Raw genomic sequence first — 72,089 nt, 5'->3', positions numbered from 1 at the left:
TAAAACTAAGTCTAAACTACCAACCAAAAATGTCCCAGAAAAAGCATTAAAAACCTCAACAAAAAAAACTGATAATCATAAATGAGAACAAGAACAACACCATTTTGAACAGACAAGTTGGTAAAAAGCCCTGGAGGCGAGCTACTTTGTCTCATTAGACTTGAAGTAATCGGTTTCCCTGGACTGTGATGATCCATTCCCAACAACTCGTATGAGCTATCCATAGCAGAGGAGCTCGCGGCAGAGCTCTGCCTCGGATAATGAGGCGGTAACCCTGAATAACTCTGCTGCGAATTCGCATAGTTAACACCGACCTCTGTCCCAGATTTATCCTCGATTTCGCTGTTGCCGCCGCTTGAATTCATGAATCTGGATATCAATCTGTCTGACTCGAAACTGCCTTTATTGACCCCACAATCAAGGTTATTGGTGAAATTAGCAAGAAGAGAGCTTGGAGCTGAACGAAAACGTAATAACCCTGAATTGGGCTGGTTGTTTTGGTTTTGATGGCTTTGATGGGTACTTGAATCCATTGAAACTTCCTTTATATTTCCCCTGTTCTGCGCTGTTTTACTCTGTTATATCTTTTTCTGCAAAGAACTTTAAGCTAGAGAACCATTCTACGTAGCTCAAGTCGACGTCCTTTAAAACCAAGAGGAAAATTCTGAGGGAATTTTAGCATCAATTTCCAGGGAGAAAATTTTCAGCTTGATTTGTAAGCAGAGAGAGATAAGATCTTGAAGAAGAAGCAACTAAAAGAAGCAGCTTTTTTTTTCAAGCCCTTTAAATCCCAAGCTCCCAATATAAGAAGTTAACAAGCGAAAGGAAAAAAAAACCCAATAAAGAGAAAATGAAAGCGTAAATAAATGGAACTTGAAGGTTTTTGAAGATTTGGATCAGATAAAAAAAAAGATAGATTTTGTGAAAGAAGAGCGAAAGAGAAAGAGAGAGAAAGAGAAGGAACGAAGATTAACAAGAGCCTCAGATTTGCTTTTCACAGCACCAAAAGCAAGGAAGATCTAATGTGTGCGTGTGAGAGAGAGAGCGGTGTTGATAGCAATAGGGAAGAGAGAGAAGAAAGGAGGCGATATTTATCTTCTTCTTCGCTTTTGGGTTGAATGCAGACAATGGAAAAGTACAGGGAGAGCCATCACACCCAAGCTTCTCCCTTCATCCACAGCTAAGCTTAGTTTATGTCTTTTTTTTGTTTTAGTATTTGGCCCTTTCCATTTACCAAATTAATCTCTCTTTTTTTCATTTTAAAACTTCTCTTTTTTTTTATCTTGTAAAAATTTGAAATTATATATGTTATTTACTATTTTAGGTTTACACAATATATATATTTTAATTTGATAAATGAAATTGAACATGTTCGAATCCGCCTTTCTTTAAATTTAAATATATATATAAGATTATGTATAATCTATTTAAGATTAATGAATTAAACTCAAAATCATTTTATAGTTGAGCTTGAGCATTTTATTCAACATAACTATGAATTTTTTTTTCAAATTTTAAATTGTTCAATACTAATCAAAGTCTCAATGTAATACCCACCGTTTGTTAGGAAAGAAACAACAATTTGGTGTAAGGAATTTCCTCTTCTCTTCTTTTTTTTTTTCTCTGTCCTACCCTCGGACTATACATTATTAATAAGCAAAGTGCAACATAAAATGACTTGACCTAATCATAAGATGCCATTGTCACAAGAGAATTACAGAGGAGGCCCCCAGACTTTGAAGAATATTGTTTCAATACTTTGGGTAAAATTATAAAAATTACTACAGTATTGTTTGAAATGAAATGCAGTTAAATGTATAAGCATGAAAGGATTAAACATTAGGGAGTGAAAAAGAAAAAGGAACCCGAACAAATGGGAGTCGTAGGAGTGGTTACAGCGGGGAATAAAATAATGGGAAAAGGGTGGAAGGGAGTGTTAAACATCGGGCATAGTGTTGCGCGGTGGAACAGAAACCACGGGGATAAGGCGGAAGCCACACGAGAAAGGAAAGCTATTGGTCCGTGACAACGCCTTGACGTCACCCGTGAGCGCCTGATTTATGCCGTATCTGATTCCCCCTCCTCCCTTCCCTTTCACCTTTTTCCTTCCTTCCTTCCCATCCCATCCCATCCCATCCCATCACAACTTTTATAAACAAGCGCCGTCTTTCCACTCTCAGCTTCCATCATCACCACTCATTTGCTCTTCGATTTACCAACTTGCCATTCCATTTTGTTTTTGTCTTTCTTGTTGCTTTTTCCCTTTCTCAAAAAAGAAAAAAAAAAAGAAGGCAACTTTCAGCTTAAACTAGGAAGTTAAAACACTTAAATGGCCAGAGATTCATCTACCATGTGTTTAATAGATAGGTACTTTGGTATATAATCTAGAATCAAAGTATTTTTTGACCAAGAAGAGGGTAAAAAGCATAAAAATTTTATTTCAGTTGTATTAGACATGGATGTTGGATCCTATTTTATATATATTTATATATAAAAATATTTCTTTATTATTGTGCATGTGATTGGTCAATCCTTCATGCCTTTATGCTTGTTCCACAACTGTATATAGGTGGATGGACAAAATAATATCTTTTCAGAGTAAAATAATAAAATAAAATCAGACAAAAGTCCAGTATTCTTTTTATATATTTCTTATAGTATTAAAACATCAATTACAACTACTTTGGACATTAATGGGGAGTGATAGATCTTAATCTTCTTTAGAGGTGCCTAATTGTCTTTGCTTAAAATTTGAAGGTCAAAGGTGTGAGAAAGATTTTTTTTGCTTTCTTAAATGCAAGAATCCCCGAAGAAAATTAGAATTTTGGATGGAAAAAAGAAAGGGTAAGGGAAGCATCTAAGTATGATAGAAATTTAGAAAACAAAAAAGATCTTATATGAACTACAAAGTTTGGTTATAATGTAAAACTTTAAAGTATAATCATTGAATTAGTAAATTACTTAATTTTGTATGTTCATTGTACATATGTGTTTGTACGTCATTACATTATTTTAATTGTATTCTGAAAAAAAAAATCAAAATTTTTGTTTACAAAAGATAGGAGTTACTAGAGAAATTGCAAGAGAATTTCTTTCATTTTTTGTTTTTCAAATTTATTATGATTAAACAAATGAAAAAATTAACAATTTCTCATCTCTATAGAAAATAAATTAAAGTGAATGTGACGTTTAGTACTTTATAATGCAACATGATTATAGGTGTGCAGTATTTGTTTTGCAACAAACCATTGCAATGTAAAATTACAATACCATCACATTATAGTCAATGGATGTAATGTAATTGTAATCTAAAACTAACGCAATCAGATTGCAGTACACTTTACAATATTTCAAAGACATTTTTACTCTTTAACTTTGTTATTTTGTTAAAAATATTTTATAATGTTATAATTTATTTTCTTTATATAGATTTTGAGGATGGCTTTTTTATTATTCTTAGTAGTCATGGTGATTGTAAATAAAATTTATTTTATCTTTTAAAAAAATTAAAATAAAATATAAAATATTATATTAAAAAATGAAAATAAAATATACAAAATTATAATAAAAATAAAATATATGATATTTACAATATATTTAAAAGATGATATTATATAAAAATTAACAATAAAAAATACAAGTATATTAAACTTGCATTTTAATAAATAGAGATAATTTTGAAAATTGATATTATATTCCTAATAAAGTACTTGTAAACCAAACGTTGCAATGTTATCTTCTATGCATTTTAATCATTGCTTTGCTTATATATCAAATACTACAATGTTATGTTCCCTACAATCATATTACTTGCAATCACATTATTTCTAATCACATTACATTGTAAAGTATCAAACACTACCTTAATGTGATTGCAAGTAACGTGATTATAAGCCATGTAATTGTAGGGAAGATAATATTATAGTGTTTGGTATATAAGCAAAGTAATGATTAAAATACAAACAAGGTAATATTACAATGTTTTGTTTACAAGTACTTTATTGAAAATATAATATTAATTTTTAAAATTACCTTTATTTATTAAAATATAAGTTTAATATACTTGTATTTTCTTATTATTAATTTTTATATAATATCATCTCTTAAATATATTTTTAATGTCATATATTTTATTTTTATTTTTATTATAATTTTTTATATTTTATTTTCATTTCTTAATACAATTTTTTATATTATATGTTTTATTTTAATTTTTTTAAAAGATAATATAAATTTTTTTGATAGTCATAGACTAATGAGAATAATAAAAAGACATCCCTTAAAATCTATATATATAAAAACAAATATAATATTGCAAAATATTTTTAACAAAGTAACAAATTTAAAAAGTAAAAATATTTTTAATAATATTATAGAGTGCAATGCAATCTAAGTACATTAGTTTTGGATTGCAATCACATTAGATCCATTAGTTGTAATGTGATTGCATTGTAATTTTTTATTATTGTGGTTTGTTATAAAACAAACAGTGTAATGTAATTTAATTAGGTATATTATAGGAAATGTACTCTTATTTTTCTCCTATCAAATATTATGTAATTGTAGTGGCATTAAACCCATTTAGGGAGGGTAGTATTGTCACGGGTCGAAAACACTCGTAATTGCAGTGGCATTAGACTCATTTAGGGAGGGGAGTACTATTATGGGCCGAAACTTAAGTCTAATTTGTACGACTTTAAATTTTAAAATTATAGTTTAAGTAAACTTATAAATCATGAGGTCTATATTTTCAACTCAAAAAATATGTCTGATAAATAATAAAAAATTTATTTTTATATTTTCAAGACCCATTTCATTTTTTACTAATATAAGATTTGTAACAAGTACGATGAGGAAAGGCTTCCACCAAAATGTGTGGCACCTCCAAACCTGCTGTTAATATGTCAAAGGATGTTAGCATTAGCTTATTATCCTATGGTTATTTCTCCTTTTAAAGAAAAAACGAGATTAGGAGAGAGCTAACATTTTTTAAACGATCTCCTAATAAAGGGTCAAAAAATAAAAAAGAGTAAAACTTAATGAGAATGTAAATGAAGTAATTGCATCACTTGAATAATCTTAGAATCTGATCTAAGCGTCATTAAGAAAATGAGAATGAGTTCAATGTGGTCCCCAGTTGCGTTATAAAGCAAAAAAAAAAAAAAAAAAAAGAACAAAGCTCGGGGGGACATTGAAGGAAGGCCCCCCATTAAAGTTAAGTAAAAGGGTAGTGTTTGAGTGGAGGGAAACAAAGACACGTGAGATGGCATTTGCTTCAATGCCAATTCTAAAAGACTAGACTCGTTTCTACTTTTGGGGCTTTATATCTCCCAAACAGGATTATAAAAAGTTGTTCTAATTTAAGCAAATATCTCTTGGTTTTATGGTCTTTGGCTTCAACTCTCCTTTTTCTACTTTTGAGAGAGAGATACCTGGGCACCAATTCAACCACACTCCAATGCCCACTTGCCTCTTTCATTTTCTCCTTCTTTTTAGGATCTTCTCATGTTTTCTATCCTAATTGTTTTATTCACCACAAACTTATTTTAATACGTAAGTAAATTTGAGTACATCCTCATCTATTGTTTTTGTTTAGTGGAATTACACGTGAATATTTATCTATTATTTATTCTATTTTATAATAAATCAAAATGTTAAGAGAGAAGGTGGAATTTGATTTGGTATCTATTTCTTTCCATTTATATAAATTATTTCAAACATGTTGTTAGCTCAATAGAATTCAAATCAATTTTATATTTTGAAATGACAAAAAGAAATTATCAAAATTCATCCAAGTCTTCGAATGTCAAGTTCTCCAATCTCCAAATGATGTCAAATGAGTCTGAAAAAGAAAAATAATGAAAAAGGCTTTAAAAAATGCATTTTGATCTAAATCTATCGATATATGTTTTTCATGTATTGATTCATTTGGACAAGTATCGATATATGTCAAAGTCTATCGATACATGTTCTTGAAAAAAGTCAAAAACTAAAAAGTCCAACTCATTCTATCGATACATTTATTGATAGAAATGTAGCAGATTGCCCACTGCCTTAAAAGTATCGATACATGAATAAATGTATCGATACATTTTAAGCAGAATGTCAAAACCCTTGTAGGAAAGTTCAAATGTATTAATACATATACAAATGTATCGATACATCTCAGCGAAATTTCAAAAATAAAAATGAATGTATCGATTCATTCACATATGTATCGATACAATATAACCGTTGGAGCCTTGAATGGAGAAAAGAATGGCTACTTTCACATTAAATGCACTCTCAACTACCTTTGAAGCTTTAATAACTATAAATACAAGCCTCCTCAGCATTTATGAAGGTTGGAAGACTTAAAAACACAGCTCAAGAGAGAATAATCAGCCAAAACTCATTCAAAACTCATTATACTCTTCACACACATGATTACGAGCTATTTAGGATGAAAGAATCAACCAAAACTCATTCAAAACACAGCTTAAAAACACTGTACCAAGATAGGACTTTACACACATGATTACGAGCTATTTAGGATGAAAGAAAATGAGACCATAAATCAAATGTATGAGAGATTCACAAACATAGTTGCAAGATTGAAAGCCTTAGGAAAAGACTTCCCAAATGCTCTATTAGTCAAAAAGATACTTTATAATCTTTTCAAGTCATGGAGACCAAAAGTGACAGCCATAGATGAAGCAAGAAATCTAAATGATTTCAAACTAAAGGAACTTATAAAATCTCTACTTACCTATGAGATAACAATAAAACATGAGAATACTTTAGATGATGAAAAGAAGAAGGCCAATAACAAAAATAGCTCTAAAGTCTAAAATTGAAGAAGATGAGAGAAACATAAGAGATGAGAATGAAGAAGATGAGGACATAGCCATACTAGCCAAGAGGTTTAGCAAGTTTATGAGAAAAAACTATAAAGGTAATCAAAATTACAAATAATCCTTAGATCTTCAAAAGTCAAGAAAATCGATTTCTTTTAACAAATTTTGTTCATTGCTTTTGTTATATGAAAAAGGAGGAGATTGTTAGCTCAATAGTATTCAAATTAATTTTATGTTTTGAAATGATCAAAATTCATCCAAGTCTTCGAATGTCAAGTTCTTAAATCTCCAAATGATGTCTAATGAGTTTGAAAAAGAAAAACAATGAAAAAGGCTTTGAAAAACGCATTCTAGTCCAAATCTATCAATACATATTCTTCATGTATCGATGGTTTTGGACAAGTATCGATAGATTTCAAAGTCTATCGATACATGTTCTTGAAGAAAGTCAAAAACTAAAAAGTCAAACTCATTCTATCAATACATTGACAAATATATCAATAGAAATGCAATAGAAAACCACTGCGTCAAAAGTATTGATACATGAATAAATGTATCAATAAATTTTAAGTAAAATATCAAAACCTTTGCAGAAAAGTTCAAATGTATCGATACATATACAAATGTATCGATACATCTCAACATAATTCAAAAATAAAAAGGAATGTATCGATACATCCACATATGTATCGATATAATATGACCATTGGAGCCTTGAATGAAGAAAAGAACGGCTACTTTCATGTGAAGCTTCAACAACTATAAACACAAGCCTCCTCAGCATTTACGAAGGTTGAAAGACTTTAAAACATAGCTCAAGAGAGAAGAATCAACCAAAACTCATTCTAAACTCATTGTACTCTTCTTGAATCCTTAAAGTCTTATAGCTCAGCATTTATTGAGTTCTCACATTTTCATTAAACATTGTACCAAATTCTCTATTCAACCTTTAAGAGGCATATTAGCTGCACTTATATTCCTCTTATTGTACTTGCTTAAATGGTTATGTCTTAACCAATAGAAAAGGTAAAATGGTTGTGCTTTAACCATAAAAAAACATTGTATTGAAAGGTTATGCTTGATCCATAAAAGGCATTGTATTGAACTTTGATCAAATAGTGGATTTTAAACTCCTTAGTGAATCTAAAGGAGAGAACATAAGCAAATAGGTCGAACATTTATAAAATACTCGTGTCGATTTTTTAACTCTTACTTTTACTTGAAATTTAATTTTTTCTTATTGATTAAGAGGTCAATTACTTTGTTTATCTTCAAATTGAGCACTTGAATTAAAAAGGAGATTTTACCTTGTTAAAAATTTAAAAAGGTTTTTCAAAAATTTCAAAATAACCTAATTCACCTCATCTTGGATTTATCCATATTGAGCGTATTAATCTAATACATCTTCACAAGCATTATGTTGGAATCATATAAATTACACTTTCACATTTTTTTTTTAATTTTTAAGTTTAGGGTAGTGTTTTTTTAGCCTTTTCAGAATAAGTTTGTACTAATTTTAATTTCCTTTGTTTTTTTTTTTTGACATTTACAATCGTCTTCAGATTAGGCTTAGATGGCTGTCTTTAGTCTTCGACATTAGAAAGCTTGCTTTGGCATACCCATAAATGTGAACTTAATGTAGTATATTTTATTACTTATTTTGGCATATCTGAAAGTTCATAGAGTTTAAATTGTCTTTTGTAATAGTATTATAGTAAAATAACAGTATTAAAATTTTATTTTTAAATTACATATATGAATAATAATACATTATTTATGTATTCAAAGATTATTGGGTTGTACTTATTTCAGATGGATTCAGGGAATTGCACACCTAACTCAAAGGCAACTCTAATTGTTTCTTGCTCGAATTGTTTAATAGTAGGCGTTTTGAAAAAACGCTTATAATTTAATAGTTGAAGTAATTACCTCTACAAGTGTAATTTGGGTCCAAGTATTGAAAATGTGCCTTTGAGTTAATAAGTTAATTCATTGAAAAGGAGAGAAAAAAAAAAAACAACTTGTAAACATTCTAAATATTGAGAGCAATTAAAACGTATAAGAGGACTACAACTTTTTGTTAGGATCTGCAAGGATGACTAACTATGTATCAACCTCCTCTTGTTTAAAAACATAAATAATTTTATCGCAAAAATTTATGATTTTTATAATATAATGAAAGAGGTAACTGTTTCTTATCTTATAAATCTCACTCTTTCATTTTTTTTTAAATTCAAATTCGAAGAATTTTAAATTGAAATCTTAAATTCATAATCATTAGAATATTTCTTTAAAAATAATGCTTAAAATTAGTATTTATTGTACCATAAAAGTTTGAAAGAGAAACTTTTATATTATATTAGAACAACATTAAACTATCATGATGTGCTTAGTCAATGGGCCTTTTGGTTTTGGTGATGATGAAAGTGCTGTTTAGGTTTTATGGCTCTTCATTTGGATTACCAAAGTACTACTGCAGTATCCATTCTTCATACTTGGATAACTTTGGATCTCCAAATCCGAAATAATGCTTAGGTGCAAAGTCTCTCCAATTTTGCTACCACTTCAATCTTTGCCACAAAATCCTTCAATCACCAACAACTTTAGGCCCTCCATAGCCATACGTTCCTTTCCTTATTTTGGACAATTCATATCTATAGATGAAGAGAGCACTAGGAAGTGTACCCCGATGATCTCTGTCAATTATTGGCGACAGTCTCTGACACCAAGGAATGGGGACAATGAAAATAAGTCATTCGACCCTTGGTACCAAGCACCCACTCTACGACATCGCAGCTCTTAAACATTTCTTTTTGGTTGTTCTTGCTAATTCAATCATTGAAGTGGTCCTATTGGATGGAGCACGTTCGATGCCTGTCACACTTCTTTTTGTCTTACAAGTTCCTCTAACCCCCATTGCTTGTCTTCATCCATAATTGAAGCATTAAAGCTAGACTTGCTCTGATTAGATTGTACGATAAGTTCCCAAGTGCGTTTCATGCACATTTGGCAACCTTGAGTTCAGTTGCCAAGTAACAAATCGCTGCTACACGAGTAAATATGTCTCTTCTGATAGATCTATTAACATTTGACACAACGGCATACATTTGATGTAGGAAGAAAAATTACACACTCCCATAGTATAGAACCACAAATATAGAAGATGTACCTTGATACTCGTAGAATAATGAGTCAATAGCATGGGATGAGACATAAATAATATTTAGAAGAGTAGCAGAGAACTTGGCAAACCATTTCCTAGATACTGGCTTAAGTCCATATATATAAAGACTTGTGAAGATTCTCCCTTCTACGTCAATACCCAAGAGGTAATTGCATATAAACTTCTTCATTTAAATTACCATGAAGAAATGCATTTTGAATGTCTAACTGATGAAGAGGCCAATGACATGCAACAACAACAACAGTGAGTAGCACACAAATAGTTGCTATAGGAGTAAAAGTATCATGATAATCCACACCTTCACATTTGGCTATAGTCTTTAAGTAACCAAACGGGCTTTATATCGTTCTATGGTATCATCAGAGTGTCTCTTAATTTTAAAGACCCATTTAGCACTAATAGTTTTCCTACCAGTAGGAAAAGGAACGAAACAGCATGTTTGATATTTAGCCTCAAGAGTTTTGACCTCCTCATGCGTGGCATCTCTCCAATTGGGAAACTTAATTGCTTGACTGAAACTGTGTGCAGTTAATGGGCAACAGATAAAGAACTAAGAAAGAGGAAAAAGAGTACCTCTAGGCATTAGCGAAGAAGATGGAGAAGACATGGCAATAGCATAATGGCAAAGAAGATGGCGCCGACATGGCAATAGAGCACTGATTGTCTTGTAAGTGGGAAGGCTGGTGGTGTTGTCGTTGAGATCGGCAAGGAAAAAGATATTGAGGAAAAGTAAGTGATTGAGGTGTTGGGGTTGTAGTGTTAATGTTGTCATTGGAAACGGATGCTGATGGGACAATTGTGTCCGAGGGTGATGCTTGCAATAAGGTTGGAGGTTGGTATTGTTTAGGGTAAGAGAAGTCAAGATCAGGGGAAGATAAAAGGAAAAGATGTCTTGATGATGAAAAGTTTATATCCCCATTAACATAAGCCTTTTTGCCATTAGGATCATAAATTTTATATATAGTATTGTTAAGCAAAGGGGTAACCAATAAACATACTAGGGTTGACACGTTGATTAAATTTGTGTTTAATCTTGATATTACGTCCATAACATAAGCAACCAAAAATACGATGATGAATTGTTTTATGCAACAGAATCTCATGTGGGGATTGACCATGTAAAGCTTCGGTGGGAGTATGATTAATTAAATGAGCAACAACATGAATCCTCTCTTTAAAATTTTTTGAAGGGAGGGGAGGTCAGCTTGAAATCTAAAAATACGGGTCACGAGTCACGCGGGAAATAGATCCATCAAAAGAATTTGACTTTGAGCCATATTATAAGAGTCATTTAAATCCATCAAATGATGTCACGCCATTATAAAAATAAAATTAAAACTTTTAAAGACTTAAAATTAAATATTAGTATTTTAAAAAACAATTACATCAAATGTCCATTGCAGGACAACGGGTAAGAAGCAACTTTCCTTCATTGTTTAACCATGCATTGATAATACATCTTTCCAGTGGGAATTACTGGATTTCAAATGTATAAGAATTATAAGAGAATTCTGGATGATTAAAATCTGGAATTTCAATATGAAAGCTTCTAGTTGGGAAGGAGAGAATTATATCACATTGTTGGAAAGGAGACAATAATATCATACTGTAATCCTAAGTTTAATGTAAAAATCATTTGAAAAATATATCACTGGAACCAACAAATAAAAATTACTTTGAAATCTTGACTATCTTAGTGTTTTTGAAATTACACAATTTTGTCAAATCTCTTCTTAATGGAAGAAGAAAATGGAGTTGGATAGAGAAAAAAAAAAAAAAAACATAGTTGGAAGGGAGTTAAAGAGAGAGAGAAAAAAAAGAAATTTGTATTTATGTTTTATGCAATTTTTTAAAAATATCAATATTTAGTTTTAAATTTTTTCCAATTTTAAATTTATTTTTATAATGACGTAGCATCATTAGTGTATAAAAAATATAAATTGTCAGTGCATCAAATGTAAACTCTAAAAAATATAAGTGGATCTAAATTTTTCTGCTTTATATTGAATAGAAACAAAATTTATGTAGAGAGAGTGTTTGCCTATACATGTACAAAAGAATATATTGTAATAATGTAAAAATATATTAAAATCTTTTAAAAAGAAAATATAGTTCAAATAGATGTGTACACCTACATTCTAGCCGAATGCTCAGATGCAAAAATTAATAGAGGAATAAAAATTTGACATGAATCTTATTGTGGGAGTACTCTACAGTGGTGATGGTGGTTAGAGGATTGAACGGGCAGCTTGTCGGAGATTTAAATGAAACAAGTAGCAACTATGGGATTGGATTGTAGATTAACCTGGAATTTTCAACTCCATGTAGCATTTGACAGCGAGAAAGTAAAGAATCCAAGAATTCCCTTCTTTGCTGTCATTAAAGCAGAATGTCAGTGGGCTGGCTAATTCGTATGGCTACGTAGATGATATGCAGCATAGCATCAACTTGGCTTTAGGTTACTAGGAAGATACTGATTATGGCAGATTCGATGCTGGGCTTGATGTTTCATTCACGTATTTTTGAATAAAATTGATCATTTGCCTGGTATGTGGGCTTTTGATACTGATATCAATGCATTAGGAATCAGAGACATGAGAGGTCGTTGTGCTTGAGGATTTCCTAACTATTTGCCCTGTTCTAGCTGATTGTCTTTGTCATTTGTACAAACGGCTAACCATGTCCCTCCCATCCCTGCAACTTTTGGACATTATCGAATCTTTTCTACACACGACGACATTCAAGAGATGGACAGATCAAAACATTCAAAGAAAACTCATCTGATTACAACAATAACCTGACGAGTCATACACCGAATTGACCCTGCATCCAAGGAATCAAAAACCAAAACAGCTTCAGGAGCCAGGGGTTAGCAACAATGATACAACTTTACAACATTCTTCCCAACATTTTTTTCACCGCGATTTAATCCGATCAAGACTCTCAGACACAATTCTCATCCTAGGGCGCAGCTCTGGATCCAGTTCTGTGCAATTGAGAGCAATGTGAAATGCCGCAACCACTTGCTTCTTGGCATAAACTTCCGTTAGTAGTGTTGGGTCTATGATTTCAGACAAGGGACGCTCCTCTCGGAATGCTTTCCTCACAAGACCTTCCAATCCCTTGTCCTCATTTTCGGGTCCAGCATCAGGCAGCCGCCCTGTTAAAATCTCCAATAGCACAATTCCAAAAGAGTAGACATCACATTTCTGAGTGAACTTGCTTCCAAATACTCGAGCCTCAGGTGCCAGGTAAGAATTAGGAGTTGAAATTCTTGATCCCATTGCAGAGGTTGCAATGGTTTGGTTTGGGTTCAGCTTTTTGGTTATTGAACCGGCATATTTGAAGGTCCCAGAGACAAGACGAGTGAGTCCAAACCCAGAGATGTAAGGCTGGAGTTCATTGTCAAGAAGGATTTTTGTTGACTTTAAGTTGCCATGAACATATTTTCGAGGGCTGTATTCATGTATGTACATTAAACCCCTTGCAGTCCCCTGAACAATTTTCAACCTCGCAGCCCACGGAAGTGGTGGCAAATTATTGGATGGCCCTTCTGCATGATTGAACACCACATTAAAATGGCTGTTTCAGTTCTTATGCTATCAGACATTCTACCATAATCAAACAAAAAACAAACTGGAATCACTTGTTGGATGAAAATAAGAAAAAAAGAGCATTTTTCATTTATCTCTTTCATTTTCCTTTCACTTATCATACATGAACCAGGTCACATGCAAACTGCTTGCAGAGTTACACCAAACTATCTGCTGAAGAATGGAACTTTCACGGGAATTTCTTTGAGTAAAACGTGATAGATGCAAATGCAATTGACATATGAATGCACTTGAGATGATAATAACAAGGCAATTATTGTGTCAGTGGTCCACCTTTTGTTAAATTTCATCAACTAAAAATCCAAAGCATAAAAAATCATGCACTTGTCAGCCATCTTGATGGGGTCTGTTCAGTAAATTTTGGTCCTTCAATGTGTATGAGCAGCACACCAGCTGGACCACTATATTCAGAATAAATGTTCTAAACTTAAAAAAAACATAATATGCGTATTTGTCCTTGAATGACACCAATAGAAGACAAGCAAGACATAAATCTATACTGGAAGAAAAAACCAAGAGAAATATGTCACAGGTGAACCAAGGCTGAGTTAATATAGGGCCAATGAGGACAAACTCTCTAAAAAGACCCAAAAAGTCATTCGAAATGAGTAACACCAGAAGGTCAAAATCGGATCTATATTTTTATTATCTAATTGGGTGTGTATAGGTTAGGAATGGGTAACACCCAGATTGTCACCAATCAGTTTTCAGATTACACCCTCAACTGGAAAAAGTTAGAAAAGAAAACGCCTGTGACAATGAATATCACCTACCTATCATTGAAGTAGGTAAAGCACTAAAGCTTTCATGGAATTATCATAATGTTCGGTCCTTTTCTCTTGTTCATCTTAGTACTGAAAATAAATTCAGGAAATTTCAAGAATGACCAACAAAATTTCTAGCAAAAGCGGAGCAAAACCCCACCAAACTGTTAAATAGCTCAAGAATTTAGGTGCTTGAAAACAACTCGAGTCTCCTTTAGTTTAGCTGTCACAGTAATTTTTTGCAATCATTCTACAAGACACAAGCTGTCTTGAAAAAGATAGATTGTGAGACTTGTAAGGCATTAGCAAGGCCAGTAGGCTGATAAAATAATGACTGTTTATGCTAATAATCCTCGATGCAAAATACAGAAACTCATGAATCATGATGGGAAGATGAAACTAAGCCAATGATAAACAGATTTCAACCAAGTAAATGCCTTAAGCACTATAATTGGAAACCAAGAATTCTGTGTACTCGGTGGAAATTACATAAACAAAATATCTCAAAAGCATTATCATACATGAAAACTCCTATCAGTATTTTAATGTGATAATAGTTGTGGGGTTTTCTTTCCATCTAGATAAATGGTGAGCAGAAAATTGAAACTGAAGCACTCATAGTTATCTTCTTTCTACGATTATAAACTACTAAGGAACAGCAATTGAATCTACAAATAAGAGCCAAATCCACAGGGCTAACAAGGAAGTATCAGCAAGTAAAGTCATCGCAAAACATAAGCAGGATTGAAGTTCAAAGTAAGTTCCAAAAAGATTGACTTATGTTTTATGACAAAAAACATAGTTAGTGAGGAAGGGACCCATCAAATCAATGTCCAATACTGCCATCATTCAAATTAGGGTCAAAAAATGCCACTAACTACTTCAAGAGTGCACGACAATTGCAAGAAAAACAATGCAAGGAGAGGAATGTTACCATGTAATACTGCATACAAGCTTCCGTTACGGACGAAATCAGTAACCAGCAACTTCTCATCATTGGCATAATAATAAGCTCTCAACCTGACAACATTGGGATGGTTAACCCTCCCCATAGCCTCTACTTCAGCCTCAAACTCCTTAAACTTCCATGTGGTATCACCCTCGCCCAACCTCCTCACTGCAACAATCGTACTCCCCACCGTACCAGATCCCCTCCCAGCCACCACTTTGTACACTATCCCGCTCCTACTCTTCCCCGCTACATACGCAGATGCCCTTAACAAGTCCTCTAATTCCAAATTAAACCCCTCATCAACCACCACGAATTTACCCTTTTGCCCTTCCTCATCAACCGCCTCCCCCTTTTTCTCTTTCCCCATTTTATCCTCCTCAGGCTTCCATTTTCTCCGAAACAGCCACACAAATATCGAAACCGCCCCGATCACCACCGAAACGCCTGAGATCAAGGGAACAGCCACTGACACATTTTTCTCCTTCCGTTTCTCTCCATTCCCATCATCAAAGGTGGGCCTAAAACCATTGGGATTTTCAGGATTTTCTTCAGGGTTTACAAAAGCTCTCGGGTTTTGAGCTTCCGGGCAAAGATTCCCCAACGGAAACCCACAAAGATTAGGGTTTCCTGAAAATGCGGTGGGCCCTTGATTTAACAAAGAACCAACTTGAGGCACTTTCCCTGTTAAATTATTGTGCCTTAGATCCAAGCTTATCATCACTGGAAACTCTCCATAAGAAGCTGGAATTTCACCTGAAAACTTGTTGCAAGACAAGTTTAGGGTTCCTGTCAAGCTCTTGAGCTCAACAAGTGACTCAGGGAGTGACCCGTTGAGTGAGTTGGAGGAAAGATCGAGGTGCGTTAAGTTTTCGAGGGATTTTATTTGTGGAGGAACTGAGCCAGAGAGTGAGTTATGGGAAAGGTCAATGTAGACAAGGTTTGTAGCGTTGAAGAGACGAGAAGGAATTGGTTTTGAGAAGTTGTTTTGAGAGAGACTCAGGCGAGTTAGCGTGTCGAGAAGACCGAGTTCTGATGGGATGTAACCGGTTAACTCTTTGTTGGGAAGAAATATTGAGGTGACTCTGTTGCGGGTGCAGGCGATTCCAGGCCAATGGCATGGGGTTGAGTCAGACTCAGACCATTTATCAAGGGAACTAGTAGGATCAGATTCTATGGCTGCCCTGAGAGCAAGAAGAGAGAGACCATCTGAGTTTAGAGAGGAAACCAGGGAAGTAAAGAAGAATAGAAAGGAAACAACTTTAAGAAATGCAACCACCATTTTTTTTTTTCTGTTTTGTTTTTGCTAATGCCAGTCTTTCTAAGGCTTCATGAGATCATGATTTTGGTTTCATGCAACGAGAAGCTGCAGAACAAAGGAGAAGATGATGAAGAGGAAGGAGGAGAGTTCTTTCATGTGTTTGAAAGTGGGGGGGTAGTTCTCGAGGTGGAGAACGGAGAGAGAGTAACTTGGCTGGCTTTGTACAAAAGTTTGAATTTCTGTGACCAGTTTTTTTTATATACAATAGAGAGGAGACATTTTAAACAATTATTAGTTTATTGGACATAACTCACCTCACCATTATACTCAAAACACTGACAAAGACATTAATCACATGGGAACTAGAACATTATTAATTGTATGATTACATTAAAAGCTGTTCTATCTTTTCTTGATTGCCTCAATACTACAGTTTGAATGAAAACATTTTCAATTTGTTGTTACAAAGCAGCCTACAACCACGTACAAACAAAGAGGATGGATCCAGTTTTTGGTATTTTTAGTACTAGAAATTAGGAATTCAAGTATGTTCTATTAGTACTATCTGTTTTTTCCAATCAAAGTATGTAATAGTACTATCATCCATCTATGGCTGAAAACTGGCAATCTTGGGGTTGACAACCATGGCAACTTGCCATCGTTGAGATTATATTCCAGACATCATAATGTTTCCATTTTAGTTCAAAATGGGTGTTGAATAAATTTAACAATACTAGCATCAGTTTTAAGCTAAATCATGTAAAGTTGAATTGCAAGAAGAAAAAGAAAGAAGGGGGCAAAAGAGAAGTTTCAACTTTCAATGGATGCATCATACTATCACGTTCCATGTCTTCACTTCAAATATATTTTTGTCTTTTGATGTATCTGCAAAGGGCCACGACGATTAGTTGAGAAAGAGGTATTGGAGGATATTATTTATTAAATTTATTCAGTAAATTGACATTTGAAACTTCAAAGTGTGAAGTGGATGATGAGGCGAGAGACCTCTCTCTTTGTTAATGTCAGAAAATCATTGAGGCAGGGCAGGGCAGGACCCATTGCTTGTGAAGTCGAACCCCCACTTTTCAGTTTCCACTTGGAAAAAGGGTCCTTTACGTAAATTTAGATCACCATCAGCATCATCAGCTATTCAAAAAATTTCCAGTGGATACGACAGCCATAAAAAGTAGAAATTTGTATGCCCCATTGCTGTTTGTACACTAATACTCAAGACTATCCGCTTGGCTTTATCTGAAAAAAAGAACGATTTGAGGTGGAAGTGGAACTTCAAATTTCAAATTCCCCCAATGCCATTGCCATTGCCACCCAACATAGACAGACAGAGTACAAGCAAATCTTATAGAGCTACACTAATCATTTAGATGTAGGGATGTGCTGTTCAATATTAGAATACATAAACTTTTTCTGCCTTTTTCCCAAGTTGCTACCTTGGAGGCAATAAACACATGAACTGTGGAATTATTAAATACTTACAATATCCTTAAATTATGCTTGGTGGTTACTGTTCATGCAAGACAAAAGGTAAAAGAAACGACTCATTTCCATCCATTTACATCTAATGATAGGTGGTTTTATTTCTATCAAAAATACATGTTGTTCACCCATGAAAATTTAGCTCAAAAATAAATATATATATTCATATTTATTTATTCAAATAATGAGTTCAAATCCTCAATTACTCAAAAATTTACTTGATAAAAAAAATAATAGATTAAATGCTCAAATTAGTACTAAATGCCCTTAATTGAAAAAGTGTCCTAACATTTTTAGTTCTTTACAATTAAAAATTAAGATGAATAGTGTCTTATGTGTGTAGGTTAAATGCTTTTAATTTAGGACATGTATTTTAAATTTTTAATATGGAGTGTTATAATTAAATTTTCAACATAACGTGTGATAATTTAATTTTCAACAAGATGTGTGATAACTAAATTTTTAACATGATATGTAATAATTAAATTTTAAAATATTACATGTAATATTACATTTTTCAGAGCTACCATGTCATCAGCTCACGTGATTTTTTGTCGCATGTGATATATATTCCATCTACCTATTAACTTAACTCTTAATTGTAAAAAATTAAAAATATTTGACCTTTAATTATTACAATTAAAACGCTTGACCCTTAATTGAAAATATATCTACATATTTAACCTCAATTCAAGCAAAATAATAAAAAATTGATGAAAAGTTGCAATGATTGAATAATTGACAAAGTGGGTGAGAGGAAAGTGTAGTACCATCCAAATTCAAATTCCATGAATCAGTTAAGAAGATTAGAATTTTAACAAAAATTATGTGGCTCAGTTGTTGCATTATTAACATTCAACTTAATATGATGATGTTGAACTTTTCTTCTTTCATCTTTTCAATGGTTGTGATCTTTACCAGGCAAGGATGATGAAAATAACAGTCCCAAAAGTAAAATGAATGCAGATGCAAGACCCAAGTGCCGCTGCAAGAGATAGCTTAAGTGCTGAGAGCACTACCGCAACCCAATACACCTAATTCGAATTTTAGCGCAAAAACAAAAAAAAGAAAAAGCAAAGGATACTTTTACCCCCCAATGGGTTTTGTCCCACGTGAATGGGATTCTTCCTCTTTGATGATAATAAGAACAGAAAATGTATGTGGTGCCACGAATTGCCCTTTGGCAATAAGAAGAAAGCATAAAAAGTTAGCTTTGCCGAAGGCAATTTTTATGGAATAAAACCGTCACACTTTTTTGTGTGGAGAAAAGGAATCCAACCAACCTGAACCGGATCCGAAGCATTCACTAAAAACAATCAAACTTTTCTACTAAGGTTATTGTAGCTTTAACCTTAAAAGTTATATGCTGAGAGATAAAGTGTTCCCAACTAATTTAAGGTGAAAGTAGTTGTGCCATTTACCCCTTTATGATAGATGGGTCAGTTTGTTTCACCAAAAATTTGCCATACCCTTTCTTAGTAATCACAGTAGCAGCAAGCACATATAATGATTTAGCCAAACCGCTAAACCCTTTCACTGTGCCTCCAGTTCAACTCTTAACAACAGTTTCATGGCATTCATATTCCATGTTGTTCCTAATATTCCTCAAAAGAGTGGATAAGGTGGTGATCAACTGTGACTAGTACTTAAGATGAAAAGTAATTTGAATTATGTCAAACAACAGATTACTAATCTTGAATTGAAATTTGCAACTAAATAGTTAAATCTTTGATGTAGATGATACAAATATACAATGCTATGTGCATAGCTCTAGAAAATCAATTGTAATATTTATTTCCAGTCAGAATCTAAAGCTAAAGTTTTGATTTACCAGACCTCCTTCCAGGCATCTGCAATGCATCATAGTGACCAAAACCATGGTAGAGAACTCTGATTGGATTTTCCGTGCCATATTCTTGGCCATACTCTGCAATGGCAATCAAGCCACCAGCACCCTTGTCGTACATGTAGACTGTGATTGGCATCCTGTTTTCATCAGTCATAGGTATATTTATTCATTGATTGATTTAAATAAGGAACACAGAAAAGTAAAATCTGCCATGCAATGCATCATGAAAAGGTTCTTTTAAATGCTCATATATACTAGGAGAAAATATATGTATTATATAGTAATGTTCACAATTCTATGCATTAAATTTGTTTGGTCAAGGAAACAGACGCCTGCTTATACCATGCTCAATAAACACACATAGACAAAGACTTACTGTAGAACATGAGAAGCCATGAACAGTTCAGGTTCACCTCCCCACACATGTGGCTTCCTTATTTGTGATACATAGGCATCAAAATTTCCCTCAACAAACCTGTTCGCATTGTTAAGACGTGAGATACTTGTTTGAAGAAAAAATCAAACCTAAGGGTGTGTTTGTTTTGAAGTAAAAGCTTTTCCAGAAAACATGTTCAAGACATAATGGTGTTTGGATGACTGAAAATGAAATTGTAAGGGAGAAAGTTTCACAGGTCAACAGGTAAAAGACCTGTTGACTCCGGAAATTGTCTTACGCCCTTTGGAAATTGTCTTGCGCTTTCAAGGAGCATAAGACAATTTCCACCATGCTAAAAAAGACATGTTAAAAAAAAAAAAAACTCCAGCCCTAAAGCCCTAAGTCCTCAGCTGTGTCATCCCTAGCCTTTGACATGATTTCAACTTTTTATTTCCTTTAAAATAATAAACGGCATCTTTTATTTCCTTCAAAATAAAACGGTACTTAAACGTTTGGGGCAAATATTTTCCAAAAGATGATACAAACAACAGAAAATATTTTCGACAATTTATCCAAACCATAGAAAATATTAAATTTTCTTGTAAAATATATTACACAGAAAAAAATTTCCTTCAACAACTTATTTTACGGTTACCAAACAAACCCTAAATAAAGCAATTTCTTCCCTTGATAATATGAGTGTCATCTGCTTTTGACCAAAGGGCATGACAAGTATTTTTCATTTACAAAGTTAATTAATTCATGCTCTTCTGAGGAGTAACCTGCTTGGTTACTATATTCAAGTTTGCTAAGCAAGGTCGCATCATGAATAAGACAACCATAAAAATACTTAGAAGTTCTTCATCTCAGAAGGGGCATCATTAAACTGAAAATTAACTTTAATGAGTTACCTACATGACTCCTGTCAATGATTTCTTTCTTTCATTTCATAGTATTTAACAATAGATAGACAATTCTGCTGGCAACAAAATAGCTGAGAGCAAAAGGGACAATGAAATGAGTCTAAATGTTGACAAAATCAAACAAACTTAAACCTCAGAAGACTTACCATTCTGTTTCTTTTCTTCTTTTGATGAACTCATCTGCAACCTGAAAAATTTAATAGAATATGAGAAAAATCAGGGGGAGCAACAGTTACAAATATTGCAGAAAACACAAGCCTGCATTATGCATAACAAAAAAGATCTGTCAGTGCCACTAGATAAGGAATTATCACAGAAGATGTATTTTGTAAAGAAACCAGCATCACTTTGGACTCAGTAAAATGCAAACTTAGCACATGCAAGTTGTAAAAAGGCATATTCTACTTGTGATTGGTGTACTGCTCTTTCTACAAGTAAATCAGTACACCAATCACAAGTAAAATATGCTTTTTATAAAACAAAAAAAAAAAAGTAAAATGATTATGGAAGCAGATTAAGAATATACTTTAGCCCGTAAGTCATCTGCTAATTCTCTCTGAACGTGCTCACTTGGAGCTGATTTCCCAGACCTTAAACAAGCTCCATGAGCCACAGAACGGAACATACATCTTCCATCTCCAGGTATTCCTGCACAATGTAGGGCTCAGGGAAGTGACTAAACTAATACCTCCAATTTAAATTTAATAACTAGGCATAAGTACTTTCAGAACTGGGCCATATGAGTACTAGGGTGTAATCTGCCACTCACCAATAACAGAATAGTCAGTATAGACTTTCTTCCCATGAGAGAATTTAGCATGAGAAGACTCACAGTCATCTTGCTTATCCTCCTTTGCCCCAGCAGCTTCTGCATGTACTGGTTCAGAACTTGAATAACAAACCAACAAACCAAAAACTAAGCCAACAGAGGCACAACCTTGAGACCAGGATATAGGTCCTGCAGTGCATTTGAATTTCTGAAGTGTTCCTTGTTTGGGTAGCAAAAACTTCATTTTCATACTTTGGCCAGGCCAAGAAATTTCAAGCTGTCTTTTCTGTTTTGTTTTATCACTAATTGATTCCTTAACTACTAGTGACTGCAATTTCCTACTTCGCCTGGATGAGCGAAAGCAGCCTGCTTGAAATGCTCGGTAGCCAACAGCAGGTGAACCAGATGTTGTATAGGAAACAGAAAGATCAGTATATTTTGTCTTGGGATGTCCTGAGTATGAAAAATAATAGCATGAACTAGATGGCTGACAGGAAATGACACTGCAGAGACTGCTCCCCATGTGGCCCCTCAAGTGGACAACATTCTTTGCACATGTGCTGATAGGAGAACAAACCATCATGTTGGAATAACCTGATGAACAAACACAGTACAGAGAGCTAAATACCCAATAATCAATAACCATAAATGTCAAAGTTATACCACCAAACAATTAGCTGACTCAAACAATAATAATTGATTTCAAATCAAGTTGCATTTTTTTCATTACATAGAGATCATAGGTAGGTATCAGCCAAATCAAGGAATGATAAAGCTCAAACCATCAGGCAGGAGTATAAGTAGGTCAAATAAGTAAGAAGTACTTGTATTTCAATACCTTGACCTGCAGTTTTATCTTGGCAATTAGGGATAATGGTTTGGTCATTGCTTCTTAGAGAGAAGCTGTGATAATGAGCGCTAATGAAAATAGTATCATTGATACCTATTACTTCATGAAAATTTGTTTCTTAGAGTTGCTTCTATAGTGTTTGAGGCAATAGCCTAATACCAGTCACATCTTACCTCCAAAGGGCGGTCCAAAGTGTTAATCCCCTCCCTCCCTGTCCCCAACTTAACAAATCACTAGAATAATTATTCTTATTATTATTTTTTTGAATAGTAATAATTATTCTTATTATTATCTATATAAAAGCAGTACAAGAGACTACTCTATCTTATTACATACAGACAACAGAGTTATCTCAGAAATAAAAATGAAGCAACTTCATTTTGTGTTAGCTCAATTGTTGTCCTAACCTCATTCTCGGCCATAAGATTCATGGCAACCTGAACGGGCCAAGCCAAAGAACGAATTAGGTTGACTGTTGAGTTTGGAATGTTCAATTCTCAGTTTGAAGATCTGAACTGAATGTTAGCTTTAAAATTTCATGTCAATCTGAGAACCCTGGCCAAAAATCATATTAGGTTCATTGTCAAGTCAAGCCTCCTTTATACCACTCAATACCATGTCAGAATAACTAAAGAAAAATTTTCCCATAAAAGAAAAGAAAGTGTTTACTTAGAGAAAGTTAAGATACCAAGCAATTAGCAAAACATCAAGAAGCAAAACAGAAGAACAGGATGATCATTTCACTTTCTTTCACGCTACTTTCAACCGCTAAAGTTTCTTTAAGTCATATCCCTAGAGGCTAGATGTGGAGAACTTTAACACAACATAAATTTATTCAATTTGATATCATATATGAATATTACCATCCTTTTGCCACATTCATGCTTATTGCTCTCTTAGCATCTTATGGAAACAACCTAGACCGGCACGATTCTCCTATTATTACCAATGCTGATTCTATTATTGCACGATTAAATCGACCATATTATCACCTAAACAACTAACAACCAGGTTTGCACTCTCTTTTTCTGGTTTTCCTTGTTTCCCCTTAATTGCATCATGGGTTTTTTTTTTTTTTTGTAATTATTTGATATCTATCCACAATATAAATAGCAGAAATGTCCAAAAATAAACAAGAGAGACCGGATTAAATAAGATTAGATAAAATGCAGTAATAATCAGAAAGTATAGTTAAAATTTGTGAGAATATAAACAAATTAGAAACGAAAACGTTACATTTTAATCGCTTAGCATATAAATTGGAAAAAAAAAAAGAAAAAGAAAATGCTGAGTAGAGAAAAGAAAGCTGAAATGCGAACCTGTTGAATTGAGAAAAAGGGAAAATGATAAAAGAAAAGGAAGAAATGGGAAAAGGAAATATAAATGATCGTGAAAGGAATGTAAAAGAAAAGAGAAGAGAAAGCAAAGAATGAATTACTTGGGAATAAGAGAGAATTGCACTTTTCGGTATACACAAGCAATGGATTTTTTGGCTTCTCTTTCTAAAACTTGTTTCGATTCATTTTTGGATTTTGGATTCTCAGATACGCTCACGTTTCTCTCTTTCGATTAAGCGACAGTGGTAGCCTTCAAGGCTTAATACGGTGAGGGTAGGGATTCCAGTCTTCTCTGGATTTAATCCCTTTCTCGAATCATACTTTACTTTTAAATAGTTTTTATTTACATTATCTATCTCACGGGCCGAAACTTACCGGTACATGTTCTCGTGCAGAGGACATGTCTTTTAAATATTTTTTTTATTTTTTTAATAATATGAGATTCGTATCTTTTAAATTATTAAATATAAAAGAATTAATATTTATAAAAATTTAATAAAATTTTAAATTTTATTTTAAATTATATATATATATGACTAAATAAACTAACGCATCATAATCATAAAAAATAACAATACGATCATATTGTATTTTTTTTACCGTTACATTAATAGTCATATGAATATAAAATAATAAATAATATTTTTATTAATATTATTAATTAATTATAAAATATTTATCTGATAAAAATAAAAATATAAAAATTTAATTAAACATAATAAAAAATTAAGATTTATGTAACTTTTTAAAATAGTTTAGAAAATTTTTTAAATATTATGTTTTTTTCTTTATTATTTGAATTAAACTGAATTAATTATAGATTCTAATGATTTGATATAAAAATTGTGATAGCAGCATAGTTTTGAAGGGCGTACGCGTACGCAGGACATAGCGTATCAGATGTGGAAAAATTATTTAAATCCAAAACCAACTCTTAACTCTTCCAAGAAGGTGCACTCATTGTCATTGCTTCAAATAAGTTGAATTCTTCATGGTAAAACTCAGGGAGGTGTAATAAACAAAGTCATTGCGTAGTAGAAAGTAACTAGGAAGGAATATCTACAATTTTCTTTTCTTTTCTTTTTTTTTTTTATATCAAAAGAGTAACAAAACCATGCAGACAGAGCTTTTGATTACACACAGAAGAGGAAGCTCCAGGTTTGTGAAATGATTTACAGCTGCTTCAATTACACACATAATTAAGGTATTCTTGCCTTGCTATACCGCTATTCAGTCACATCCCTAACAGGAATCTGAGCTTTCTTCAACTCTCCATGTATAGAGTTGCTAGCAGTCTGCTGATGAAAGAAACGTTAACCTGCCAATCTAGACCTTGCCGCATTTCCACCAGTAAATGAAACGATTAAAAGCAACCCTTAAAGACACATGATAGCTCTCTCTGCATGCTCGAAATTGCGTCCATAATGAATGCTTAAGGGCTCTTCTTTGATTCTCTACCTGCAGTTCAAGGAAAAGTCAGCCTAAGATCCTCCAATTGTGTTACACCATCACAATTCAGAGACGGTACGTACAAGAGCAAAACAACTTGTGATCATACCTTCTCCCTACATATTGTAGATAATTCACCAATTTAGCAACAAAAGGAGTCACAGAGACATTGGCATATTCAAAGGCTTATGCTCATGCCCAACAAGAAGTTGGAAACAGGGATATATTGCATATACATGATCGTCTCTGGTGAATTGAAATACTTCATTCTATGGAAAACTTCAAAAGACAAATAATATATTCCCCATAACGCCAATTCAAGCATGACTAATGCTTTGAATCCTTTGATCATTCTTCTAGACATTTAGAGCTTACAGAAAAATCCGTTACGAACCTGTTATCATCAACTGCAAGAGTTGATTTTTTAATGCACAGTTCATAACCATTGAAAATGTATTATGAGGATAAGGCCAGCTCCTGGAAAACCAACCCTCGGTGCTCAAAATTTTTGAATTCGTCAAAGCTAGCACAACCAGGACTTAGAACAATGGCATCACCTGCATCAATGTCGATATATATGAATAATGCAATGTCATCATCACTACCAACAACCCAAAATCCTAGGCGGCAATAATGAAGCACTGGAAGGCAAACTTAGCTGTTAGAATTAGAAGCAAGATATTTTAATCTGTTCTCTTTCTCTTCCACTTTCTTATTTTGACTTTTTATGTTAAAAGTTTATTTTCTGAGATTATGCTCAAGAATGTTTCAAAAGCAAGAGCACCTATTTTATAATCTATTATGATATTTTCACCTTTAGCTTTTCTCTTTATACAACTCAAGAGTATGTGATATATGTTACATGGCAAACAACTTGAAATACATAATAGTACTGCCTAAGAAGGATCATGAATCTAAACTAAATAAGCATAATGATTGCAACCTGGCACAACTGTGTGATAGACAATTAGCTTATCTTAGAAAGGAAATATGACCATATGAGTAAAAGAACATAATAAACTACAATCTATATTTGAAGAGAACAAACCATGCTTTGCCATCTTCCTAGCATGTTTGACTGCGTCCTTCAGATTTGAGGCTTGAATACAAGGAATGCTAAGACCATTATTGGACAACGTGTCATGAATCAGGGATCCTGAAGACCCAAACTTTGGGCGTTCACACAAAAGCAATTTAGAAACAATGCACAAAAATAAAAAGGAGGAGAAACACAGGAAGTAAGAACTTTGAATTGGAAACTGAAATCAATACATAGCAAACGAGCATATATCAAGAAGAAACATCTCACATACAGTTATTACACATCTATGGCCCTTCAGTGGCTCTATCAATTGTTCAAAACCATTTGATGCTGGTCCATGTAAGACCTGCAAAGTGAACATTAAAAAACAATCTACCAATATTCAGCATGGTTATAGTATGTATAACTGCCTATGAAAGTCTTATAGAGAATTAAGAAACAGAAAATGTAAAAGAAGGCATTATCTCATGACTCAACCAATATCATGTTTGGGATGGTAAGCAAAGTCCAAGTTCAGCCACATCCAATGCTCTAATTCAATTTTATGATGCCAAAAAGGGGGAACAAACATCACGTTTTGCTAAGTTTTGCAGCCAAACATCAAAGGCACCAAAGTAGTCATGAAAAGAAAAGTATAAACAGAATAAAAGCAAAATATCCAACCTTAGCAAGGCCACCAAGTAGAATCACTGCCTTTTGTCCCTTCAGACCCGTAAGTCCTGCATATGCAGCTTCAACGTTTGTTGCCTTGCTGTCATCCACCCATGTAAGCCCATGGATATCCTTGCATACTACATGATGAACAACTTGCCAAGAATCAGAAAGGAGCAGTGTCCTGCTAAAAGCTCAGGAACTAGGCAGATAATCTAAAGATTAGCTCATAAAAAATTAGCAGTTTAAATGCTCAAACTCAACATATATGATGGAATTAACTTCACTAAGTGCACGTTTGGCCTAGCTTTCTTTCAACTTATCTACCTCTTAAAAGTAAAATCCAGGTCAAACATGATCTTTTGAGAAGCTTTTAAAAAAAAACAACTTTTTTTTTAAAAACAAAATTTTTAAAAAAAGAGCTTAAAAGAAAGCTCCAGGGAGGAGCTTTTTCTTATCTTCTTTTAAAAACACATTAATTTTTAGGAAATACCCCTCTCAATTAATCTCCCTCTCCTCTCTTTCCCTCTACAAATTACCATTCTTCAATGTAAATCATAATTTCCCCTTCTCTACCTCTCTCTACAAAAACTAATAAAAAAAACAGAAGACCCAACAACAGAATATCAAAATCTAGAATTTTTTTATTCTTACAAAGATTGAGAGAAAAAAAATCTAAAATTCAAAACTGTATTCAAATACTTTTTAAAGATTCTCTCTTTTTCACCAAAAAAAATTTTACTATTAAATACATCGTTTCCTCTTTTCTCTTTTTTTTTTTTAAATTGAAGCATCATGGTCCGATTGCTTGTTAGATCAATAAAAATCTAATACTATTGCTACTATACAAGTTTGAAAGTTATTTCTTTTTTTATTGATTTCTTCGATTTTAACATCTGAAATTATATATAAATTTAAAACATTACGTTATAACTTATTAGGTGATTGAAGATGACATGAATACCCTTTATGGTAATTTTAACTGAAATTAGAGCTTACATAATTTATTTTGTTAAACAATTTACCAAACAGTTTTAGCTTAATTCTAAAAATTATTATTTTTCATAAAAGCTTAATAATAGTTTTTAAGTTAAAAAAAAACTAGGCCAAACAAGCTCTAAGTGTTGCATTTACATGCAAATCGTTTCAGAGGTAGAAAAACCTACCTGTTTGGACTATTGTTAAAAGACAATGAGATAAGTGATTAATTGTGACAACAACTTAACTTGTAAATAGCATCAATTATGCTGTTCAACTTCCTTAGGTGGCAATTTTTTTTGTTACATTGGACATGTGTTATGCTCTAATAGATAATTCCAAATTAAAGATCAGCTTGATACCACTTGAGCACTGGCACATAATAGTAGAAGCTTTTTCTTATTTATTGTTCTCAAACAAGACCTTTATGATATTATAACTTGCATAGCAGACAAAATTAAGACGACCATATTCATCTACATATAATGCCAATAAATTTGATGAGGGATTTTACAAACATAACAAGGCTAGAAAACTCAGCACAACCACCATAAATTCTAATAAGTCTGCTACCATTAAACAAAAGTAGAAAAGGAAAAAGAGAATGTCAAACAAAATGTCATTTCTTCGCTAGAATTGTCAGGGCTAATGCCTTCAGCTAAAGCACAACTATTTTTAGTCTTCATGATTTATTAAAACCTTCTTTAACTCTGTCCAGAAGGTGAATGTATCTCTGGAACAGTTTCTATTAGTGGAAACAACCCAAGCTTGGCTTAGCAGTTGTTACCCTTCTTAGGAGGGAAATGGTGCAAGGTTCAAAAGGTTTCTGTTAAGATGTGGTCTAGCCGTAGCATGATTGGTGCTAGATGCATTTCAGCAAAGGTACAAATTCAGCAATTCTATAGTCTAATTCGGCATGGCAGGAAAATTTCAAGTTAGATTTAACAATTTAAGACCCCTATTGTTGTAACGTGTAGGTCCGGGAACCCGACCGCTAGACGTGGATAAATTAGGGAGTCGAGCTATCTTTGAATCCTTTTTTTAAAACCATAAATATGAATTAGATGCATTTCTATTTCATGAATGTGATGAAAAAGGGTAAGATTCTCAAGATTTTTAATTTACTTTTATTTTTTATCTATTTTTAAAGAATTAGGAACTGATAATGACAAGAGTTAAATTGTTGTGCTTTTCATATGCCTTTGTGGAATAAATTATGCACCTGTGATGGGAGTGAAAAATATTGATCATCCAACAACAATTGTCATAAGGAATCTTGATTCATAAAAGTTGAGCATTTAATTACATCTTCATTTACATAATTGGTTTCAAAAGAAAAGGCCAACTCGATCATACTGGTCCTGCACTATCTTGAGATGGCCTATTAAGTGCTCACTAAGCTTATCTTTTGAAAGAATCTCCCTCTTGAGCTCTTCAGTCTTGTTTGCCATTTCTATCACTTTGAAGGCTATCTCTCTCATTTACATCAATATCCATTCCATTTCAGATTGCTTCTTTCGGATGTCTTGCTCATACAAGTCTCTCATTTCTCGCATTCGAAAGTAATCTTACCAGCTAGCTTCATATTGTTCTTTATAGCTCTCCATGGTTGCTTCCATTAAGTTACAATTGCTCTTAAGTTCTTATATGGTTCGTTCCTGCAATTGTATCTTGTTTTTCAAGGTATTATTAGCGGCTTGCATTCCTTAAATCCTGACAACCAAAGATGAACATGTCGCATTTGAACTTTCAAACTTGTTTTTCACTCATTTTGTTCATCAAAACCTTTAGAACTTTTCTCGAGGCTTATTTCTTTACTTCCTCTAGTTCAACTTCATATCTGCACTCATATTCATCATTTTTATCTTCAGTTTTCTTCTAGCCAGCTCATTTTCTATAAGCATATCTTGAAACTCTATACCAACAAGGAATTTGGATGCACTTTCTGAAAGACATACGACAGCTTTTACTCGTTAGGCATGCCAAGCTAAATATCTAGTGGTGATCTCATTAGTGAACCTTTCTTGATCCACCCTACTTGTTTTTTTTCATACTTGAATAATATATTGGATCTTCTTACGGGTTCTCGACTCTCCATACGTGAATTTTAGTTGGTTGAGCCTGTGTATCATTAGTACAAATTGCTCGGATCCGAATTTTCTCCGTGTCATTATTGGAGCATAACTAATTACTTTCCAAGATCCCATCAATGGTACCCATGGTTCATCTCCACACTTGTACATCACTTGCATCCTAGGTATCTAGGGAGCCATCTAAGTCACTTCCACATTTACAAACCTCTAAAGTCTTGTAATCCATTTTTCATTTTTCTTGTAGACTGGCCATTCGTTTTCGCAGAATTCACGAATAAGACAACTTGATGAGAGGAACGCTTTTTAGAATCTATCAACCTTACAGTCAAAGTGGCTCTTTATCCATATAGTGAGAAGCTAGGCACAACCGATGAAACTCTTTTCTCCCTTCTAACTATAATCGTTCAACGACCTCAATGTCTCGAATATGATGGCAGGAGCTGGGTTGATGTTCCTTGTTACTTGATTGAAGAAATCTATGATTGAGACTTCAACATATCTTAAGATTTTCGGGAAGATCACCAACCCATATATTGCCAAGGTAAATGTAAGATAATCTTGTTCATCTTCCTTGTGTTTCTTAATATAACTATTTAAGAAACTCCATGAAAGGCACTCAGTATCTCTTTTTTTCTTCAAATTTTGATCAACCTCTTCAGTGGTGACACTTAATAACTTGGTTAGTTTCCTCCGATGCCCTGTCTTTTAAGCTCTCAAGTATACCTTGTCAAGTTACATTTGGTCTATATGAAGCAATGATTAGTATTCCTCTATTGTCAGTGTCATATCGACTTCATTGAACACGAAACATTGATAAGAAGAATCCCAAAATTAAGTAATTACCCTAAATAGCTGATCATCCACGTGCACATAGAGAAGCCATGCGATGTGTCCATACTTGTTGCGAAAATTGTCTTGGCTATTGTGCCTCCACTACTCCCAAATATTTGTAATCTTTAAAAGGTTGTTTTGTTTGATATCAAGATGAACCTTCTTTGGGAAAATCAAGATATGCCCTTTGGACAAATAGTTCTCCTCGTTTTGTTGAGCTTGTCTCATTAATTATGGCTCGACTCTTTTTTTTCCCAAGTGGAGTCGCCAAGTTGTAATTAATCATAAGTTATCTTAAACCCTAAATAATTCTGTGTTTCCTTTAAATTCGAGCATTTGTTTTATGCTTTATGGTTTTGTGCATTAATTGTTTTATAGTCATTATTTTATTACTTTTTTATTGTGGAGAATTTAGGATAGAGGGATGTGACATTGTCCATCAAAGGTTGGTACGTTCCTTCACACACACAACACATGTTGCATTCATGCATGAGCCTTCTACCCGGGCTCTGTCCTTTTTAGGAAGGAGTTTAGTAGCTACGCTCTCGTGAGCTGATAACCTCCGCACGGGCTAACAAACACTCTCACTCAAATTGAACCTAATCCATTCGAAACCTGTAATGGGTGAGGATCGAGGTGCCTTAATAATCCAAATGGATCACAATGAGGAACAATTTGGAAACCTTTAGCCTCATTCAAAACCAAACTTAACATATAGAGTGTTGTAAGTGCCCTGTCCCTAAGTAGAGCCTCACCCGTGCGTTAAAGAATATGACCTTGGATTAGGCACACATAAACGAACTCCTTTTACACCCTCTACTTTAAATTCCTCACTAAAACAATAAGAATCATGGAGTAGATTACGTCCAACGACGTGATAAATACCCATGACAATAGTTCCCATTTTTATTTCTAATGCAAGTTAATGTAATTCACTGTACTAACTTGAATATTCTTTTCCTCTTTCTTTCATTTGTCATGCACCCATTTGCATCATTGCATATAGCGAAATATTGGCTATACAATAACTGTTGACTAAAGGAATCTTGATTACATCTATGGCATCGTCATCGGTTAGCTCACTCAATAAGTACAGAAATGACTATAAGGTCGAACTACAAATGAGACAAGCTCAACAAAACGAGAAGAACTGTCTGACCAAGGGGCATATCCCGACTCTCCCAGAGAAGATTCATCTTGATCTTAAACAAAACAACTTTTCAGAAATAAAAGATATTTGGGAGCAATAGAGGCGCAATAATCGAGAGTTTCTGCAACAAGTATGGGGACATCACATGGCTTCTCTATGTGCACGTGGATGATCAGTTACTTAGGGCAATCACTCAGTTTTAGAATACTTCTTATTGGTGTTTCGTGTTCAATAAAGTCGATATGACACCGATAATAGAGGAGTACTCATCATTACTTCATATAGACCAAATGCAACCTGACAAAGTATACTAGAGAGTTCAAAAGACAAGGTATCGGAGGAAATTAGCCAAGTTGTTAAATGTCACAACTGAAAAGGTTGATCAAAACTTGAAAAAAAAAAAAGATACTAAGTGCCTTTCATGAAGTTTCCTGAATAGTTATATTAAGAAACATACAGAAGATGAACAAGGTTATCTTGCCTTTGCCTTGACAATATATAGGTTGATAATTTTCTCGAAAATTTTAGGATATGTTAAAGTCTCAATCATAGTTTTTTCGACCAAGTAACAAGGAACATCAACCCCACTCCTACCGTCATAGCTGAGACATTGAGGTCATTGAACTATTATCGTTGGAAGAGGGAAAGACGTTTCATCGGTTGTGTCCAGCTTTTCACTATATAGATAAAGAGCCACTTTGAGTGCAAGGTTGATAGATTCCAAAAAGCGTTCCTCTCATAAAGTTGTCCTATCTGCGTATTCTGCGAAAGTGAATGGCCAGTTTACAAGAAAAAAGAAGAATGAATTGCAAGACTTCAGAGGCTTGTAAATGTGAAAGTGACTTGAAGGGCTCCCTAGATGCCTAGGATGCAAGTGATGTACAAGTGTGGAGATGAACCATGAGTACCATTAATGGGACTTTGGAGAGTAATTAGTTATTTTTCAATAATGGTACGAAGGCAATTTGGATCTGAGCAATTTGTACCAATGACACACAAGCTCAACCAACTAAAGTTCACGTACAAAGAGCCGATAACCCTTAAAAAGATCAAAGATATTATTCAAGTATGAAAAAAAACAAGTAGGGCGAATCAAAGAAGGTTCACTGATGAGGTCACCACTAGATATTTAGCTTAGCATACCCAACGAGTAAAAGATGTCGTATGTCCTCCAAAAAGTGCATCCAAATTCCCTGTTGGTCTAGAATCTCAAGATATTCTCGTAGAAAATGAGCTAGTTAGAAGAAAACTTGAGATAAAAATGATGAATATGAAATGCAAATACGAAGCTGAATTAGAGGAAGTAAAGAAAGAAGCCTCGAAATGAGTGAAAAAACAAGTTTGAAAGTTCAAATACGACATGTTCATCTTTAATTGTCAGAATTCAAGGAATGCAAACCGCTAATAATACCTCATAAAACAGGATAAAATTACAGGAACGAACCATACAAGAACTCAAGAGCGATTGTAATTTAATGGAAGCAACCATGGAGGGCTATAAAGAACAATATGAAACCAGCAAACAAGATTACTTTCGGATACGAGAAATTGGAGACTTGTATGAGCAAGACCTCCAAAGGAAGCAATTTAAAATGGAATGGATATTGATACAAATGAAAGAGGTAGCCTTCAAAGCGAGAAAATGGCAAACAAGACTAAAGAGCTTAGGAGGGAGATTTTTTCAAAAGACGAGCTTAATGAGTATTTAATAGGCCACCTCAAGATATTACAAGACCAATATGATCAAGTTGATCTTTTTTTTTTTAAATCAATGATGTAAATGGAAATGTAATCAGATGCTCAACTTTTATGAATCAAAATTCCTTATGACAATTATTATTAGATGACCAACATTTTTCACTCGCATCACATGTGCATAATTTGTTCCACAAAAGCATATAAAAAGCACAACAATTTAACTCTTGTTATTATCAGTTCCTAATTCTTTGAAAACAGATCAAAAATAAAATTAAATTAAAAAGCTTGAGAATTTTACCCTTTTTCATCACGTTCATAAAATAGAAATTCATCTAATTCATGTTTATAGTTTTAAAAAAAAGATTCCAAGATAGCTCGACTCTCTAAGTCATCCACGTCTAGCGATCGAGTTTTCAGACCCGCACGTTATGACACCTATATAGTTTAGCTAAGCAGAACCATCAAGAATACCCCAACTATGTCCATTGGAATTATGATGCTTACCAATTTGCATTCGATGAGGTGGTGCCCTCAGTTTTTCAATTGTTGCATTGATGGCTTCAACATCCACTCCAACATCCAGTCCAGCCACAGACAATGCAGCCACTGCAGCATTACAATAGTTGTGCTTCCCTTTAGCTCTCATGCCACCAAGTTGCAGTTGTGATGCAACTCCTATATCAGGAACTTCAAAGCTGGCAATTTTTGCCTCCATATCAATCTTTCCCGTACAAGCAATTACCATCAACATCCCATGCAAATTAATGACAACTGATTACAAAAATTATACTTTCCATACCAATTTTTATAACAAGTGGTTCTAAGAAAATAAGTGTGATTCTCAGCATTAAAATTCATGGGCTTTTTCTTGGCAATTTTCATTTTATTATTTAGTGAAGAAAGGACCTAGCAATGTCAATGTTACAACAGCCTAGAGCAACTTAATTTCCTAATGCTTTGCCCTACAACCAGAATACCAAATATTCGACCATCTATGTATTTGGGCCACCAATATATCTATTAGGGACTTGAACTAGACTATAAAAATGGCATTTAAAGAGATTAAAGTATGGCTAAAATACAAACTTTTCCCAATGACTACAAGTAAAGTAATATATCTTACTTCCACTCCCGGAAAAGCTCCTATCCAAGCGAGATTAAATTTGTTCCAATATTTCCTAATTGCTTTATCCAAGTGCTGATTCCCTAAAAGGAAAATGTGGTTAGCTGTTAAAAGAAAGAGCAACTGCAATCTCCATGACAATTGACCCTTAGACACATCAGGGGGTTACAAGTCCACAATTCATGAATATGGAATAGGGTGGAAGTGGAATAAAATAAACAAGGATTACTTCCTTATGCAGTGTCAAAAAGGAACATACCAAATGAAAGAAGTCCCAACTTGGTGTTCGTCATGTGAGAAAATAAACGACACTTAGTTGCTGCATAACTCAGCATTGTCTTGTGTCTTTCTAAGTGATCAGGGGTAAGATTTAATACCACAGAAACCTACAAAAATGTTTCATATCACCATATTAAAAGTTAAAAATTAATAAATAAAAGCACTTCAGCAGTTGTCAAGCAAACTTCCCTATGTTACTCACAGTAGGGCAGAAGTACACACAGGGAATTTCCATTTGATAGCTGCTGACCTCCACTACTGCAACCTGGAAAATGTCAAAATGTACAGTCTATAGGTGCTTCTATATATTAGAGAAAATTAGAAACTGATAGTTGACAGTGACTTTAAGGAGATGATGGACATTTATGATTCTAAAAAAGCAGATTGAGAAAATAAGTGAATCGCACGATAAGATATCATTCAGAAAAAGGAGAACATCAACGAGACTCACCTTAAGCTTGCATTCTTCTGATGGCAATTTGAAACACTGAAAGGCAACCTCAGAGAGTGGATTTCCAAGGTTTCCCCCCACAAATGTTTCAATAGCAAAATGACTAAGCATCTGCCATCAAATGATCAAGATAAACATAAATCACAGGAAGAGTGTTGCGAGCTTATACAAAAAAACTTAATGCTCAGAAAGACAGGAATATAAAGCTACCCCAATTACTATAGCTTTTATCTTGTCAATACTGCCATGGCCATAGGTCAGAGGGCATTTCTTCCCCCATAAGAACAGGATGGAGGAGGAAGTCTTGGTTTCAATTGCCCTTTGCTCCATGGATTAATTGTCATACGTAAAAGAAAGTGAACTGGGAAGGACGAGAAGAACCCTCATTTTACAGCAAGTGACGGTTACATGGAATCATGGATAATGCAGCTTTTGAAGATAAAAGAGCTAACTTGGTGTCAATTAAAAAATATATGTTTGAGGCAGTGTTCCTCTAATTCTAAACAAGACCTGTTTTCAAAAGGCATGTTACTTCATTTCAGTTCTTACTTTTCAGGTTCCACTAAGAGTGATCATGTGTCTTCTTTTATAACAACTTATCTTAGACATCTAGCAACGTGAGACCTTTTAATATCAAGAATACACAACAAGAATAATGCATTAATACAAAGATAATATGATACAAAGACAATATGACCAAATAGTAGAGGAACCTGTCCAGCATAAGTTACAACAGTGGATTTCCCATTTGTTCCTGTCACTGCCAAAATTCTGACACTTTTTGGGAGAACTTCTGCTGCAAAGTCCAACTCAGACATGACCTGTTTTCCCTGCATATAGACAGAAATGATTATAAAAAAATTATTAACTTGAGCATAGCAGGAATGAAAAGTTTATAGAAGCATAATTACAGTCCTTTTTGTTCACTTCGCAAATGAAATTAGGCAGCAATGCAAGATAAAAATCACAATATTACCCTCCATATTCTGTAGGAACAAAGATGCCAAAATGCAAAAGTCCTATTGTAACTTCACTTATGTCAGTACGTGCTGTTCAATGCAATTCGTGTGAATGAATTGTAAATGAACATACAAAAGCATCAAATAAGTAGTTTCCATAAAAGACACAATTATTTAACTGCATCCTATTAGTCATAAAATTTTATAAACTGATGTTCATGAGAATTACCAAGTGCTGCAAAAACGATTTTTGTTAGCTATAGCTAAGAGGGCTACAGTCAGTCTTTCTGTTGTTCACATAAAAGTAATAGGCTTGCCAACCCTTATTTCTCATGAAAACAGATTCCTAAAATAAAGACATGAACTTACTGACTGCAACAAACACGAAAGACCATAGTTTTCTAGGGGAACTCCAGGAGAAACAACCACCACATCTGCATCATTAAGCAGCTTCCAATCAAAGTGGCCAAGGATTGTCCTTAACCCAGTTTGTGTCAGTGTCACAAAAGAAGGATCTTGCTGCAATTAATAGCAAGTTATGCATTAAAATTCGGTACAAAGAACCAGTGTGCACATGCACATATGAAGAGATTTTTAGTGACCACAATAAATTTCAGAGCATGAAGGAGTAGACAATAGTGTACCTCCAACAAACTCAAATTCTCATTTTGGTCTATACCTATAACTGAAGCACCCCGAGTAAGAGCAAGCCTAGCTGCAGCTTTTCCAGATGTTCCCAAGCCAACTACCTGCAATTCAACTGTGATATATCAATTGTTTTTGCATTAAAAGAATCCTTCAACAACACATTGTGTGCCAATGAGAGAAAGCCACACATACAATGACTGGAAAGTACTTAAACAAGATTAAATAGGGTAGAGATTCCAATTTTTCTTTTTAAAAAAAGAATTAAATTGAATTTCTATGATGCCAGTTTCCTTAACAGCTTCAGATGATAAGACAACATTCAAGTTGCATAATTTTGCTTTCGTCTCTGAAGTGCACAAGGCTAGCTATCTACCGCCTGAACTGCTTATCGCTGTTATTTTACAGTATATAATTCATTTCCTTTGTCTTCACTTATTCCTCTCTCAAGTGAAGCGGGCCTACTCCTTAAGCACATTATGATAGGTTGAAATTCCAACAAGTAGAAATTATACAAGAGAAAAGAAATCCGCAAAACTGGAAAAGCGAATATAATAAATTAATTGCAGTGGACACCTTTGGCTATCAATGATATTGCTTCTTTTGTGAATATCCAAGCACGTTTTAGGTAACTATTTCCGCTAAGAAAAATGACCCATTAATCTAAATCCAAACTCTCGTTGTGTTCCTTTTCAGCATTGCAACTCCTTCAACTTGGAACCAAAATTTAAGCTTTTAGTTAAAACCAATCTTAATGCTAGTACTAATCAGGATGAAGCACGCAGATAATGTGCAAAATCCTCTTCTTTGAATTGTGATTAAGCTTAGTAAAAGAAGTCACAATTTGGAGATAACAACGAAAAATGTGATACAACGAAGAAAAAATAAAAGCAAGTTAAGAAGTGCTTACAGCAACAGTCCGGCCTTTGAGGTCCTGCCTGAGAGAGCAAGATTGAATGGTTCTTGGGTAAGTGGTTTTGGGAGAGTGAATGGATTTAAGAGGTAGTGCTTTGTGATCATAGTTCAGAGACAGCAGCTTCATGGCTTCTGCAGAAGAAGATTCAGGTGACTTGTGCTTTGAATTTAGGCCGTTGGGGTTTTACTATGCCTTTGGTGTTGATTTAATGGGTTTGGACCTGAATTGCTGTTTTGGACTGAGTTTGAAACAAAATCCTCGCGCTTCTTTCATCGGTCATTGAATAAAAACAAAAGAAAGAAAAACAGAAACAGAGGAGATCCAGAAATGACCTACCTACTATTTTAACCTTCGGGCTAGGGCGGCAAATACTTCTTACTGGGAACGGAAACAGATTCTGTGATTGACTTAGCGTTCCTGACGATGACAGATATTTAAAGTCAGTTGCACCCGGAGTCACTTAAACTTGTCCGAAATTTCTAATCTTCAACAAACGTGGTCAAACAGCCCAGGGCAAGTTGTCTTTATCACTAACAACCAATCAGATAAGTATCTACATTGACTATATATATGGTAGTATTTTCTTATATGATTTAAAAGAAAGGCAACTACGGCCCAGTGCTGTCTAATTCTCCTAAGGGGTTAAGGAGAGATCTGAGCTGTTAAGAATGAGTGCGAAGAGAGAGGGCAAGAGGGAGATGGTTGAACATTTTAGCCATCAACATCTGCTGGAATCCTCGTGGCGGAGGAACAAGTACGATACGGCTCGTTGCTCTGGGTGTTGGAAAGAAGTCAGGGATCTGGGCTACTGCTGCCCTGAATTCGAATGCAAATTTTATCTTCACAAGACATGTGCTAAGTTAGCACCCAAGATTAATCATCCCTTTCACCCTCCGCACCCTCTTATTCTTCTTGCAAAAGCACCCTATGTTAGATGCTTTTGTAATTTCTGTGGCTGGCTTTGTATGGGATTCGTTTACCGCTGTGCTGCTTGTGAATTTCACCTGGACGTCAACTGTGCTAATCTTCAAGTATCCGTTGCTGGAAACTTTGAAAAACTTGAACATTTCAGCCACGAACACCCATTGATCTTCAATGAAAAGTATAACAAGAAAGTCTACGGTGATTGCCAGGGATGCAGGAAACCATTATCAGGTCCGATTTACAGGTGTTTGGATTGTAGTAAGTTTGACCTTCATAAGGAATGTGCAGAGCTACCCCTGGAATTGAATCATCCCTTCCACCCTTCACACCCTCTCATTCTTCTACCCATATCACCAAATTTTCCTTCAACCGTAAGGATTTGCAATTTTTGTCACTCTATTTGCGCAGCATTTGTTTATCACTGTTCTTCTTGTAACTTCTATCTTGACACCGGATGTGCTTTGCTTAAGCAATTCCTTGCTGGCAAGTTCCTTAAACTTGAATATTTTTGCCACAAGCATCCATTGACCTTCTTTGAAATGCACAAGAATGAAATCAAAGATCCTTGTTCTGCTTGTGGAAAGCTTCTATCAGGTCCAATTTACAGCTGCATCGATTGTGGGTTTCACCTTCATAAAACATGTGCTCAGCTACCCCTTAAATTTGGTCACCCCTTTCATTGCTTTTGCGAAGATCTTCTCGTTCTTCAAGCAGAATGGCTGAATCCTTCTCAAGCTACTTGTAGTTTCTGTAACAGCGGTTTGCGGGGACTTATTTATCACTGTGTTTCCTGTAAATTCAATCTTCACATCACCTGCGCGCTGCTTTTACCACTCAATACTGAAAAGACTCTTGTGATTCAACATTTTAGTCACGTGCATCAATTGATCTTCGTGGAGAAGCATGGTGATGAAGTCAATGGCTCCTGCCGTGGGTGTGGGAAAGTACTCTCAGGTCCTATTTACAGCTGTGTTGAATGCAAGTTCCACCTTCATAAGAAATGTGCTCAGCTTCCTCGCGAGATTGATCACTCTTCCCATCGCAAACATTCTCTTGTTCTTTTGGCAGAGCCACCAAGTCATCAAAAGGGATGTTCTTGCTATTTGTGCAAAAAACAATGTAAGGGATTTGTTTATTACTGCTCTGATTGCGACTTTGGCAACCTGCTTGAAGACGTTGAGGATGTCTCCCTTCCGCGCGATATTAAAGTTGAAACTCATGAGCACCCATTCAAGCTTCTCTTGAGGCCCATCTCGTTCACCTGTGATTTCTGTGGCATCAATGGAGATCGCACTCCTTATGTATGCAGTGAATGCGACCTTGTGATTCACAAGAATTGCATTAGGTTGCCAAGCGCTGTCAAAATAATGCGACACCCTCATCGAATAACTTTTCAACATTTTCTTCGACAAAAGAAATCTAACAAGCGGATGTGCAACATTTGTCAGGAGGAAGTAAATACAGAGTATGGGAGTTATTATTGTTATATATGTCACCAGTATATAGCTCATGTGGGATGTGCAACAGATGATTACATTTGGGATGAAACTAATCCGGATGATGAAGATCAGAGGTCCAAGGGAGCTTTATCTTTGATCACTAGTGTCATTGAGGAGGTAAGACATGGAGAGGATGTAATAGCAGCTGTGATTAAACATGCCTTTCACCAACACATCTTGATTCTCACCCTTGGGGGTGAAGTGAAAGATGATAGGAGTTGCAACGGCTGTATGCGGCCTCTCTCAACTCCTTTCTTCAGTTGTGAACAATGCCAATTTTTTCTCCATAAAAAATGTGTTGAATTGCCTAGTGTAAAGCAACATCCACTACATCGGCACCCGCTCGTTCTCTACAAGCCAAATAATGCAGAATACCCAAGAACGTGTAGCGCTTGTTTACAACTTCATCATGGATTTACCTACAATTGTGAAAAATGCAACTTCCACATTGACATTGACTGCAGTTTATTATCGGACACCTTGAAGCATGAAAGTCATGGTGCGCATCATCTGTATCTTGACCACAGGTATGAAGGGAATTGCAGTGCTTCTGGCGAGCACATAACATTTCGAACAGGTGCATATAGATGCAAGCATTGTGAATCATTTGCCTTGAGTTTTAAATGTATCAAACTACCGCGCACGGCTTCCTACAAGTATGACAAACACCTTCTTACTTTAACTTACTTTGATCGTGTTGATCCTAACCAATGTTATTGTGATATCTGTGAAGAAGAAAGAGATCCAAAGTATTGGTTTTATCACTGTGCATATTGTGATACTTCTGTTCATCCCCAATGTGTACTTGGTGAACTCCCATATATCAAGCTCGGAAGCATTTACATACACCATGTTCATCCTCACCGTCTTACATTTGTCAGAAAGATCTGGGACTGCCCTCCATGCAGTATATGCGGTGAGCTTTGCATAAATCAGGCTCTTGAATGTACAAAACTCGGGTGCAACTTTATCATCCATTGGAAATGTAAAAATTCTTCTCAGGCAAGTATCCCAAAGAAAATTTCGTATAGAACAACTCAGCTAGATGATGAAGATCAAAGGCTCAATGTTAATGAAGAAATTCGCTTTGAAGAGGATGGAATAGTGACATCTATCAAACTCCCCGTCCATGAACATTTCTTAATTCTTGGTGATGAGGTGAAAGTTGATAATATTTGCGATGCATGCATGAAGCCTGTCTCTGCTCCCTTTTATGGCTGTGAAAGATGCTTATTTTTTCTCCATAAAAATTGCGCTGAATTGCCCAGACAAAAGCGACACCCATTTCACAGACATCAGCTCACTCTTAAAGAGTCAGATCCTGCTGTTGTTGATGACGTGAGTACTTGCAGTGCTTGTTTGCGTTCTCACCATGGTTTTGCATACGTGTGCAACCGATGTGAATTTCAGATTGACATTCAATGTAGTTTATTATCAGACACCTTGAGGCATCCAAGCCATGAGCACCTACTCTTGTTTCATCCTAATTATACAGGCCATTGTAGTGCTTGTTCCAGCAATATATATGACAAAGGTGTATACAGATGCGGGAGTGGTTGCGAATTCGTCTTAGATTTCAGATGTAGTACAGAGCCACCTAAGGTTAAGTCCAAGTTCCATGAACACCCCGTCAATCTCATCTACCATGATGATTCTGATCAACATTATTGTGGTATATGCGAAGAGAAAAGACATCCAAAGCATTGGTTCTATCATTGTGCAGATTGTTACAATTCATTTCATCCTGAATGTGTTCTTGGGGAACTCCCATATATTAAGCTTGGGAGTACCTATAATTATTTTGGTCATCGACACTTTCTCACTTTTGTGGAGAAGATGAACAACTCCCTTCCTTGCAATATATGCCGTAAGCTTTGCAATAATCAGGCCCTTGAATGTAAGAAGTCTGAATGTGGCTTTATCATCCATTGCAAATGTAGAGGTCAAGGTTGGCAAACAGTTCGACCAACAAAACGCCGTAGCTGATAATGTACAGAAGTTATGGGCGGGGGGCCACTTGCTTTTTGGTATCTCTTGGATGCTCTGTTATAGGGCTTGAGTCCCTTTTGGAAAAAAATAAAGAAGAAGAAGAAAGATTCCGTGATTGGTATCTCTTCGATACTCTGCTTCTAGGCCCTGGAAATATATAAAATCTCTTGAATAGTTTGGACAATTTAACGGGTTCAGCCCCGATTGATATTCCTTTGTTCACATTTGCAGGTCCATCGACCATATGGCGCTCTTGTAAAAAAATGAGATTGGCTTGGAGATAGGGAGTTTGTTGCCCAGCTGCGGATTTTGTTTATATGGCTGTCCCTGTCTCTTTTGAATACTGCACGTTCTTGCAGTTCTGTTCTCTTGGTGAACATAAAGAAAGAATAAGAATGTCTAATACCACTATTTTTGTTCTTCTGTATAGTATTAGTTTCTCAATTTCAAAATTTTAAATCAAACATAACTTTGAGCTTTGACTGGAATTAATGGCGGTTTATAATGTTCAAATGGTACAATGAAGTCTAGCATATGCAACCTGAGTTGCAGGACTAATTTGCATCCTGCAGACTGCAGAATACCTCTGGGGAATTTGATGGATGGCTTACTTTCAGCTTGTTTGTGATTGATTGAAAGTCAGGAACAAATTTCAACAGGAAAATTGTTTCAGGAGTGTCTTTCTTTGTTTTGCATGATACCAGTACATAGCGGTTGTGTTAATGCCTGTGGTAATGTCGTTTGCAACTCTTTGTTAGAGTTAGTGCCCATGGATGTCTATTGTTCTTTTCCATCAGCTAATTTGTTAGATATCATTGTTCATGTCATTCCTAAATCCTAGTAGTTTGATTTCATTCCTAGTTCCAAGTTCATCTGTAGGTTACACTGGCTCGTGCTATAATCTATCTAGTAGACCAGATTTAAAGAACAAAAGTAGAGCAAAATATAGGAGATAGGATATTTGTAATAACTTTCCCAAATTGAGTGTTGGGTTAGAGCATTACGAGTACAATGGGAGGCCTCTTAAAGTCTAATCAAAATTTAACAATTTGTATCAATTTTTGCACAAAATTTTTCAAAGTCTACTCAAAATAAAGGCAGTTGCCTAGCAAACTTCCCAAGTCTACTCAGTGACGGCTAGAAGTACACGCAGGGAATTTCCTTCTAATAGGCTAATAGCAGCTCGAGCTCCACTATTGCTGCCTGGAAAATGTTAAAATTTACAGTCAATCGGTGCTTCTAATATGTACAGAAAAAATTAGAAACTCAAAGTTGACACCCATCCTGTAATTCATGGAATTTATGGACTGATCTTCATGAGAATTACCAAGTATTGCAAAAGTGATTTTTGTTAGCCATAGGCAGGAGAAGGTTTATGATCATTCTTTCCGTTGTTTAATACAAGAAACAGGCCTGCCACTCTCATTTCTCATGACAACAGATGCTGACTGCACCAAATGCGAAAGACTAGAGTTTTCTAGGAAAACTCCAGGGCAGGGGCAAAACCAGAACATCTGCATCGTTAAGCAGCTTCCAATCAAAGTGCCCAAGGATCGTCCTGAACCCAGTATGTGTGTGTGTGTCACAAAAGAAGAATCTCACTGCAATCAATAGCAATTTATGCATTAAATATTGGGCAGAAATAACCACTATGCACATGCACATGTACATGTGCAGAGATTTAAATGAATCGATGACCATAAATTTCAAAACATCAAGGTACAGACATGCAATACTATACCTTCAACCAGCTCAAATGCTCATTCTGGTCAATACCTACAACTGAAGCACCTCAAGCAGAGCAAGTCTTGCCGCAGCTTTTGCATTTAGAAATGCGACAAAGCCCAGCGTAAAATGACAGAAAAGTACCTGATTAATCTCTGCTAAACAGGGTAGAAATTCAATATATTCTTCTAAAAAGAAAAATAAATTGAATTTTCAGATAACTAGTTATTTATTGTCAAAGAAATTTATTTCTGGTAAAAACTTTTTCACCACAAATAAATGACTGTTTTTCCCAAAAAAAAAAATTTACTGTTAAATATTATTATTATTTTTTATTATTGTAGTCTTAAAAAGTCAAAAAAAGAAATGGTACTGTAGAGTAAATTTTGTTTAACATCCGATCACGTTGCACCTGGTGTCTGGAATCTTGAAAGTGAGAGCGAGCAGAGAAAAGTAGGCACGCTCCCACACTTGAAAAAGCCTTGGTCCTCTTTCCTTGAAACACTACTCTGTACTCCATCCGATCTCTTCACAATATAAACCATTTGAAAAGAGGGTATCTCTCTCTCTCTCTCTCTCTGTTTTTCTTTTCTCTAGGAAAATAATACCCTAATCTGACCTTTCACATTGTTCGGGAAATGGCTTGGGATTTAATTTTCTGGATTCTCTGTTTCTTCATCAACATAGCTCTTTTCGCTTCAACCTTTTATCAGGTAATTTTTCCCCTTTCTTCTTTTTGTCAAACTTTCTTTTTAGAATACTGTGAGTGATCCTTTGGATTTTTTGGGTCTAGTTGTTGTCGTTATCGGATCTTGAGGTTGATCATCTGAATCCCTTCGAAGCATCGAGTCGGATTAATGCGGTTGTTGTCCCGGAGTTTCTCTTGCAAGGACTGCTTTGCGCTCTTTTCCTGCTCACCTGGCATTGGTTTATGTTTCTCTTGTTTCTTCCCCTTACTGCTTATCATCTCATGCTGTAAGTATATATATATATATTAGTTGTTTCACTAAATTAAAAAACAAAAATGCAAACATTTAAGTTTATACTGGTTGTTGTACTGGTTTTTGAGCTCGAACTGGATTTCTTTTGCTTTACTTGGTTTGGTTTGGGTCAATATTTGAGGTTTTGTCGGTGGAAAATGATGATAAGTTGTGTGCATCGTTGATTTGGTTTCATAAACTGCGTTGCCGTAGGTGGCATTTCAGTAGTGTGTTTGTGATAGGCAAGAACGAGATAGAAAATATTACAAGTAGCTTGTGTTTGTTGAGCCAATATTTCTTTGATCTAAATTGAATGGTTTGGTTTTAATTTAGAACTTTGATTTGGATCCTTGCAAAGAGATCTTATCATGCTTTCTAATGGATTTATCATGTTTTGAAAGTTGTGAAATTTCTATAAGCTTCTATCACCATTCAACAGTGGCAGACGTGTGTGGTTGTGTGAAAGAAAATTCTTCAAACAATAAGTTTTTTAAAAGGAAAAAGTTTTGTTTGTAAATGGTATCTGTGGGCAATGCCTGCATCAGGTTTCCTGTATAAGTGGTTGACAAAAGGAGTCAACAAGTGAATCAACTAACTTACCTTGTCATGGTTGTATGGGTATCATTATGTTTTGACAACTTTTTCTATTTAATTTGTGACTACACTATGTTTGTTAATGATTGCTAATTGAATTTTTCAGGTACTTGAATCGGAAGCATCTTATTGATGTCACTGAGGTTTTCAGAGATATTGGCACTGAGAAAAAATATCGATATGTCAAGCTGGGCATTTATTTAGTTCTCTTCACTGTAATTTTGTTCAGGTTGGTTCTGCAGTTAACAATACTTTGTTTCCAATTAGCTAGTTTTCTAATTATCCTTATTATTTCTGCCTTGCCATGTACTTATCTCATGATTTAATTTTTCTAATCAAGCTTTTCCCTCTTTGTTGAGTGTAGAAGTCTTGCCGCAAGCATATCCTTTTTCCGTTCCAAGTTTGAAGAACTAGACCTTCGATCCTCTCATTTCTACTAGTATTTTAGGAACCTTTTGGTCAGTCGTCTTGTCATAATATAGCCTATGCATGTCCTATGTCACTCTGTTCTTGAAGTAGGTTGCCATTTTACCTTATGATGTATATACAGTTTTGATTCTTGCAAATATCGTGTGCATGAGTAAGTTAGTGAATTTACTATTACATTATGCGAAGTAGCTTCTAATGTCTCCAAAATTTAATAGTAATCTATCCATTGTGATATCTGATTTCATTTCATTTCTCAGGAAACTTTTGAATGTTTAAGATCCAAGAATTTGATTTTCAAAACTGAAATTTGACGGTTTCCATAAAGCAATTGCTATTAATAAAGTTATGGCATATGTGCAAACAAACTTATTTCAACATGTATGGAACATCCAATTTCCATTAAGAGGTATTATGTGTCTTTGGACTTGAAGTGTTTCTGTTCCTGACATTTAGCATGTTAGCTATACTTAATGTATCTTATGAGTAGTGAAAAGTATTCAAACTTTATGCAAGCATCATTTGTTTATATTTCTCTGAGGGAAATTATCATCTGTACTATAAAAATTAGTAGAATTCAGTAGGTTCTTACGGTAAACTGCTAGTGGTGTAGATCCGTGTGACCGATTTCCTATAGCTAGGACAATGGCTAAATTAACAAAGTGCTGGTGTGTCTGGACCCTATCCAGAAATGTTGTTGAAAGAGATGTCTATGTATGGTCACACTGAAGACAACTGAACTCTTTTTTTCATTGGCGTGAAGAGATTGTAGTTCTGTTTTTTACTGCCTTTGGATTTGAAAAAAATAAAAATTTAGGCTTTAGATCACCTTGACAGTGATTTGGTCGAGTTTCCTTGAACAAATCCAAGGGCAGTGGCTGTGACTGTGTTATATAAGAAAATGGTGAAAGTCAAGAATGGTCAAATGTAGATCAGGTCTGATGCTGTTTGCTGTATATTTATCTATGCCAATCATCTCACTTATTTGGGCATAATTTAATATAACTATAAAATGTTGAAGGATATTATTGCTGAGAAAAGGTTTGTATTTTAGAGAAATAGAATGTTTGATGTTTAGGGCCTTTTAGTTTAAAGACTTTTCTTTGTTAATTAGTTTCTTTATATCTTTGTTTCTGCCTTATTGAAGGAGCTATCTCTCTCTCTCTCTCTCTCTCTCTCTCTCTGTGTTATACATGCTGATAATAACCTCCAAAATGCAGGCTTATAATATCTGCTTTCAGCTCTTTACTTGATGAGGATGAGGTGCATGCATTTTGATTCCTGGGCAGTACGGTAGGTTGTATTTGTAAATTCGTCATCCATATTTCTGATCCATATAGAAAGTGAAACTTAGCTGACAGGTGTAGATGTATCAGAACTTGGAAGTTTCTTAAATATTTTTCACTTGGGGGCGGTCATACGCCTTGATTTATCATGGCTGATTCATATATATGAATGAGAGGTTCTGTAGACAGTGTTTAAGTTTTGAAGAATGATGAAGAGATTGGATTATTATCCTCCTCAAGAAGTGATTAAACCAAATCCTTTTTCAGTGCCATCTGATATTTCATGGCTTCACCAGCATTTTTGTTTCTTATTGACTTACTACACTGATTGATAGTTAATCATCCAAAAAAAAAGGGAAGTTTTGATAGTTGCAGTAGATACTCTCATACTAGATATAGTTAAAGACAATAATGAGGATAGAAGAATGAGGGAGGTATTCTACTTAACAATGACAAGGTTATATGAGGTTCAAGAGAAACCATACAAAATAATGCCATTTTAGCATAAGTCAATCCTCATTTACCACTAGTTATTTGTGTAGAACTATCTTTTTTCTTTTATAATTTATGGAAGAGCAAAATCAAATGAAAATGGTGTCATAATAATGTTTAGATTCAAAAGATCAAAACAAAAAATATGCAAATTTTCAATTAAATTTATCACGGAATCTTGAAGTAACTTGTGTATATTTGTTACGAATTGAGAAAAGTATGTCAAGATTTCGTGATAACTTGTAAGGAACTGAGTGAGTGGTCAATAACTCCCAATTTTTATCTAATTTTTGTATTAACTTGGAATTGACGCAAACGATTAAACCAGTTTCCATCTGAAATGTAGGTCAATTAAATATTTATTAGTCATAGGGTTTACATTTGGTCTTAAGGAAGATACAAGTCTTTATAAATCAAGTATTATATTCGCGTATATTTTTAAAAATATTTGTTATTTAAATATATAATCATGTATCATATATAAATATGTTTAAAGTACTAAATCAAGTATTATATTTGACCAAGAACTTAATAGAAAATTATTTTCCTAATAAGTTATATATATTAAATAAAGCATTGTTAGACTAGATGAAGAATGAGGTAGGTCTAATGGGCAAATGAATTGCAAGGGTGATGGCTAATTCTTAATTTTTATTTTGCCAAAATCAGCTTCGAATGCTATATATATATATATCTATCTCAGCTCTGCTTAGCTGCCAAAGCTTGCTTGGTTTTTTCATACCAATGGATTGGTTCGACATGCTTTTCCCGATGTCTACCTGATCAGCAAATTGTGTAACCTGAACAGAGTGCTAATTTACTCAAACGTGAATCATTGTTCAGTTGATTATTTATGTAACGTAATTCATATATCTTCACTAATTCCATGCAGCAGGCTTTATAAGCCTAACACATGACGGACCAGGCCCCTAACATCTTTAATGAGGGTCAAGCTCAAGCAAAGCAGCTGCAGTGCAGTGCAGTGCAGCCTAGACCATGTTAAATTTTCTGGGCCTGCAACCCTTAACAGACTCTGTTTCGGCCCCATCGATGAGACTACAGTCCCGAATCAGAGCTGGGCCGATACTGAACATTTTGGCTACCTAAACATTCACATAGAAGATGGGGGCCCACTTTATCACCCCGCAACAGTTTCTGTGTGCCCCGCGTACCGTAGGCAGCTTGACAACAGCTTGCCTTTCTTTGTGACAATCAAAAAAACATTTACTTATAATTTGACGATTGGGCCCACTTGGAAAGCACCATCAAGCCCCCGTAGGCCCCACATCTGGTGGTAAATTTCTAACCACTGATTTTTCGGCCCCACCAAAAAACTGGTCCGTGACCCTTCAGCCGGCATGGTGGGTCATTTTCCGGTTTCCTCATTTTTGACTCGAGTAGGGCTTTCCTGTTTTTGTCCCCTCACTTTCAGGACCCACCTTTAGCATTTTGCTGTACTTGTCAATTTTTTCATCATATATAAATATCTTAATTTTATTATGAAAATACTTTTAAGTACTTTTTTTTTGGTTTTGAGAAAAAAGAAATTTAAACCCGATTTTTTGAGTAAATAATACATACATCTATCATCAAATAAAATTTTTAAAAACAATAATACTTATATTTTATTCGAAGTTGTACGGATGCTATTTGATGTCCATACACAACAAAGCTAGACAAACAACTATTGAAATATAATCATAAATTTATTAATAAATTTTCATAAAATAATTGAAACAAATAATTCAGTCATAAAAAAAATTCTATTTTTTATATAAAATTATTTAAATTGAAAAACATGTCAAATTTTTACTTCTTCGGCAAACTAAATAATACATACATCTATCATTAAATAAATTTTTTAATGCAATAACACTTATATTTTGTTAGAAGTTGTACAGATGCTATTTGATGTCCATACACAACAAAGCTGGACAAACAATTATTGAAATATAATCATGAATTTATTACAAAATTTCATAAAATAATTGAAACTAATAATTCAGTCATAACAAAAATCTATTTTTTATATAAAATTATTTAAGTTAAAAAACATGTCAAATTTTTACTTCTTTAAAAAAATATATCAAATTAGCAGAAGTAGAGTTAGCCAACTTTTGTTGAAGAGGTCAAAGACGAAAAGTAATAAAGTTTAAAATTTTTTAAAACTAATACATTGAACTTAACCAACAATAAAAAAAATTTATAATAAATAATAATTTTATATAACATATAAATAAAAAAGAATAACAAAATAAAGACTTACAATAATTTTTTAGGAGAGTCGTGCTCAACGATGTTTTTTGGATTTAAATTCATCAATTATTAAATCTGTACTGAAAAGGCTAATAATATCTTTTTTAATATAAACAACTAAATTATGTACAAGAAACTCATAATTCATTTTGTTCCGAAGTCTTATTTTTATAATTTTTATTGTTGAAAATGCTCTCCTTGTAGTTGTTATAGAAACCAGAAGAGTCAAAACAAAACAAATTAATTTATTAATCAAGTGGTAATTTCTTGACTTTTACAATTTTGCTAATCTCTAACGCAATTCAAAAAGAGTCTTACTATATTTAAAACCTTGGTACTAAGGTATATCAAACTCGTAATGCCTCAATTATAACCTCAAAGGAAATCTTTCTTAGTCCGTGAAATCCTAAAAATAAAAACTCTCTGCTAACTTCCAAATATCATTAACGTCGAATGATTTGTAATTCTTATTAGGATCCGAAGTATAAATAGTTATTTTATTTTTATTTAAATTTAAACTATTAAATATAAAATTATAATGTATAAAAAATAAATAGTTAAATATTGTACATAAGATTTCACACAATGGTTAAATAAATAAATAGTTAAATAATATAAATAAAAAAAAGAAGATAAAAGAATACTTTACCTCCTCTTAATTCTACACAATGGTGGTGAGCGATTTTCATCTTTCCTTATCCAAACTCATAAGCCCATTAATCTCTGTTAAAGAGTAAAATGTGTTTTAGTGGTGAGTTACAGAGAAAAAAGTAAATAAAAATAAAAAAAAAGTGAAGAGAAAGAGAAAAAGAAAGAGAGAGAAAGAGGGGTGGAGAAATTTAAATTAAAATAAAATTGAGTAAGTTTGTGAAGTTATTTTATTATTTTTATTTATATAATTATTAAATAAAAAATTATTTTGAGGGAACATTAAAAAAATATAATAAATAAAAAATTTCAAAATTTTTAAAGAGGTGACTAAAAAGAATATATATAATAAATGAAAATTTTCAAAAATTTTGGGTAATCACGGCCCACTACCCTCCGCCCCTACAAAACAGTAAATAATAGGTTTATTTACCTTTTTATATAAAAAAGAAAAAAATTGAGAAAATGAGAAAAAATTGAACAATTGGCTCACCAAAGCTTATTCGATCACAAAGGTCATTAAATCGAGATTGGTCAAAAACTAATCAATCAACCTTCCAATTCAATTGGATTTAGACCGACAATAGAAATTAAACTTATTTCAGCATTTATTCATGGTAAGATTTGAACCTTTGACCTCTTTATTTTTCATTATATACCATATTAACGAGTCAAATGCATGTTTTTATTAAATGTTAATTAAATCTAATATTTATTTATTAACAAAACCATGTTCTTAACATAACATGTGATACTCAATATTATATCGAGCTAGCACATTAATAGAATTATCTTAGGAAAAGAATCGAACTCGCCAAACTTTATGGGAGAACCTAAATAACCAAAAATTGAATTAAGTCAGTTGGTTTGATCGATTAATTCAATATTTCCAACAACTTTCAACATTTTTCAACACTTTTTTTTAAAAAAGAAAGGCAGCTTAAAGGCATGTAATATATATATATATATATTTAAATTTTAGTTATATTATTGTAAAAAGCAAGGGACAAAGAGATGTACACCAAGGCAATTGAATTGGGGAGTACCAAGCTGCAAAGTAATGGATGTGATACTTTATAGAAGAGCGTAGAGTTAACTATAATCTATATACATATTAACAACTAAATCGGAGATAATTCTTTTAAAAATCCTTTGATGAATTTCAATGAACGTGTAATCTAATTCAGTTTACTTTAACTTCGATACAAAATTGGAAGAACAATATTAATGTTGAGAGATTTGCCCTAATTATTATACAATCAATTACATTTTGGGATGTGAAAATATTATTCACCCTACTCATTTAACACTTAACAATTCAACATGATAGAGATAAAACAACAATTAAAGCATCCAAGCTGGAAGGAGAAGAGGGTTAAAAATTTTAAATATATATCCAAAATCACTTGAATAAATCAAAATGATCACATTATAACTTAAATTAAAATAACATTGAATTGATTTAATCGGACCAGTTTGATTGGTTATTTCCCTAATTTAAATGAAAACTATCTAATGAGATAGATTGACATGACATTCAAGTAGTATTATATATTTTTGGATAATTCAAATATAATGAAATTGTACTAACAAAACATGATTGCAAGTTTTATGAACCCTTTGTCTTTGAGCTAGCTATTCCACGGCTCCATCTAATTAACTGCCAAACATGTCCCATCTTGCCATGCAAGATAGATACACACATTTGATAAGAATTACCAAAACTATAAAAGGAGGGACAACAACCAGGATACATCCTCTTATTTCATTTCATCACCTCGACTTTTATTGATTACCCTTGGAGGATTTATGCAACTGTCAGCTCCAGCCTATCCTATATGTTTCTTCGACTTAATAATTGCCATAATATATATTCATGTCCGATACAGACATATGGGAATCAAAGTTCGACCCTCTATATATTCATAAGAAAAAACTTAGACTAAATTAAGTGTATCTATAAGTATATATCTGTCAGAAAAATTAGAAAATAAAAGAAAATAAAATAAAGCAAGTAAAAACATTACGAAGTTTAAAGCGTGGTATCATTGTCTTTAAATATAATTTCTGTCTCTTCGAAATATAAAACTCGGTGCAAAATGACTGTAGCATTTATCGTCCAAGATTCAACAGACATTTTCTTGTAGTTTGCACAAATTATTAAAGGATGACAGGAATAGCAAAAAGAAAGAACCTAGCTATGAAAGAAAGGAAGCAGAGAAAACTTAAGAGAAGATAAAAGGCTTTGGTGTGTTGTGAGTGAGATAGGGAGATTGTATTTATAGGTAGGGAATGAAGTGAATGTTGCACGAAATATGGTAAATGTTGTATCAAATCAGAGAGTTGAGAAAAACTTGATCAGCATGTAAACTTAGTCAGGTATACGTTGTAGCAATATTAAGAGAGTCATCAGCATGGTAGAGTACTTGGTCAGATAGATGTTATTTTGTTGTAGCAAAACCAGGAGAGTCATCAGCGTGTAGAGTTTGAGTTTGATTCAATCAAAGGCTAAGAAAGCTTAAAAAAAATTAAAGCCAAGGTACAAAAATTCACTTGGGCTTAGCCCACTTGTATACTCACATGCAGGGGGAGAAATTTGAATTTTTTCAAAGCCTAGCTCGATCTCGTGTGTGCACGAGTCCACTCTTTTTTCTTCTCTGCAACAAGCCTATAGTGGGTTTGCTTATTTAAAGTATTCACATCTTTATTTACCTTAGCAATGTAGGATGTTTGAACTTTATGAAAAATATTATTTTTTCAACAATCCCCCACATATTTCATAAGGTTTTATAGGAAGTTTTTGCTGGGTTAAATTTCATTTAAATGTAATACATCGTGACTGATGTTTTTTAAGCTATGAATCATACCTAGAAAGAATGAAACAAAAATCACAGAATTTTGGTGAAGTTTATAACTTATATGAACCAAAAAGTGTTTATGTGAAGTATAGTTTTCATCAATCACATTACACCCCACAATTTCTTCTGTTCAACACGATTTTGAGCGAATAGGCCATGCACGTGCCTGGTTATTCATAAGTGCTCTAGAGAATTTATCACAATTTTTATAGGAGCAGCCCCACCCCACACTTATATAGGTGATTCTATCAAGTGTATACTACAGTTTAATACACTACCCATAAGGGATATGAAATTCATTAAGTGTTTAACTCAACCTCTCTTGCATTTCAATTTTGCACTATTCGTACACCATAGGAGGGACAATAATTTTAATAGTGTATTAATTTATCAACAAATAACTTGTTATTACCCATATGAACCTAATTCCTAGAACCTCCAATCATATAGGTTGGGTTACTATTATTTGTTGATTTTCTCAATTGGCTTAAGTCTCATTCCCCTCGATGTAGCATTAATTAATTTTCTTCTAAGGGGTTTAGTCAAAGGATTTACCAAATTCAACTCTGACTTCACGTAATTAATGGATATAATTCCATCTCTAAGCAATTGCTTTACTACATCATGTCTCAAACGAATGTATCTATTTTTTACCATTGAAAGTTTTATTCTTTACAATGGCTATTGTCGTTTGGCAATCACAATGCATAAACACAGAAGGTGCTGGTTTCATTCCTAATGGAATATCTGCTAAAAGGTTTTTCAACCATTTAGTCTCATTGCCAGCCAACTCTAAAGTTACAAATTCTGACTCCATTGTAGATTTAGCAATTATTGTTTATTTGGTTGATTTCCAAGCTACCATACCCCCACTAAGGGTGAATACATAACCACTTATGGATTTTGTCTCATCTGTATCTGAAATCCAGTTAGCATCATTCTATCCTTCTAATACAGCGAAAAATCTATTATATAAAATACCATAGTTTATGGTAGCTTTCAAATATTTCATCACTCTACTCAACGTAGTCCAATTATCTTGACTAGGGCTTTGTGTATATCTGCTCAATTTACACACAGCATAAGCTATATCTGGTCAAATATAATTCATCAAATGCATCAAACTCTCAATAATTTGTGCATACTCAGATTGAGCTACACTATCACCTCTATTTTTCTTTAATTGGATTTATTATTATAAGGAGTACTCACAGGTGTGACATTAAAATGTCTAAACTTTTTAAGCAGCCTTCAACATAAGCCACTATCATATCTTATGATTTTAATACCTAAAATAACATTGTCTTCTCTCATATCTTTCATATCAAATTTAGAAGTCAAAAACCATTTTGTTTTGTTGACCATATTAATGCATGTACTAAAAATAAGCTTATCATCAACATATAAGCTAATAATCACACATTCACTATCAACAGTTTTTGTGTACACACATTTATCAACTCCAACAGTAGAAAATTCATTACTGACAAGAAGTTGATCAAATTTCTCATGCCATGTTTTGGTGCTTGTTTCAAGCCATATAAGGATTTAATCAATTTACAAATTTTGTTTTCTTAACCAAGAAGAACACATATCTTGGGTTGTGCCATATAAATTTCTTCTTTTAAATCATCATTTAAAAAAGTGATTTTAACATCCATTTGATGAACAATAAGTTTGTATATTGAAGCTAAGACAAATAAAACACAAATCGATGAAATTCTTATTATTAGAGCAAAAGTATCAAAATAATCAATATTTTGTTTTTGACTAAAACCCTTTGCAAATAATTTATCTTTGTATTTATAAAAAAAACCATTAGGATTAAATTTTCTTTTAAAAATCCATTTGCAACTAATTGGTTTGGCTCTAGGTGGTAAATCAACTAATTCCCAAGTTTGATTTTGTAAAATCGAATTTCTCTTATTTTGTTTAACTTCTTTCCAAAATGGACTTTTTTTAGAAGAAATTGCATCAGCATAAATTAAAGGATCATTATCTACAAGATAAGTATTAAAATCATTACCAAAAGAAATTTCTTTCCTTGGTTTCTTACTCCTTCTCAAATCATTATTTTGTATTTCAAAATCATTTTTATTAAAGGGACATGAAAAATTGTATCAGTTCTCAATGGAAAAATATGCTCAAAAAATTTAGCATTCTTTATTTCAACAATTGTATTATAATTAAGAGCATCACTTTTTAATACAAGAAATCTATATGCAACACTATGTTCAGCATAACCAGTAAACATGTAATCAGATATCTTAGAACTAATTTTTCTTTTCTTAAAATTAGGAAGCATTACTTTAGCAAGACACCCCCACACTTTCAAATATTTTAAGTTAGGAGAATAGCCTTTTCATAATTCATAAGGTATCCTACCAATTTTCTTATAAGGAATTCTATTTTGAATATGACATGTAGATAATAAAGCTTCACCCCACAAATTTTCATGTGCATTAGAACTAACAAGCATTGAGTTCATCATTTCTTTTAAAGTTCTATTTTTCCTTTCAGCTACACCATTTGATTCAGGGGAATATGGAGGAGTAATTTCATGAACTATTCCTTATTTGTCACAAATATCATTAGTCGCTATATATTCACCTCCTCTATCTGATCTAACTCTTTTTATTTTTTTTATTCAATTGATTTTCTACCTCAGCTTTATATTTAATAAACATGTCAAAAGCTTCATATTTATACTTAAGTAAATAAACTTTAGTAAATCTAGAATAATTGTCAATAAATGTAACATAGTATTGCTTACCACCTCTAGTTATAGTTTGTTTTAGATCTCTTAAGTCTATATAAATTAAACTTAATAATTCAGATTCTCTATTTACTGAAATACAAATTTTCTTTGTTGATTTCGTTTCATCACATATTTTGCATTTATTAAAGCATTCATTTTTAATACTAGAAATTAAACCTAATGATTGTATTTTCTTAATATACGGAATGCTAACATGTCTTAGTCTATCATGCCATAAATCAATAGAGTCAATCATATAAGCGGAATAACTAGCATTTTCATTCAAAACATTGAAAACGTTAAGTACAAGAGTCCCTGATTACGATAACTTTTACCCACAAACATATTTTTTTTGTCATTACAATTTTATCAGATTCAAACGGCACTTTCACCCCAACCTGACCCAATAAAGCCATAGACACCAAGTTTGCCCTTATATTGGGAACATAAAGAACATCATTCAAAGCTGAGGTCTTGCCAGATGTGAGCTTGAGAAGGATTTCCCCTTTACCAAGAACTTGAGCAGTTCGAGAATCACCAAGGGTATATTATCTCTTCTCCCTCCCTTACTGGAATATAAGAGGTCAAGGCATTTTTGTTTGCACAAATATGCCTGGTAGCACCTAAGTCCACCACCCATTTCTTCACACTAGCCACCATATGGGCTTGTGAAATGACCACAGCAATTACATCATCGGATTCATCTACTTTGACCAAATTGACTCTTGGATGAGCAGGTTTGTCATTTTCTTTTGCTCTTTTTCTGCATTGTGCTGCATGATGCCTTGGCTTTTCACAAACAAAACAATTATCCTTCTTTTTAAAGGTGCGATAAAAAGCTTTGGGTTTATTGTCAGGTTTATAAATGAATCTTTATCAACGTTTGCCTTGAATCAAATTGACTTTAGTTGTAACTTCTTTCACTTTGGAGGCCTTAATCTCCCTCTAGGTTGTGTCTTCAATGATGATGTGCACAATCAAGTTTGCAAGTGACAACTAATTTTTCTTGTACTTCAATTGTTGCTTGTAGCCATTATATAATTCTGACAGCTTCTCAGTTAGCAACCTAGCAATGAATTGTTCTTGCAAGTTGATTTTTTCAACCTTCAAGTCATCCACTAACTTGTGGTACTCATTGATCTGACTCTTGATGTCCTTGTCATCTGTCATCTTTCAACTATAAAAGTTGCTAATCACGAACTTCTGTTTCCCAACATCTTCAGCAGTGTATTTGGCAATCATTGACTCCCATATTTTCTTTGCTTCTTTCTAGGGACTGTATACATCAAACAGCTCATTAGAAAATGTGCTAATGATTGTATAACTGCATACCTTATTTATGTACGTCCATGGTTCCAGCATCTTGACATCATCTGGCTTGGAATCAATTAGCATAAAAGCCACCCCATGAACATCAAAGATTGAAAAAATCCTTTCTTGCCATCTTTTGAAGTTTCTGCCATTAAAGATTTCTATTTTGAAAATATTTGAAAATGGTTTAGCATATGAAACCGAAGGAATAAAAGGAACAGTCAACGGAGTGGGAGCCATGGTGGAACCATTAACAGTGGTGGTGGCAATAGAGACAGAGACAGTAGTAAGAACAGTGGCAGCAACGTTATTGATGTAGGAATCCATTATCCTTAAGATTGTTAGAAAAATTGAGAAATAAAAGAAAAGAAAACAAAGTAAGTAAAAACGTTAAGAAGTCTGAGGCGTGGTATCACTGTTATTAAGGATAATTTTTATCTTTTTGGAGTATAAAACTCGGTGTAAAAAGACTGTAATGGTTATCCTCCAAGATTCAACAGACCATTCCTTATTGTTTGCACAAACTATTAAGGGATGGTAGGAACAACAGAAAGAAAAAACCTAGTTAGGAAATAAATGAAGCAGAGAAGACTTAAAAGAATATGAGAAGCTTTGGTGTGTTGTGAGTAAGGTAGGGAGGCTGTATTTATAGGCAGGGAATGAAGTGAATGTTGTACCAAATAAGGTGAACGTTGCATCAAATCAAGGAGTTGAGAAAAACTTGATCAGCATGTATACGTAGTCAGGTATACGTTGTAGCAAAATCAGGAGAGTCATCAGCATGGTAGAGTACTTGGTCAGATAGACGCTGTTTTGTTGTAGCAAAACCAAGAGAGTCATGAGCATGTAGAGTTTAAGTTTGATTCAATCAAATGCTAAGAAAACTTAAACAAAATTATAGCCAAGGAACAAAAATTCACTTGGGCCTTGCCTACTAGTATACTCATGCGCAGAGGGGGAAAATCTGAATTTTCTCAAGGCCTCGTCCAATCTTTTTTTTTTTTGCAAAGCTTATAGTAGGTTTGCTTATTTAAAGCACTTACACCCTAATGTACCTTAGCAATGTGTAATGTTTGAACCTTATGAAATACACTATTTTTTCAATAATATCAAACACAAACTTATATTGAAAACCCACTTTCAAGCTTGACTAACATAAGTTCCGACTTATATAACAATTGTTTATACTTTACCTAATGTTATACATATAAAGGGTCTATAATCCACCACAAGTTGCAATGAAGAGGAAAGTGACCTCCCTAGGAACCAAAACCCTAACTTGTATTTGTAGTCAAATTGTGTGATCCATTGATGCAAATAGGCCACACCATTTTCTTTTTACTTTTAATGAAAAAGTTAATATAGCTAAAAACAAAGCAAAACAATACTTAAAATATTAAAACTAATATATTCCAAGTGGACCAATGGCCTTAGTGGTGGTATTCTATCTTAGATTCTGGGGAAAATCTTTTAGTGGTCACAAAATATAGCAAACCCCTTTATACAACCTGTTAACATCAACAAATTGTGCCATATTCCTCCCCCTTCTCTATCAAATTAAATCACCAATCTGAAAATTTTCCCCCCTTTTTAGGATACTAATAAATATATAAAAATGTGGCATCAAATTCAAAAATGGAATTTTAAATTTATCTTGGTCATATATCTTTTTTTAATTTTAATTAATTTTTTATACGATATTTATCCTCATAAAAATATATAAAAAATAAAATCCAAACATCTCATTCCAAATTCATGTTCCTAAAAATGGCATGGTTATAACTTTTAAGAAAGAACTTCATGTTCCTACACAAAAAACTATGACTTGTAAGAAGGAATATTTGACTTCACATTCCTCTCATATTTTCTTTAAGCATTATTTGTTTAATCATTTTGAGTTCAAAATAAAAGTATTATAAACCTAATATTCTCTAATCATGAAGCAGATGGGAGGCTGAAGTTTACAACTTTTAAAGGCGAAAAGAGAGGATAAGGATGACTTTACTTTAGAGGATTAATAATGGGTCACAATATTCTCATCGAATAAAAACACTAAAATGGGTCGCCAACAAGCAGATCATGTTTACTCACTGAAAATTAGCAAAAGTAGTTTTATTGATCAATGAATAGTTGAAATACAAACTTCAACAATAAAATAAGAACCAACCTCCAAGGAAATGTCATTCTAGAGTCAAGTCCAGGCTACAGCGCAACCACTCTATAGCCTTAGCAACCTCATCTGTCGCTAAGGGATGATAAAACGTTCTGTTACTTATAATATCACATTGAAAGAATCATTTTCAATGATCAGAGGATGCAAAACAACTCAAGTAAATGATTAGTGAAGCTTCGGAAATGGCAAAACACTCAACATGGTCGGAGTCTGCACTATTAATGAATTCTGGAAACAACCTTTCTTGATGATCACATGATACCCCATCGATCAGTTGGACCAAGTTTCCCTAATGTAATTAAATCCATCCACGTTGAATGTGAGATTGCCATGAGGTGAAGGAGACCTAGTAACCTGTGTTTTTTTTATCTTTATGGAGCTTTACTCAGAGTAAGCACGAGGAGGATCCATAACAAAGTCATCAAACTTGAAAATAACTTGAGGCCTTACTGTTCTAAACTAACTATGCTACAGAGATCTGAACCATGCCCACAAGCAGTCATACATCAAAACTTTTTCCATTATTACAAAAGCTAAATTAACCAGTCAATATCATAGAAAAACATCTTCCAAACAACTTTGTTAACACACAGCTGCATCATATCTTTTTGGGAGGTAAAAAGAGAACAAATAGATCCAGATGATACCCAATTCATACCCCACCATTTGCGGCAGAAGGCCCAAATGTTTACTTATTATAACTGCCTGTCCAACATACGTACATATATATTTGCATTGCACCGACTATTAATCTATTATTATCCATTATCCATGTTCACTTCATTTATACTACTTTGTGGAAACTTGACTAAGAGTTGTAGGGTCGTTCCAATCTTTTTACTTATGTCATCGCTGATGTCTTTCTCTTTTCTTTTTTTTTTTAAATTTATTCTTTTTTATGGTCAGAAAATTGAAATGTAGTTGAAGACCTTTTGTTACGCTTTAATTCTAAGTACAATTCTAGAATTGTGGGCCTGACTTAACTTAATATTTAATCACAAATGTCAAACCATAGGCCCAATTAACCGAAAATCAAAACTTTTGTGAGAAATTCTTCTGCTATGCCCTTCTCTTTTTTCACTTCATTCACACCCATTTTTTAGATTCCATAGATTTCAATCTCTTAGTTGAACTTTAATTTAAATTAGAGCTTGTAACGTTATAATTGAAATTATCATAGTCTTTGAATTCTACTATAACTACACAATTGAATAAGAAAAAAGTTTTATCCAATTTTAAGATGTCATCAATCTTTTGAAATTTATCTAAGATTTTGTAACCTTTTGTAATTGAAATTTAATGATTTAAGATTTCAATTAAGGAAGATAAAGGGTTTTTGGGAAAGTTAATCGAAATCAAATCTATTATTTTATGTAATTGATGTAAAGATACGTACGACATGTTGTTAGGACAACCATGGATACACCAAAACAGTATCATCTCATAATTTAACACTTCATCAATGGTTCAAGTATTGTAGAAATGACCAAATAAAGACAGTTATGCAGAATCTAAGCCATTTACTATTGTAGAGGTAAATTTTGCTGATACTAATTTCTGTTTGGAAGGGTACCTATGTAGAAGAAGTACAACTTATAATGAACTAGCAAAATGATGAAAGAGAACCATCAAAGCAAAAAGGAAAGAAATTGCGTTCATCTACTAATGGAGGTGATGAAATTACTCATGGCTTAAAGAATTTGACTTTCCACTCACTAGCTTGGAAGAGTCAAAGGTTTCCAAGCTTCTATTGAAAGGATTCGTAAGGTCATTAGACAAACTGTTGGTTGAATACAATGATCTTCCTTTATATCAAGTTAATGATTTTGATCCTAATGTTTATAGGCTTCTAGTAAGAGTTGGATGCAAGCAAGGAGATGTTACAAAATTGGTATACAAATCAAGTGAATCAACCAAAGAAACTACACAAAAGATTCGTAAGGTTTAACCAATCAAAATTCAACAACTAATTAAGAGTTTGGCTAATTAAAATCTATCTAAGAATTATCATGCTCCTTCAAGCCATTTGACACACACAATTCATAAGAATAAGAAGATTTTAAAGACTCAAAGACTTGTCCAAAGTCTCAAGAATTAAGTTATGAAGAATTGAAAACAATTCAAAAAACATCGATATTTCGATTTCAAGATTTTTCAAGGAGTTGTTATTTGATTGATCTTGTTCCAGCAAAAGGAAGGAGATCAATTCCTCTGCTCAAGACTCTTGAAGTGGATTCGTTCTAGAAAAAAGTTAGACGATTATTTTTTCATTTTAAAAATTTTCAGAGATTATACTTGCAAATTTGATTAATAAAATTATTATTTGTTTTCAAAATTTCCCATCTTATTTTCAAAACGAAATCTATATGTATGACAATATCAAATAAAAATAAAATTTAAGTTAAGCATTTAAATTTGATCTTGTAAACACATTCCTTATTACTACCTATATTTACTATTTATATTAAATTTACTTTCAACTGCAATTGATAATTGTAATCGAAATGTTAAATAAGTAAGCTTTAGTTCATGAAATAAGTTATTTTTCTCTTACTAACAATCATAAATCAATGAAGCGTAGAACTATGACAAGAAAACACTTTATATATATGTATATATATTAATGATTAAGCATGTTGACTGATAAAACATCAAGTCCAACAAGAAAAATATCAGCTAAAGCTTTCCCAGATACTGAAAGTTCAAAATGATGTGTGGTTATGTATAAACCATGTTGAGTTAACTAATAATAATAATAATAATAATAGCAAGTAGCCCTTACGTCAATAGACGTGATATGTTTGGCCTCCAAAAATTAGACATGATATATACAGGTTGCCAATATTGTTAATCATGCAACCAAGTGAAGGTTTAGATGTGAACATTAGGGCGTTTTCATGCAGCTGGACACGACAATTCGTGCAATTTTGCATAAAGGAGATGGACAGGTGTTGTCTACCACTCCAAAGGTCAATTTGTGTCTGTTGGAGCTATCTTTGTTTCTTTTCTTTTTTGTGAGAATCACGTAGTTATGAAACTCAACCATTAAATCTTTCTTTGGAGGAGATTGTAGGCTGGCAGGGCATAATGCAGCTAAGTAGTCTACCAAGCCAGCTGTCTATTCACAATTGACAAGACTCATTTTCAATAATTCTCTTGCTCTTAGCATACTCTGAAGTCTGACCTTCTATAATAATTGCTATTATTATTAATTGAACAATTGAGATATTTCATTTATCTTTAAAAAAAACAATGGCAGCTGTGGAACGGCTACAAGAGATAACAATGCTGTCAGAGGGTAGAACAAAAAGATTAAATAAACAAAACAGGTCCATTCTCTGTAGAATTAGAAAATTTGACAGACAAAGCTCATTTCGATTATAACTAAGTCTTTTATGAGACTGGAAAAATGGAGTCAGCATTCAAAGCTGAATTTGGTAAATGCTTTTAAGAAATTTACAATTCTCCTTAAAGAGATAATTGGAATATCTTCTTATTTACTCAAGCATAATATATTTTTGGTTGATTGAGCCTCAAACATAAAAAAAAAAATGAAAATTTTTAGTATTCTGCCTCAAACATAGATTTTTTTTTTATTTTACTAACTCATACAATTAGCAAATAAAAACTAACTTTTGATATTTTACTTTTCTGAAAAGTAAATTGTTTGCTTTTACTGCCACTAGCTATATTTTCAGTGTTGCATATTATCATTTAGTTTTTAATACAACTAACACTACAATGGTTCACCTTTCTAGTAATTTATTGACCACAGTGGCAAGAAACACTCCCAAGTTCCAACAAAGTTTTGCCCCTTACCCAATTGGAAAGTCCAAAACTGGCCGTACCCTTCAGATTGTCATTTCATTGATGAAGACATTGGTACAATTGCCACAAACAAGTTGCCAGCCTTCTGCTTTCTCTGATTTTTTGTTCCCCTTTCTCTCTTTATCACTCAACAATAAATTTCCTATCTCTTCTGCCAGCTAGTTGTTGTTGTTGTTGACTTCTTGTTTTCATTCTTTAGTTCTCCTATTTTTTCTTGCTTCATAAATAATGAAGGATATTTTAGTGGCTTAAATATTTGGGGCATCTTTTTTCTGCAGCTGATTTGGAAAGTGAGTTCACATAGCGGAATGCTTCTGAAGATAGTAGTGATATTAGGATAATGCTAGAGTTGCAGTTATCAGAATAATGGATTTTCATTTTCCTCCTGCAATTGTAATAGCATAATGAAAGCTAGAGAGAATTTAAGACAGTTGAAAGCTAACTAGTAGTGTAATATATATACAGATCAGAAAGATAGCAATAAAGCTCAAATCCTGTGATTAGTGTTTTACCCCCTAGATTATCCAATTTCCCCTTGACTTAAGTAACTCAGGTTTCCAATCTATAACAAAGCTCTTTCTTAGAGTCTTTTCCTAGATGTTTCTTGAAGGAAGAAAGAGTTTGAGCTAAGATTTGTATGTCAAACAAGCCTCATAATGAAGCTTTTAATTTTGATTCAAAACATTAAACAAACAAGCTGGAAGGAGCAAATTATTGAGTTAATAATTCTAAGTTATTCATGAACTGCTCTAATGCTTTGCAATCTTACTTTTCCTCCTCTCAGTATTTCTTTTTCTCAGAACTTTGTCCACCTTAGCATACAAAATCTTCACTTTGTTCCAAAGATTGACTGCTAAGAAAGGAGAGTATTTAATTAAAAGAGAGTTCTGCACACTGCTGTTCATGCTTTTATTTCTTCAAAATTAACCCCTTGACTTTATGCCATTAATGGCTTTGTATAAATGAAATTACATTATGCTGCCTTTAAGTTTATTATTGCTGTAGTTACGGCAGAAACTTCTACAATAATAGATGAACAGTTTCATTGACAACAGCAGAAAAAGCAATGATGAAAGAAAAAAGGGATTTGTAGAAGAAGCAGATTCTCTTTTTGTGCATTATGCAAAAGGAGCAGATAAATTAGAGTTTATTTCTCACCTACAAGGTGGACCTAAATTGGGCCAACGTTGAGAGTCACGTCATAGTCAGATCAGGTAGAGCAGCCAGTTGGAAATTAGATGACTTGATCCCACAACCAAAGCTTCTTAGCCTTCAATTATAAAGCTGAGCCATGCATGGACCACAAATTATAGGTTCTGTTACACAAATTTCATAGATAGAAAGAGTGCATTTTATTTGGACAGACTCCAATTCACATCTTGCCAACCCCCTTGTCAGAGAGTACAAAGTGAATTGAATTTTTAGGTTTCAATGTCTTAGGGAAGATCCTTTGTCTCATGATTGTTTAAGTAGTACAACTGCTGGTTACCATTTTCTTCTTCCATTTTTCAAGCCTAATTTGATATTGCCATTAGGTTGAATTAAAATTAAATGCCAAAAAAACTGAGGTGAGAAACTAATTTTTTTTATTGATATGATCTTGTTGAACTGCACACCCAGATCTCGAGTTTGCTTACCAAAAGAAAATAAAGGACTGTCTAGACTCCAACACAAAACTAGATATATACTAGTAGGTTTTAGCAGAAATTCATGCAACCTGCTACAATGAGTTAAGGTTGATCCACAGAGAGAGAGAGAGAGAGAGAGCGTATGAAACATATTTCAAGTCCGAACATAAATTAAGGAGTTGTCTGAGAAAATGCCTACAATTGGAATTCAGATAAGGTGGGGATTGTACTATGTGAAGTCTGGAACTGCTTCTGGAAGTGTTGCCCATAGTTGATTGTCTGCTATATGGTTTTATTGTGGAAAAAAACCTTTTTCTTAACGGTGAAAGCAAAATGTGGAGGGTACTTTGTGCCTGGTTGAACCCTAAAGGAAGGTCATGGTTTAATTTAGGGGTACCCCAAGATGTAAGTATCCATTAATGGAACTGCAGAGAAGCTTTGTGGTTACGAGTCTATCGGCAAAAAGGTTTAGAAATTGCTCTAAATTGGGGCCATAATTTATGCCTGGCTTGGTAGGACTCGGACTAAGGTCAGAGATGCCTGCCTAATCCTGGATTTTGATTTTTAACGCGTTACAAATGAAATATATATATATTAATCACAATCAAATAAGTTTCAGTATATAATAATAACTGATACTCATAAGCTAATGTTAGCCTTTCCATGAATGGTAAACACAATTAATTAACTACGTAGGTAATTAGTTTAATTACAAGTAGACGTATTTAGTAATCAAAGAGATAGAATTCAATGGCTGCATCGGGAATCAATAAAACAAGAAAGGAGAAGTGGTGGAGGGCATCCCTTCTCGTAGATGCTCTTGTCTTGGGGACCCTACCTTTGAGAGGTCTCCTATAATGAGCGTAAAAAAGGTTAAAAGAGAAGTGGCAAAGGACCCCATCTCTCAACTATTGTCTTCAACCATTCATCGTGGCCATCGATAACGATACCATCTGTCAACCACCAACCTGTCATCCCACCATCGTACACTCCCCAACTTTTTTACTCTATTAGTGTTTCACCTTTACATTTTGTTTAGATTTTATAATTTACAAATATATATATATATGTATTTGAGTGAAAATCTTTAATTCAGCTATAATTAATACTCTTTTACATCAAACAATATCTTATACGGTTGATCATTATACATACAATACAAAGATCGCAGAGAAAGGACCTATGCATGGTGCTGGACCTAAGCATGTTTCATACCTGACAGAACCAGAGCGAATTTGATAGAATCTGATTGGTTGATATATGGAATCATATTTCACATCAAGTGTTTTTTAACAAAAAGAAAATGTGCCAAGGAAGGAATGAATTTACCGTGGGGAGTTTGGAAAATGGTAATGTTCGGCTTTAAGTTTTGATGCATCTCATCACCAAGCTCATATCTTCTTCTCTGCTAATATTGTCGGAGCGACTTCTTGCCCGACCTAAAATGCATGCTGCATAAGCATAACAATAAATGGTAACCATTGTTACTGTTTCAGTAGTAAACGTTGGTGTTATTTGTTGAAATATGTCTGCGAATCCTTAATTAAAAAAGATTTAATTTGTTACGTAAAAAAAAAAAAGATTTAATTTGATACGTGAAAAAAACATTGTGTCCTGCAGCTACCACTTTTAACTCTCTCTTTTTCTTGGGTAAAAGGAAATTTCATTGCAAGAAGGACCAAATTACGTTGAAATACATACAAGTACTTCTCAATTCAAGCGGTAAGTTGGAAGCATCCCAGTTCCCTACTAATTTAACGCGATATGCCTTAGCTATATAATGGGTTAGACCATTGTCAATCCTTCATTTTAATCAAAACAAAAAACCAAAACCAAAACTGTAAATGAGGAAAAGAACTTGTAACTTTACTCTGACAAGCAAAACAGTTATTGGCATCTTGCTTGATATTCAATCATATTAATATACAATTAGTCCATAAATTTAGTTAAAGGAGTGAATTTAATTTTTATATAATAATTTGTAAAAACTAAAAGATTATTATCAGATTCAATGTAAATTGAATTTTTAAAATTCACAAGAGAAATTAGAAAGTGAAGATACATGTATATTTATAAAACACTAAAAATTAATAAATTAGTTAATTGTTACATAGAAATATAACCACCATTAGTCTCATTTTTTTAAATTTAAAAATTGTACCTCAATGTGTGGAATAATAACACATTAATATAAGAAAGTTAATGAAAAGCTTCATGAATTATAGGTTACCACTGTTGGATATTTTCAAATAAATATCGGACACAATCCCCTGTTACAATAAAAGAAAAAGTCATGTTTATTGGAAATTAGAAAATAAAAGAATGGCTATGTTTGATGAAAATAAGAAAATAAAAAAAAGAATCACATTTGTTCGAAAAAGCTAACAGTTGTATCTTTGAAATAGACACAATTGTGTCTATTGAGAATAGGCACTGAGCCTATAGAAAGGATCTTCCTTTAAACAATAGAAAACCATAACAATAATCTCTCATTACCTTCTCAACATTCTCCAAGTTTTCTTTCATATCATTTTGTTGCAGAAAAATCTTAAAAAAATTTGATAATTTTGTCATACTCCGATGAGTGCTCAATAGATTGATTTCGTTAGTACAAAATGCCATCAATCACTAGGTTTTATCGTGTCTCTGAGGTTTATATGCCGGTAACTCTTTTGTACACTACAAGTGGAGGCGAATAAAACCTTAAAGACAGTGGCATTGATACATGCCTTGAAGCCTTTTCGGTATTTTTCAATTCAATGTTCTAACAATCTCAAGGTTTTATTTCGTTTGTAAACAAAACATTAAGAGAATTGACTTCTGACTTTGAGAAATTGGACCAGTTTGATAGTGGCAACTTTTTAAAATGGCAGAAGAAGATGCATTTCCTACTGTTAACATCGAAGGTTGTTTATGTCTTGACTACACCTAGATTAGAAGAGGGCAAAAAGGAGTTTGTTGCTACAACTAGAGAGAGGAAAAAATGGGACAATACCGATTATATGTGCAAGGGTCACATTTTGAATGATCTGGCTTATGGCTTATTTAACACATACTAGAATGAGTCTACTGCAAAAGAATTGTGGGACAAATTGGAAGCTAGGTACATCATAGAAGACGCAACAAATAAGAAATTTCTTATCAGTCACTTTAATAATTATCAAATGGTCGATGAACATTCTGTTATACAACAACTGTGAGAAATTGAAAGAATGCTTAATCAGTTTGAACAATATAAAATGAACATGGATGAAACTATAGTTGTATCCGTCATTATAGAGAAACTTTCTCCATCATGGAAAGACTTTAAAAGAAGTTTGAAAAACAAGAAAAAAAAATAACTCTTGAGATTTTGGCGAATCATCATCGAATTGAAAAGGAATATAGGAAACAGGAACAAGTTGTTATTTCTAGTTGTTGTTTTGGTGAAGCTAGAGTACACGTTTTGGAGGAAGGACAGACCACTAAACCTGCAAAAAATAAGTTCAAACGGATTGTCAATGGTCTAAAATTAAAAAGACAAAACAAAAGCACATGCTTTCATTGTGAAAATCCAGGACATTTCAAGAAAGGATGTCGATTATTGAAGAAGAAAAATGATTCTTCAAGAAAAAATGCTTCTAAAAATTTTGTAGTCATGATTTTTGAAATCAATGTGCTTAAAGAAAATGATGTCTAGTGGGTTAATTTAAGAGCAACAAAGCATGTATGCAATGACAAGAGTCTTTTCAAGAATTTCGCACCAAGTGAGTGTGAAATTTTTTTATAAATGAGAAATTCTTCTACAACAATAATTAAAGGCAAAAAAATTGTTGAACTTGAGTTCACTTTTATAAAAACTTCAACTTTAAAAAATGTATACTATGTTCTAGAAGTTAGAAAAATTTTAATGTCTACGAGTTTATTAATAAGCTTGGTTTTAAGTATATATTTGAGGCAGATAAATTCATTCTGTTCAAAGAGAGAATATTTGTTAGGAAAAGTTACATGTGTGATGGAATGTTCAAATTAATATTATTAATAATAATAAGAATATAATAGTTGTTTCTGCTTATGTGGTTGAATCTTCTTATTTATGGCATTATAGATAGGACATTTAAATTATAAAAGATTGGATGATATGTATAAAATGAACTTAATTACAGAATTTAATCAAAATATTGATAATGCAATACATGCATGCTAACAAAAATAATTAGAAATCATTTTCCTAAAGTTAAAAGAAATACTTAATTACTTGAACTAATACATTATGATGTGTGTTATTTGCATAGTACACCTACAATAGCAACAAAGAAATATTTTGTCACATTTATTAATGATTTCTTTGGTTATTGCTATGTATATTTGTTGTATTTTGAAGATGAAGTGTTTGATATATTTGAGGTTTATAAAATAGAAGTTGAATTAAAATGTAAATCTTTTATCAAGTGCTTAAGATCGGATAAAGGTGAAGAATATTATAGTCCATGTTATTTTGCCTCCACCGAGATAATCCATCATATTTCAACACCTTACACACAACAACATAATGATGTGACAAAAAGGAAAAGTATGGTTTTGACCGAAATGGTAATGCTATGTTATATCATACACAGGTCTTGGAAAATGTTTTTGGAGAAAAGCTTTATTAACAGCTTGTCACATATTAAATAGAGTTCCTAAAAATGAAAATAAAATAACCTCATATGAGCAATGAAAGAAAAAGAGACCGAACCGTAGTTATTTGAAAGTTTGAGGGTGTAAAGCTGTAGTTAAAGTTCTAGAACTCAAAAGAAAGAAATTAGGTGAAAAAGGAATAGAATACATATTCATAGGATATGTACAATATAGTAAAGCATGTAGGTACATGATAATTGAATCAAATGATTCAATTCCAGTCAACACTGTTATTGAATCAAGAGATGCAATATTTGATTAAAGTAGATTTAAATATGTTTCAAGACAACTATAGCCACTACAATTAGTTCAATCAAATGACATTCCACTGAAACAAAATGAAATTAATGATGAACCTAGTCCAAAAATAAGGAAAAGCAAAAATGCTAGAAAAGTAAAAGATTTTGGTCCAGACTTTTATATATTCCTTGTAGAAGGAACAAGAGAAAATATTGACAATAAAATTCCTTATTGTTTTAATTTGAAATTAGACCCTATTATATATGATGAGGCAATGAAGTCTTAAGATTTTTCATTTCGGAAGGAATGAATCACTGATGAGATGAACTCAATAATGGGAAATAATTCTTGAATTTTGGTTGATCTTCCAACAAGTTCCAAACCAATGGGTTGTAAATGGATTTTCAAAAGGAAAATGAAAATGGATGGAACCATAGACAATTTCAAAGTAAGATTAGTAGCCAAAGGCTTTATGCAAAAGTTAGGGATTGACTACTTTGATACTTACGCTTTTTATTAATCCTAGTTATATAAGAAGTATCTTGAGTATATCTTTTTAATGTGCTTTGCTTTTTATATATAGTTAAAAAGAAATTATCTTGAGTATTTAATATTTTAACAATCCTGACTATATTAGAGAAAACTATTAATTCTATATATTGTATTTAACTATTTATATTTTATAAATTATAGTTTAATATTTAGTATTTTATGCTTAAATAGAATAAAATAAGAATATTGAATGTTGACTGCAATATTTTTTTAGTCGTTTATATTGAGAAAGATAAGATTTTAAAATAAAATGGATAATGAGTTTCTTGCAGATAATTTAATTGTTTATATTAAAAAAGACATTACTATCGATAAACAAAACTTTCCTAAAGTACTATTATAAATCTTTTTCTTTTTGTTTCTTTTTATTTACATATTATATAAAATTATTGTCTATTATGAATCTTTTGATTATTAATGGTTAAGTTCAACATATTAGTTTTAAAAATTTTTAACTTTTATTTCTCTTCATCTTTAACTCCCTCAATTAAAGTTGGCTAGCTCCGCCTCTACCTAAACTTATAAAAAAGACCCTCATTTGAACTAGAAAACATACAATAAAAAACAATAACAACAATCTCTTTTCCCATCTCAACATTCTTCGAGTTTTTCTCTATATCATTTTGTTGTAAAAAATTTTTTATAGAAGTTTGATAATTTTGTCATACTCGGATGAGTGTTTAATGTATTGATTTAGTTAGTGTAAAAAGCCGTCAATCACTGTATTTCATTATATCTACAAGGTTTATACGTCGATTTTATATATCGGTAACTCTTTTGACATTACAAATG

General features: G+C 33.4%; 6 protein-coding genes and 1 long non-coding RNA gene across 14 annotated transcripts in view; 2 read left to right on the top strand and 5 right to left on the bottom strand.

Annotated features, from left to right (window-relative positions):
• LOC18599052 (transcription factor bHLH130) overlaps positions 1–1,170 on the bottom strand; it is a 3,453-nt gene extending 2,283 nt beyond the window's left edge. The window contains exon 1 of the mRNA XM_018121125.1: positions 101–1,170. Coding sequence (XP_017976614.1) covers positions 101–533 — 433 coding nt within the window. The 5' untranslated portion in view covers positions 534–1,170. The remainder of the gene's footprint in view (positions 1–100) is intronic.
• LOC18599049 (receptor protein kinase-like protein ZAR1) lies at positions 12,760–16,886 on the bottom strand. Its single transcript, XM_018121116.1, has 2 exons — positions 15,333–16,886; positions 12,760–13,573 (listed from the first exon to the last, which is right to left on the bottom strand). Exons 1-2 carry the CDS (start codon positions 16,627–16,629, stop codon positions 12,936–12,938), a joined length of 1,935 nt encoding a protein of 644 aa, XP_017976605.1. The 5' UTR covers positions 16,630–16,886; the 3' UTR covers positions 12,760–12,935.
• LOC18599048 (OTU domain-containing protein At3g57810) lies at positions 19,749–24,570 on the bottom strand. Of its 6 annotated transcripts, none has more exons than XM_018121127.1 (7): positions 24,308–24,569; positions 22,188–22,613; positions 22,020–22,118; positions 21,777–21,898; positions 21,397–21,437; positions 20,328–20,426; positions 19,749–20,088 (listed from the first exon to the last, which is right to left on the bottom strand). In XM_018121127.1, exons 2-7 carry the CDS (start codon positions 22,600–22,602, stop codon positions 19,917–19,919), a joined length of 948 nt encoding a protein of 315 aa, XP_017976616.1. In that variant the 5' UTR covers positions 22,603–22,613; positions 24,308–24,569; the 3' UTR covers positions 19,749–19,916. The 6 variants fall into 6 exon arrangements, with proteins under 6 accessions (XP_017976616.1, XP_007028914.2, XP_007028916.2 ...); XM_007028852.2 differs by adding an exon at positions 23,277–23,424 and having other exon boundaries at positions 22,020–22,613; positions 24,308–24,547; XM_007028854.2 differs by having other exon boundaries at positions 22,020–22,613.
• Positions 25,173–38,953, bottom strand: LOC18599047 (UDP-N-acetylmuramoylalanine--D-glutamate ligase). Of its 2 annotated transcripts, none has more exons than XM_018121120.1 (15): positions 38,808–38,953; positions 38,466–38,699; positions 37,555–37,659; positions 37,280–37,429; positions 36,665–36,781; positions 35,952–36,062; positions 35,703–35,765; positions 35,481–35,607; positions 35,222–35,304; positions 34,603–34,819; positions 27,361–27,488; positions 26,969–27,043; positions 26,704–26,824; positions 26,050–26,212; positions 25,173–25,664 (listed from the first exon to the last, which is right to left on the bottom strand). In XM_018121120.1, the coding sequence occupies exons 2-14, from the start codon at positions 38,595–38,597 to the stop codon at positions 26,112–26,114; spliced, it is 1,530 nt and encodes a 509-aa protein (XP_017976609.1). In that variant the 5' UTR covers positions 38,598–38,699; positions 38,808–38,953; the 3' UTR covers positions 25,173–25,664; positions 26,050–26,111. The 2 variants fall into 2 exon arrangements, with proteins under 2 accessions (XP_017976609.1, XP_017976608.1); XM_018121119.1 differs by having other exon boundaries at positions 38,466–38,709; positions 38,808–38,935.
• On the top strand, positions 39,093–43,543 carry LOC18599046. The gene is made up of 2 exons (XM_018121106.1): positions 39,093–43,001; positions 43,115–43,543. The coding sequence occupies exon 1, from the start codon at positions 39,140–39,142 to the stop codon at positions 42,878–42,880; it is 3,741 nt and encodes a 1,246-aa protein (XP_017976595.1). The 5' UTR covers positions 39,093–39,139; the 3' UTR covers positions 42,881–43,001; positions 43,115–43,543.
• Positions 43,818–44,818, bottom strand: LOC108662058. Its single transcript, XR_001927836.1, has 2 exons — positions 44,625–44,818; positions 43,818–44,484 (listed from the first exon to the last, which is right to left on the bottom strand). It is a non-coding gene; the product is annotated as an uncharacterized LOC108662058 (long non-coding RNA).
• Positions 44,988–48,166, top strand: LOC18599045 (protein cornichon homolog 1). 2 transcript variants are annotated; one of them, XM_007028843.2, is made up of 4 exons: positions 44,988–45,321; positions 45,402–45,583; positions 46,289–46,411; positions 47,829–48,166. In XM_007028843.2, the coding sequence occupies exons 1-4, from the start codon at positions 45,247–45,249 to the stop codon at positions 47,884–47,886; spliced, it is 438 nt and encodes a 145-aa protein (XP_007028905.1). In that variant the 5' UTR covers positions 44,988–45,246; the 3' UTR covers positions 47,887–48,166. The 2 variants fall into 2 exon arrangements, with proteins under 2 accessions (XP_007028905.1, XP_007028906.1); XM_007028844.2 differs by lacking the exon at positions 47,829–48,166 and adding an exon at positions 46,547–46,872.

This window comes from Theobroma cacao, chromosome 5 (assembly GCF_000208745.1).
Source record: "Theobroma cacao cultivar B97-61/B2 chromosome 5, Criollo_cocoa_genome_V2, whole genome shotgun sequence".
Lineage (NCBI taxonomy): Eukaryota > Viridiplantae > Streptophyta > Magnoliopsida > Malvales > Malvaceae > Theobroma > Theobroma cacao.
Note: the sequence above shows the minus strand (reverse complement) of the source record. Positions and strands in the feature narration are given on the sequence as shown.

Coding starts and splice junctions, on each gene's coding strand:
- LOC18599049 (XM_018121116.1), bottom strand. CDS start 16,629: ATGGTGGTTGCATTTCTTAAAGTTGTTTCCTTTCTATTCTTCTTTACT. Junction 13,574..15,332: donor CTTGTATGCAGTATTACATG/GTAACATTCCTC, acceptor TCAATCATGCAG/AAGGGCCATCCAATAATTTG.
- LOC18599048 (XM_007028854.2), bottom strand. CDS start 22,602: ATGATGGTTTGTTCTCCTATCAGCACATGTGCAAAGAATGTTGTCCAC. Junction 21,899..22,019: donor TACTGACTATTCTGTTATTG/GTGAGTGGCAGA, acceptor TACATTGTGCAG/GAATACCTGGAGATGGAAGA. Junction 20,427..21,396: donor AGAAGAAAAGAAACAGAATG/GTAAGTCTTCTG, acceptor CAATGCGAACAG/GTTTGTTGAGGGAAATTTTG.
- LOC18599047 (XM_018121120.1), bottom strand. CDS start 38,597: ATGAAGCTGCTGTCTCTGAACTATGATCACAAAGCACTACCTCTTAAA. Junction 35,766..35,951: donor CAGAAGAATGCAAGCTTAAG/GTGAGTCTCGTT, acceptor GACATTTTCCAG/GTTGCAGTAGTGGAGGTCAG. Junction 27,044..27,360: donor TACTTGGTGGCCTTGCTAAG/GTTGGATATTTT, acceptor TTCACTTTGCAG/GTCTTACATGGACCAGCATC.
- LOC18599046 (XM_018121106.1), top strand. CDS start 39,140: ATGAGTGCGAAGAGAGAGGGCAAGAGGGAGATGGTTGAACATTTTAGC.
- LOC18599045 (XM_007028844.2), top strand. CDS start 45,247: ATGGCTTGGGATTTAATTTTCTGGATTCTCTGTTTCTTCATCAACATA. Junction 45,322..45,401: donor TCGCTTCAACCTTTTATCAG/GTAATTTTTCCC, acceptor TTTTGGGTCTAG/TTGTTGTCGTTATCGGATCT. Junction 45,584..46,288: donor ACTGCTTATCATCTCATGCT/GTAAGTATATAT, acceptor TGAATTTTTCAG/GTACTTGAATCGGAAGCATC.